This window comes from Vicia villosa, linkage group LG2 (genome assembly GCF_029867415.1).
Source record: "Vicia villosa cultivar HV-30 ecotype Madison, WI linkage group LG2, Vvil1.0, whole genome shotgun sequence".
In the NCBI taxonomy this organism is placed as follows: Eukaryota; Viridiplantae; Streptophyta; class Magnoliopsida; order Fabales; family Fabaceae; genus Vicia; species Vicia villosa.
This window is the reverse complement of record NC_081181.1, coordinates 157,801,951-157,874,039: the sequence shown is the minus strand read 5'-3', so window position 1 is coordinate 157,874,039 and position 72,089 is coordinate 157,801,951. Positions and strand designations below refer to the sequence as shown.

The following is a 72,089-nucleotide window of genomic DNA, read 5'->3' as shown; positions in this document are numbered from 1 at the left end:
CTAATAGCACCACTGTATTTCATTTTGCACCTCCATGTTTCTTTTATGTTTTATTATGATTACTTAGATTTTTTTCATATTTGCTTTAGGTGATAAATACTAATTTTTCCTTTTAACTTTAGACCTTAGTGTTAATTTTGACATATAAAAATAATCAATAAAAATATTAGTTTTAGGCTAATTGTGTTAATCCTTTTTGCTTGACTTGTAATTCAATTTTTTTCATAAAAATCAATATAAAAATAATAGTACTTTTAATTCACTTTTGTGCTATACTTTGACTTGTTCTATTTCATCTTCTTGTACTATTTTCATGTATCCTACTTGTTGACTTCTAATTGTGATCTTTATTTTCATATTCTTTTATTCCTAACCTTAGGTAGAAACCATGATAACATTAGGTAGAAATTCCCTTCATACTTAGGCTAGTTTCTTTTCCTTTTCAACATTAAAACATTTGATAAATATCAAAATAAAATCCCTTTAAAAAATACAAAGAAAACACTTAATAAAACATTAATAAAAAAGTGAAAATCATTAAAAAGGGAATGGAAGCTTGAATCTCCCTTGCTTTAGGGAATCATTCGAGTGCTTGGATCTCCCTTGCTTTAGGGAACCATTCGAGCGTAAGTTCCCAATTTCTAAAAAACACAAACCAAAGAGCAACTCGAGTCTCCCTTGCTTTAGGGTGCCACTTGAACGCTCAAACTCTTTTCTCTATCTCGCCTCCGAGGCATTCTTTAATCGGACACGTTATTTCCGCTCTATTCCCAGCTTAAGACTCCAGAGGTCGAGCAGCGGAGTGCGAATGTAACTTCGTCCACTAAAAAACACAAAAACAAACAAAAACTAAAGAGCCGAACTACGGCGCTCTGATTCCTGAAAAGGATACGTAGGCATTAGGTCGCGGGGCCTAAGCGAGCACAACTATTTATAAACCTTATTTTCCCCGTGTTTCTTCTTCTTTCATTTGCATGCATTCCCTTTGCATTAATTAGCCTTAGATTTATAACATACACCCTTTAGATAGCAACAAACATAGGTGGTTACCATCGAGTACGATGGGCGTGAGGGGTGCTAGTACCTTCCCCTCGCGTAACCGACTCCCGTACCCTATCTCTGGTCGAAAGACCTCGTTCTTATTCTTTTTTTAGGTTTTCTGATATTCCTTTCCCTCTTTGGGATAAATATATTGGTGGCGAATCTGTTCATTTTTCGCGAGCATGCGACAATACAGACTTGCAAGAAGAGAGAAAAGGAGGATTGGCAGCCATATAGAACACAAAGAAAGCGCAAAAAATCTCAAAGAAAGCTTGAATTCGGTTGGAGAGATTGAAGGCAATTCAAGACATTCTGAGGTTTCGAACGTGTTCCTTGAACAATTCTAGAGCTATACCAGTCACTTAAATCGACCAACAAGTGAAGAACAGAACCATATACCTCACGGTTTGCGTTTATGTTTTCGGTTTCGATTACATTGATTCATGCACTCTTTATGAAATTCAATTGCATATCCTTGATCTCGACAATGTTTCGATACTCTATGGACATTTAATTTCGTTTCTGTGCATATTTGTGACAATTGCCATTGTTAGGTTTTCAAACCTTGATTTGGGGTTTCAATAAATAGGTAAAATTAGTTGTAGAGACTGATGCCATTGAATTCAGAAGGAAATTTACTTTCGATTCATGTATCTATATGGGATTTATGTTGCATATTTCTCGAGTTTGATTATTACAGGTGTATAGCCACATAACAAAACCGTTGCCAAAGATGCTACTGTGCTGCCAAAACATTCGCGAGGAAGATGATCCTCTGGCTGGGCGCGCGACTGTGTTTGTTTAAATCTTTTTGTATGCTTTGTTTTTTCGTATATTATTCTTGTACATCATTGGCTTGACAGCAAACAAACCATGGCCTAGTGGTGAACGGAGCGCTTGAATCTTTGAGCATGAAGGAGCCGGTTCGATACTTGGCTTCCACAAGTATTTTTTCTTCTCCGTTTGGATTAACTTGCTGTATAATCCAGTGCTTGCGGCTGCACATACGCCCACCACACACTGTCAATCACCACCAATAGAGGAACAGGTTATCAGATCCGATGCACATCAATATGCAGGTCTACCATGGACGTCCAGAGCACGCCATATACAATCAAAAGCTAAGAATTCTTCAATTTTTTTTACATTTTATTACACAATTCCTTTTATTTAATATATACACATAAATCTTTTTTATAGAAATTTTCTTTTTAACATGAAATAAATAAACAAATAACTATTTATTTATTTTATTATTATTAAATAATTTTAATTATTTCCAATGGATTTTAATTTATATAAATTATTTGTATAAGTAAGTTGCTTTATAATTTGATTAAAATATATTAAGGTGATATATTTAATCGAAATCTTATTTTCACCGATTTAATTAATTAGGTTGAAAACCAATAATTAATTAATTCGATTTTATTTGTTCTATTAACCATGGCTAACTTGTGCCCTCATTAGGGTTTACGATGAACATTCCAATACACTGAAATCTTCTTCTTCTGTGCCTTTTCAGGGTTAGCAATATGATTAATTCCGACTACGCGCCTGATTCAAAAACCCAAAGTTAAGTATTTTGTTTAATTTAATTAAAATTCTATTTGGTTTATTTTTAGAATTAGGGTTTGTTCCGCTTTCATCTTTTTCTGCCTTGTTTCATTTCAGGCTTAATCTTAAAAGCGCCCTATCAACCATATCAGATCAAATCAGAGCTAAGTACCCTTACCTATTTAATTTTTTTTTTTATATTTATTTATTCTTTATGTTAGGGTCAATCCTGTTCGCCTTTGAATTAGCCATACACTCACTATTTATTTATTGGTTTGCATTTTCAGGGTTGTTGATCGCCAAAGCTACGAGTTTGGTAACCCTAAACCCTAACCTTATATTTTCCTGCTTTATTATTACTTGTGTCAAACCCTGTCAAACCCTGATTAAGGGATCCGCTGGTTTCATTGTCCCCTCCCCCGTATTAATATTTCTTGCCTTATATTATCTGCGTGGCTAGTAATTTAGGGAGTGATAACCTCGAATTGAACCTAGAATGACTAATTACAAGATAAATAACTGAATCGAATCACGTGATTGGTGCACACACGCACGCTTTTGGGGTAACCTCTCTGTTGCCTTGTTGCCTGTTGCCTATTGCCTTTGTGTTTTTTGCAGAATAAGCCATGTCCCTCGAATTTGAGGATACCTCAGCCATGCTGCCTCGGTAAATAAAGGTCATGCGACCCTAAATGATGCTGCCTTCGATACACAAATATGACCTCGACCCTCGGAAGTTGCCTACGGAAAAAGGCTAAGGTATCTTCTGGTTGCCTACGAAAAGGTTTATTCTGATCCTTCCCCTTAGACTACCTGCCCCTCTATGGCATGGGTCAGTCTTTGGGCGAACGATAACTCGACGACCCTTCAACCTCCAAACGAAAGGCTTCCTGCCCTCTTATGGCAAGGATTGACCCTTTCATTCTGAAAGGCTAAAAAGAGACCTATCATCTGAGTTTAAGGTAATTGCCCCTAATTGCCTTGCAATGCTCAATTTTCATATTCTTTCTCACAATTCTTCAAAAACTGGCTACGCTCATTTACGAGCTAAAGTCCACTTTTTTTCTTTCATCTACTTTTTCTAAAGACAAACGAGCAAGCAAAGCAATTAAGAGCCCATGGAAAACCATGGATGCAAAGGGTGCCTTACACCTTCCCTTTGCATAAATTACCCCCCGAACTTAGATTTTCTTTAAAAGGTTTTTTTCTGTTTTTTTTTTGCCTTTCTGAATTTGTTTGGATAAAATAAAAGTCGGTGGCGACTCTTGCTTAACCGCGACATTTCGATCGATTAAAGTCAGTTCACCGTATTACAATGGTGAAATATACTGCACCTGAAAGTTCAAAGATTGCGATTGAAGACATCCAACCAACTGGATGGGGAGATTCCTTTGAATATAATAGTCAACCAGAAGAGGCTTATCATCCCTGTCAATTTTCTCAGCAGCCTGAAATTACTGAAGATTTCAGCTTCAACGCATCTACTAAGATTTATAATCCTGAAGATGGTTATTATCACATAAATGCCATTTTTGAAGATGAAGGGGAAGATGGCCCCGCAGTTGACTCGGAAAGTGTCTCTGACAATGAGTCTCTTCATCCAGAAGACTGGGAAATACATCCTAAAAATTCTGAAGATTGTGACTCATCTTATGCTCTTCAAGAAGTAGAAGAAGACCGTTTCAACTCTACAAAGAACAAGGGTGACAAACCAGGACCTTCAAATCCTGCTCGACCAGCGGTCAATGTCAATACTGAAGATAATTCTGAGGAGAATTTTCCTGAATACATAATACACAGAGGAGTTCGTTGCTACTAGAAAGCTGTCGACGTTCCGAATGTTGTTCGCCGCTCAAAGTAATCACCCCGCTGTTATTTTGACCTCCTGCCTAGCCCAAAGCAGAGAGATGTTTTATAGGGCTTTGCTTTTAAATGTTCCGCCCAAATAACTTTGTGTATAGGGCTTTGTTTTAAAAGTTTCCCTCTTTGTCCTGCCCAAGACAAATGAGTTTGTGTTTAGGGCTTTGTTTCAAAAATGAATCATAAATAAAGTGTCATTTTGAATTCCCTACACTATGTGTTTTATATTTGCTTTTTTATGGAAATGGTAATCCTAAAAAACCAAAAAAAAAAACTTTTCAAAAAAAATCTGCATACACTCTTGCATTCATAAATTTTCTGAAATAAATATAAATCATATGTGCAAATTTACTATTGATAAACCCATTGAATGCAATAACCCTATGCCCTCTCCCAACTTTGAGTTTCCTGTGTTCGAAGCCGAAGAAGAGGAAGAAGAAGAGATCCCGGACGAGATCTCTCGATTACTTAAGCACAAGGAAAGAGCCATTCTGCCTCACAAAGAGCCTTTAGAAAGAATCAACTTGGGTTCTGAAGAAGACAAAAAAGAAGTGACCATTGGATCGCTGCTTGATGCTGATATCAAGAGTAAGTTGACAGACCTTCTCAAAGAATATGTTGACGTGTTTGCCTGGTCCTACCAAGACATGCCTGGGTTGGATACCAATATTGTTCAGCATTTCTTGCCATTGAAGCCAGAATGTCCGCCAGTTAAGCAGAAATTGCGAAGGACTCACCCTGATATGGCTAACAAGATCAAAACAGAAGTTCAAAAGCAACTCGACGCAGGTTTTCTTGTCACCTCCGAATATCCTCAATGGTTGGCCAACATAGTGCCAGTTCCGAAGAAAGATGGCAAAGTCAGAATGTGTGTTGACTACCGTGACTTGAATAAGGCCAGTCCAAAAGATGACTTTCCATTACCACATGTTGACATGCTGGTTGATAACACCGCTAAGTTCAACGTCTTTTCCTTCATGGACGGGTTCTCTGGTTATAATCAGATCAAGATGGCTCCCGAAGACATGGAGAAGACATCTTTCATCACCCCATGGGGTACCTTTTGCTACAAAGTGATGCCGTTTGGATTAAAGAATGCAGGCGCAACTTACCAAAGGGCAATGACTACTCTCTTTCATGACATGATGCATAAAGAAATTGAAGTTTATGTGGACGACATGATAGCCAAGTCCAGCACAGAAGAACATATTGAATACCTTTTGAAGTTGTTTCAACGACTAAGGAAATATCAGCTTCGCTTGAATCCTAACAAATGTACTTTTGGGGTTAGATCTGGAAAACTCTTGGGTTTCATTGTCAGCCAAAGAGGAATTGAAGTAGATCCCGACAAAGTCAGAGCTATTCAAGAGATACCTGCACCAAAAACTGAAAAGCAAGTAAGAGGATTTCTCGGACGATTGAACTATATCTCCAGATTTATCTCTCAAATGACTGCTACTTGTGAGCCAATTTTCAAGCTTCTCCGCAAAGATCAAGGGGTTTTATGGACTGAAGATTGCCAGAAAGCGTTCGACAGTATCAAGGAATACCTGTTAGAACCACCAATATTGATTCCTCCGGTTGAAGGAAGACCACTAATCATGTACCTTACCGTGTTGGAAGAATCCATGGGTTGTATGCTTGGACAGCAAGATGAAACCGGTAAGAAGGAGCATGCCATCTATTACCTGAGTAAGAAATTCACAGATTGTGAGTCTCGTTACTCCATGCTCAAAAAAACATGTTGTGCTTTGGCCTGGGCTTCAAAACGTCTTCGCCAGTACATGATCAACAATACTACTTGGTTAATCTCCAAAATGGATCCGATCAAGTACATCTTTGAAAAGCCTGCATTAACAGGAAGGATTGCCCGATGGCAAATGCTGTTATCCGAGTATGACATTGAGTACCGTGCTCAAAAAGCGGTCAAAGGAAGCATTCTCGCCGATCACTTGGCGCATCAGCCAATTAATGAATATCAATCTCTCAAGTTTGACTTTCCTGACGAAGATGTCTTGTACTTGAAGATGAAAGATTGTGACGAACTGTTACCTGAAGAAGGTCCTGATCCTAGATCAAGATGGGGCCTAATTTTTGATGGAGCAGTAAACGCTTTTGGCAATGGAATTGGGGCAATCATCATCACTCCCAAGGGTACTCATATCCCATTCTCCGCCAGACTGCTATTTGATTGCACCAACAACATCGCAGAATATGAAGCTTGTATCATGGGTCTCGAAGAAGCCATTGACTTAAGGATCAAGATCCTAGACATATATGGAGATTCAGCCCTCGTGATCAACCAAATCAAAGACAAATGGGAAACTTACCACCCTGGCTTGATTCCTTACAGAGATTATGCAAGACGTCTGTTGACTTTCTTCAACAAGGTTGAATTGCATCATATACCTCGAGATCATAATCAAATGGCAGACGCCTTGGCTACTTTATCTTCCATGTTCAAAGTCAATCATTGGAACGATATGCCTAAAGTCAGAATTATGCGCCTTGAAAGGCCCACCTATGTGTTCACAACTGAAGCAGTCATCTATGATAAACCGTGGTTCCACGACATCAAACGCTTCCTTCAAACTCAAGAGTACCCACTTGGGGCATCAAACAAAGATAAGAAAACTCTAAGGAGGCTTTCTGGCAGTTTCTTCCTGAACGGAGATGTGCTATACAAAAGAATTTTCGACATGGTTTTGCTCAGATGCGTGGACAGACACGAAGCAGACATGTTAATGCATGAAGTGCATGAAGGGTCCTTTGGAACTCATTCAAATGGGCATGCAATGTCCAAGAAAATGTTAAGAGCTGGATACTATTGGTTGACAATGGAATCTGACTGTTATAAACACGTGAAGAGATGTCACAAGTGCAAGATCTACGCAGATAAGATCCATGTGCCACCGACTCTACTCAACGTTCTCTCATCTCCATGGCCGTTTTCCATGTGGGGTATCGACATGATTGGAATGATCGAACCAAAAGCTTCAAACGGTCATCGTTTCATCTTAGTGGCTATTGATTACTTCACCAAATGGGTCGAAGCAGCATCGTACGCCAACGTTACAAGACAAGTGGTTGTAAGGTTTATCAAGAACAACATCATTTGCCGATATGGTGTTCCCAGCAAGATCATTACTGACAATGGTTCGAACTTGAATAAAAAAATGATGAAAGAACTGTGTGAGGAATTCAAGATTGAGCATCATAACTCTTCTCCTTACAGACCAAAAATGAATGGCGCTGTTGAAGCCGCCAACAAGAACATTAAGAAGATCGTCCAGAAAATGGTCGTCACTTACAAAGACAGGCATGAAATGCTGCCATTTGCTTTACATGGGTACCGTACTTCAGTGCGTACTTCAACAGGGGAAACTCCCTTTTCTCTAGTATACGGCATGGAAGCTGTGCTCCCCGTAGAAGTTGAAATCCCATCAATGAGAGTCCTCATGGAGACTAAGTTATCAGAGGCTGAATGGTGTCAAAGCAGATACGATCAGTTGAACTTAATCGAAGAAAAACGTATGACTGCTCTATGCCATGGACAGTTATACCAAGCAAGGATGAAACAAGCCTTCAACAAAAAGGTTCGACCTCGTGAATTTCGAGAAGGTGACCTCGTGCTTAAAAAGATCTTGTCTTTTCAACCAGATTCTAGGGGCAAATGGTCTCCTAATTACGAAGGCCCGTATGTTGTCAAAAGAACATTTTCTGGCGGCGCCATGACTCTTGCAACCATGGATGGTGATGAACTCCCACATCCTGTGAATGCTGATGCAGTCAAGAAATACTTTGTCTAAAAAAAAACAGCTCGGTAAGTTGAAAACCCGCAAAGGGCGACTTAGGCAAAAATGAGCGTCTCGGTGGACTGAAAACCCGAAAGGGCGGTCCAGGCAAAAATTAGAGACAATAAACAGAAAAATTCATCCTGGTAGATTGAAAACCTGAAAGGGCAATCTAGGCAAAAATTAAGGATTTATGACAAAGTAACTGCATCAGTCCATACTTCGTCACCTGAAGAGTCTTTTTCATCAAAGGATCTTCGATCAAATCATCGCCAATCTGAAGCGACAAGCGCAGTTGGAACTCAAAGTTGTTAGGGAGAATAGTGGTTATTGCTTTCAATGTAGCCTTTTCTGCATATTTACCATTTCCAACTTTTGTAAATACTCCATGGAATCACGCCTTTAGCTGGTTACCATCCTATTAAATAAATTTGAGCCTTGTGCCCATTTGTTTGCAATTCTTTATTTCTTCTAGCTTGCAAAATGACGCTTTAATTGTGTTATTCACTTTTGAAAAAAAAAAGAGAAAAAAAAGTTTTAGATGAATTTACTTTTCTTTTCCAAAATAAAAGCGAAACTTTCCTTTGAGTGGTGAACAACCGAAGGAACATCAACAACTATCTCCATAGGATGAATCAAAGATTATGATAGGAAAAGCTCTTCTATCCCCAGTGAAGAAGGTCTTTTATCCCCAGTGACGAAGATTTTCTATCTCCAGTGAAGAAGTTCTTCCATCTCAATAAGAAAAGATGCTTATCTTCCTCAGAGAAGTTTAAAGCACGCAACACAATTCATCAACTGTATTATCTGCACCGTGTTGAAGAACATTTGCCAAGCATCTGGTTGTATTGCGACGTCGGTCTGTGTCCAGTATACACTTCTTTGTCTGTCAATTTCGTCAGTATGCATGCTACATTCATGACATTCATCATTCATACATATTTGCATCATTTATGCATTCTTTCATTTTTCAATGTTTGCTTCGAAATCATTTGTTCAGGATATATCTATCCCAAAAAAGAAAAAAAAAGAGAAAAAAGAAAAAAGAAAAAAAAGAGAAACAGGTACGGGCGTGTCATCTCTCCAGTAGGTTGTCACCCATAAGCAAAAAGAACATATTCTTTCTCCAGTTCCGCACTGAGATCATTCCTCGTGGAAGAAGGTTGCTTCAGTTTCTCCTCTCGAAACAAATGAGAAAATCCCCATTCGAGTTCATTCCTCATGGGTACAAAGTCTTGTTTGACCGTTTCTTTCCAAATCATTCATGGATAGAACCCTGTCTTTACCAAATATTCAAATTCCGATTCCCCAAATAGAGTCGTGAAAAACAGATAATAAGCAATAGCCTCATCATCTGAGCAGCTTATGTCTCTTCCAAAAAAGCTTTTTCCTCTCTAGGAAATCAATCATGAAGACCATGTGACAACCAGGGCCTTATTACTGTTCACAAGGCTGAATAACCAGTAATTTCCCTAGCAAAGTCTCTAGAATCATTTTATCACTCGGCTGATAATTGATCTTGTCTTCATAAGCGCTATCACGAGGCTGGTAGTCGGTAACCTTTTGTTCTAGTTATATTATTAAACATGTTTATCACCATGCTGATAGTCGGTAATATTAATCGAACCTTTGAAACTCTTTTACCATGTCAAGTCTATCACCATGCTGATAGTCGGTAACAGAGTTTCATACCTTTCACCTTCGCATTATTAAACAAGTCTATCCCCATGCTAATAGTCGATAATGTCGATAGGTAAGCTTTTCTTACAAAGCTATCATTCCCCGGTGAAGCATACACTTGCTTTCCCGAAAAGAAAAAACGGACTCTCTTCCTAAAACGGATTGAGACATCCTTCCCGATCTCTTGTCCCCAGTGGAGTCAGTTCTTGATATCCCCTCGGTAAAGACATCCTTGCATCATTCGCGATTTTGGTATCTTAGGTCCAAAATTTGCGTCTTCTGATATTTAAGTCTCTTCCACCCTATCAAAACGAAGATTTTCAATCTTCATGTCTCATGTTGAAGAAACTTAAATAGGGGCATCTGTCATACCCCAATTTTTGACCTAAGATACCACCTCATATCATTTGCATATGCATCATTTGCATCTCTAACAAATTGCATAGCTTGTGTTTGCTACTTGTGACTCAGCAGGATTTAAACAAGAAGTCACTCATCAGTACAAGCAACAATCAATTAGGGTTTTGTTCTCCCTTCATCTTAAAAGAACCATCTTCATCAACAGTCAACATTTGGTCCTCAAAGATTCATTTCAACAAGCTCAGGGACTTTGAATCAACCAGATTAGGGTTTTGACTGAAGATAGCATACCCCTGACTTTTGCTCAGGATTTGACCTAATGACTTGGGACATGACCTCAAGACCCCAAGTACATCATTTTGACCTAATCTATTGACTCAAGACATCTCCAACACATGGACTGATCAACAGTGAAATTTCAAATCATCAGATTAGGGTTTTTGAACTATCAGGGACTGAAATCAGGGATCACATTTGGGAAACCCTAAAAAGCCCCAGGGGATCACTCAAAGGTTTCAATCATCTTCAAATAATCCTTATGACAATATCCAATGGAAATTACATCTCAATTCAAGATCCACAGTCATCAATTTCATCAGGTCGACAATTAGGGTTTTTGACCTAATTCACCTGAACCACTGACTTTTTAATTAGAACATGGTGCCAAAACTTAAACAATGGCTCAAGGTCCTCCAATAATTCAATGTGATCCATTCATACCATTCATTTGGTGAGGATAGCCTAGTTCATTTGAAATCTCCAGAAACGCGATTCGTCTGAAAAAGTCAACTGTACAAGATCACCATTGACTTTTTGGAAATTTTGGTCAACCATGACTTTTGAAGTTTTGAATCATCAATATATGATATATGAAGTCATTTGATCAAGGAAAATCAAGAAAATCAATCAAGAATCAAAAAGTCAAAAGTTTGACTTTCCATACTTAGAAAAATTCTAAGTGTTTTTCAATGGTTTTTTCCAAACTTTGGAAGGGAATAACTCAAAATTTCACCTACAAACTGAAAAAAACTTACAACATGAAAGTTGTAGATTTTGATCCAATGAACAACTTTGTCACATAAAATGATTTTCCAAAAGATCAACCATTTAAGAGATATGGAGCTTCAAAGTTGGTATCTTTTGAAAATTTCACTTAAAATCTCACTTTCTTCAAAGTTCATGGATCTTTTTCACCCATTTCCTTAAAGGTCTTGAAGAAACTTTCAACTAGGGTTTTGAAGTACATAACATGAGCTTTCCAAAATGTCCAAGAGCATGAAAAAATATGGAGCATAGCTATGGTTTTGAATTTTGACATTAGTGACCATTATGCTTGAATTTTCACCATTTTTCACTAAGTTTCAATGCTATATGGCCTCTAATGCAAGTAATGACACATCAAAGCAATAATTGAAAGATATTTTCTGATTTGAAGATCAGAATGGAAGAGGATAAGAAGCTTGGAAGAACAACCATGGTTAAGTCACTTTAACCATTTTGAATTAAATGTAAAAGATTCCATTTTATCTCTTAAGCCAAATCATCACTCCTTGATCAACTTGCAAAGGTCTGAGTTCAAAACTCTTGGCCTATAAATAGAGATCATTTCCACTCTTCAAACTCACACCAAAACCTCATAATCATAGGTTTTCTTCTTCTTTCTTGAATTGCAAGTTTCATAGTTTTCAAAGAGGTAGAAATCTCAACCTCTAAACCATTGAAGTTCTGGCCAAGATGATGGTTCCAACAACTCATAAACATCATATGGGATGTGTTTGATCCCCTCACACACCCCAAAAACACCTAAATTCCAAAATCACTACCTCACTTCCATATATGCATAAAGAGAGCCTTATCATGCCAAAATCCATACCAAGCCAATTCTGTCCAAACTAACCTTCTAAACATCATCCATATACTTCATATGAATTGTTCCAACCATCATCCATGGTCTGAAACATCAAAATCATCAAGCTTGATCCTCACTTGAGCCATACTGCAGATCGGGTACCATAGATTGATCAAGAGGTTTCCAGTTCATTCCAAGCATTCAAACATGTTCCCTAAGGTCCATTGAAGCTATCCAGATCATCAAACAACATCTGGAACCTCTCTTTTGCAGAATTCGATTTCCAGTTTTGCATGTTTCTAAGGTAAGTGCTATGAACATCAAACTCTATCATACATGCATCATAAATGAAATATTGCTTTGCCATCATGTTTCTGCATGTGTATGGATCATTAACCCTCAATCAATTGCTATTTATCTTGCACATACACGATTTCATGATCAATCTCAGAATTAGGGTTCTTCATGATTTCCAGAAAATTGATGGTCTTAGAATGAAAATAAATGAAATTAAAGATCACCATCATGTTCCTTATGAAAAACCGAGTGAGATAGACCATCTACTTGATCAATTTGGTTCAGTTTCAAAGATTTTCAAAAATCAAATTATGGTGTGTTCTTGGCGCCATTTTTCTTCAGAAAATTCAAACATTCGTTTTTAAATATAATTAAATGGAAGCAAGCATATTACAAGCTGCGCGCGCAGCTTAGTTGGTCATTGTTTTGGTTGGCAAGCGTGGGTGCGTGGGTTCAAACCCTTGTGAAGACAAAACCATTTTTTTAACACTTATTTTTCTTCATTTTTTACACAATTTCACTTAATTAATTAACCAATCAAAATTAATCATTTTTACTTCATTTTTTTTACACTCTTTATTTAATGTATATATTTTATGAATATCCAAAAAAATCACAAAAAAAATATTTATTTAATGTGTTTTTATTAAGTTTAAAGTGACTTGTTTTTAAATGTTTTAATACTTTAAAAATAGTTTTTTTCACTTAATTTTCAAAACTTAATCACTTGTAAATATTTTGTGATCAAACCCTAATCACTTAGGTCTTAATTAAGCATAAAATTTGTTTTATCTTAATTAAGTTGACTTTTGTCAAAATTCAAATCGTTTTAAAACAAGCGATCACGGTTTTTCAAAACAAATAAACCTTTTCTTTTTGGTTTTCTTTTCAAAGACTATTGATTAAACCTTTTTGGATTGATCAATTGATTTTTCAAAACAATGGGCCTCTCGAATATTAGAGAGTATAAGTCTCTTTCCTTTTCTTTGTACAGTTTTTCTTTAAACAGAAAACTTCTTTCAAACTGTTTTCAAAACGACGAAACCTCGCGTTTTTTTTTGACAAAACAATCAACCATGTTTTATAAAATAAAACATGGGCCTCCATATAGGTATAAGTCCCATTCCCTTACATGAAATTAGGTATTTCATTGTACATACACCTTTTTGTACATACCTCGATCAATTTGATTTTTAACCTTGAATAACAAATCAAAAATGAAGGTTTTCTTTAAATCTTCCCAAAAATACCATGGGCCTCCATGTAGGTATAAGTCCCAAGCCCTTTTGTAAATACTTGTTTACATAGCTTTTGAATAAACTCAAGTGGGCCTCTCCCCAAGTATAAGTCCCGAGCCCCGTGTATACAAATGGATCATGCTTACAGGTATATTTCCTTCATAAACTCCATTATATACACACACCTTGTCATATATATATAACTGTTCATACTTGTTCATATTTGTTCATGTACTTGTTCATATTTGTTCGTACTTGTTCATATTTGTGATCGTGTTATATATACTTGTTCAACTTAGTACAACACTAGGTTCCCCATAGCCTCCTATTGGGCTTCGTGCAAAGAATCTCCCTAGTTTAGGTTAGGACATAGAGTATGGTTTCCCGGTGAAATCGCTCTAAGAGCTCAAACCAACTATACCACGCCTCCTCTTGGGCTTCGTACAAACGACTTGTCCCTCCCGTAGCCTCCTCTTGGGCTTACAATGCAAGGACCCTCGATTGTCCCTCCCATAGCCTCCTCTTGGGCTTACAATGCAAGGACCCTCGGATAGCCTCCTCTTGGGCTTCGTACAAGGACCCACGGGCTTCTTATAAGCATCCCCAATATCCAAATCAAATACCCTAGGAGATTAGACATTTATCATCTCTATGATAGGAGTATCTCTTCTATATCATCACAAACAATCAATCAATCAATCAATCAACTTAACTTTTTTGCCACAAGGCTGGCTAATCAATCAAACCTTTTTGCCACCATACTGGCTGATTAATCAAAGTTTTTGTCACAAGGCTGACTTCATTGAAACTTTTGCCACAAGGCTGGCTGATTAATCAAAACTTTTTGTCACAAGGCTGACTTCATTGAAAGTTTTTGCCACAAGGCTGGCTAAAAAACATCTTTATCATTCTAAGCACCATAAGTGGCATGGCCCAGGGCTTATAATGAAAAGATTTTCAAACAAAATCAAATAGATGTATGTGATGATATAGATTAGATACATCGAACATTTAGATGACATTTGTCTCTTTTCCTTTGCTTCCACTAGCATAAGTGGGAACTACGATTGCTCTGACTTTCTCAACATCCCTTTGAGAATACGTAGGCACAAGGTCGTATCCTTGGCGAGAAAAACTTCTCCCTCAAACCATTCAAACCTTAGCACCCGTAGACCCGAGCTACAGATGCTCTGATTCCCTCTAAGGGATATGTATGCAGAGGATCGCGATGATCTTTGCGAGCATAATCAAACAAACACCCTAGGTCCCACCTACCTCTCAATAACATAGAATGAAAAAAACATAGCAAAGAAACCTATAGAGTACTATAGATACGTTGGGTGCTAATACCTTCCCTTCGTATAACCAACCCTCTTACCCGGAATCTCTCCCCCACTTTTAAGGTTATTGCAGCTTTTTTCCTTTTCCTACTTTGGAAACAATAAAAAGTTTGGTCGAAACAAAAGAAAAATCATTTTTTGAGCACTCGAGCCCAAAGAAGGCATCAGGTGTCTCATCCCGAAAAAGATACGATTTTTCCCCGCGACAATTACTTTATCAAGTGTAATGTGTTGGTATATTTTTTTTAGGGTTAAAAGTCATTTTGCCCTATGTCATTTTGGGCGAATCCTAAAAACAACCCTCTAAAAAAATACAGATTCCATCTTTGCCATTTCAAGATTTCCTCATTTTAAACCGTAGTCACCCACCTATAAGCCTAATAATAAACCTAACAAAAAAAGAACATGGTGGTATTGTGATGATTTATCTACAATCTCTTCACAAATAATTTTAAATCAACTGTCGTAAAATAGGAGTCCAGTCAGGGTTTAAAAATAGGAAAAAATCGTTTGAAAAAAATATTAAAAGAGAGACTAACATGACTTAGTTAAATTTTATAAGGAATTAAATAGGTACTTTTTTTCTCAAGAACTAATTTGGACTCTCCCTTTTTGTTGAGGGACTAAAATGGGTCTTCACTGGCAGTCCAGTCACGGTTCAAAAGTAAGAAAAAAACCGGTTTGAAAAAAAATACAAATAGAGGGACTAGTATGACTCGGTTAAATTTTGTAAGAGATTTAATATGAAATTTTTTTCTTAGGACTAATCTTACCTCTGTAATTTTTGTGAGGGACTAAAATGGACCTTCACTCATTTTAAAAAAAAAAACACCTCTTTGAATAGGTGCAAAAGTATTCAAAATTTTACACACATATTTAATTTGTATTCATGGTAATAAGAGCCTAGCATTAAATATATACCAATCAAATGAAAATTTTTGTTATAAAATTATTTTTATTTAAAACTAGTAAGAAACCCGTGCTATCGCACGGGTCCCGTTTGAATTCACATCACATGTCTATCAAAATATCATTTGTAAAGTTTAAATTTATTCTTCAATTGGTTAACATTGACATAGTTACAAATATATGCTAATAATATGCACTAACTTTTATGTATTGATTCGTAGTTACAATAAATCGTATAGCCGATTCTCTAACTTCAATTATACATCCAACGTTTAAGCATTGATTCGTACTTACAATAAATGGTATAGACTTATAGCCGATTTTGTAAATTGAATTATATAACCAACTTTTAAGCATTAATTTATAGTTACAGTAAATCGTACAGTCGATTATCTAACTTCAATCATATAAAACAAAAGCAAGAGAAATATTTAAAAGATGGACATTAAAATGAACAGTATACAACTGGTATCTCATAGATACATTTATATTTATTCGTGAGTCCAGATGAGTTAACAAAACTCAATTGAATTCAAATGACTTAATTTTAAAACTATAGATTTGAATAAAATCATTTTTCAATTCAAATAAAATTATTTTTTTAGATATTAGTCAATTTTTTCAAACATAAATTTATAACAGCTTCCCGTCAAATATCAGTTTTAAATCCTGATTATATTTACAATTTTTATAAACCAACAATATATGACAGCTCCCGTCAAATTTCAGTTCTAAATGAATATCTACACACCATGATATCTTGAAATTTCAGTTCAAAAAGAATATTTTCTGTATCTTTTTTGTCTATGAGAATTTCATAATAGACGTTTAACTCTTTAAAATTTTATAAATTTTAAATTATTTGATATTTCATTGAATAATTTTAAATAAAATATAATAAATGTTTTTAAAAAATACAACTAATAATTATAATTTTAAATTTATAAAAAATTTAGTATGTTTGATAATAATATATAATGATACTAATTACAAATTAAATTAATTGCTAATAAAACTCCAATTTAAATATTTTTTTTGATATTGTAGTAAAAAAACAAATGATAATTATGATTAATAATAAAAGACAACAATGATTATTATGAATAATAAAAGAATAAAACTATTAAGTGTTGCACAATGCAAATTTCTTTAGTAAATTGGTATTGACCCAAAAATCAAATTAAATTTTGTTGCAAATAAAACTCCAATTTTAAAAATAAAAAAAAAACCTCCAATGTTGATGCTAATATTGGGTATAATCCTAGTTTTGTATGGAGAAGTATGTGGAAAGCACGAGATGTCTTAACTTTAGGATACAGGTGGAGCATAGGAGATGGAAGTCGAATTATGGTGATGAACGAACCTTGGCTTAGGGGTAAAAAAGAAGGTTGTCTCATGGGGCCCCAAAAGCAAGGTATTTATGATATTACCATTAAACAACTTATGTTGCCAAGTGAGAAACAATGGAACGAGTGGTTGATTCGGGATTTATTTGACCTTGCAGCTATTGAAGACATTTTACAGGTTCCTCTATTGAAAGATGTGGTAGTAGATAGATTGGTTTGGAAAGAAGAGCAGAATGGGGTGTATAGTGTGCGATCTGGTTATAAGCTGTGGAGGAATTTGTTGATGCGGAAAAATGATGATAATATGCAGGAGGATTGGAGTAGCCTTTGGAACATTAAAGCCCCAGCTAGAACCAAACACCTGTTGTGGAGAATTTGTAAGGGTTGTTTACCAACTCGTATTAAACTTCGTCAACATTTTATACCTTGCCCATCAGTTTGTCAATTCTGTGAGTATCATGATGAAGATGATTGGCATGTGTTCTTTGGTTGTGCTGCATCTATTCAGTGTTGGAGGACAGCAGGTTTATCAAATATCCTTGAACCCCGTTTACAATCTTTTAGCGATGTCAAATCTCTTACTCTTGATATTTGTAGTTCGGAGGATAGGAAAGATGCTGGTAGATTTGCAGTTATGATGGATGTGATTTGGAAGAAATCGAAATGATTATATTTGGCATAACGAGAAAGAGGAAGCAAATAAACTGGGTATGATTGCATTTCATAATTGGCAGGATTGGTTTACGGCGCAAAGGAAACCAGGAAGTGAGGATAGTCATCCTAATGTCACAAATTGGAATCCACCAACAGAAGGGTGGTTAAAATGCAACGTAGATGCGGGGTTTAATAATCATTTGGGGACTACTAATAGAGGTTGGTGTGTGCGGGATAAAAACGGAAATTTCATTGTTGCAGGTGTTGCTTGGGATATTGGTACCCTCTCCATCCTTGAAGCAGAAGCTTCGGCTTTAAAAGAAGCTATCGAAGGAGTTATAACTATGCACTTGGATAACGTTATTTTCAAAAGCGACGCTCAACAGGTGGTTCAAGCCATCCACTCTAACCATAAGGGTGACTCTGAATTTAGTTTAATTGTTATGTCTATTAGAAGCTTATTACATTTGTTTCCCAACTTCGAGGTGAAGTTCATAAAGCGTCAAGCGAATTCGGTTGCCCACTCCCTTGCGAAGGCGGCCAATTCATGGGCTAGACGTAGTGTTATAAATTTAATTCCTCCTTGTATTGAACATCAGGTGTTGAATGAAATGAGTTGATTTTGTTTTGATCAAAAAAAAATTAAAAAATGATAATTATGATCAATAATAAAAGACAACATTGGTTATTATGAATAATAGAAGAATAAAGTGATCGTTTTATGCACAATGAAAATGTATAACGTGTGAAATTTATTTTGCATTATAATCAAAAGACATAAAGTGGTTTAATTTTCAATTGAATAATACTAATTAAATGTCATAAAGTATGATTTGTCTCATAATAATGATTGAACATTTTAATTTTCAAAATTAAAACAGTTAATATTCTTGGAATTATAATTTTTTGGATAATTATTATTTATTTAAATTTGAAAATTAGAGTTGGTTTTCAATTATTTTATTATAATAATGCTAATATTGTCGTGAACGTTTCAATTTTCAAAGTTTTTATCTATTTATTAAATAATTATTGTCTATTATTAAATTTTATAGGTAATGTAATTTTTTTTAATATGATACATACTTTACCATCATTCATAAAATATGATTTTTAGAAATATTTTCTTAAGTTTTTTTTTTTAAATTGAGTGAGGTATATTTTTTTCTATTAATATTAGGGTTTACGTTTGTATATATTGCTTAACATTATAATCACACTCTTTTATATTTGTACAATACACCACGTGTGTATGTCTACTCAGAAATTCACTATCTTTTGATAATATTTTAAATTTTAAAAATATGACAAATTAATGTATTTCGTATTTCATAAGAAAGTCGTGTATTCATCCATCATAATTGTCTCATATTTTATTAGTAAGGAAATATTTATAACAATTTATAATATAAATATTAACTTTTATCATTAAAAAAATACAATTTGCATAAATATATAATTATGTGTAATTTTGATTTACATATTCTAAATATTAATTAAAATACATCATAAATATTAATTTGTCTTTTATTATAGACTAAATCCGGTTATAAACGAAAACCCGTTTTAATATGGATCTATTCAAGAAAATTAACTGGAGTATAAAACTAAATGAAATTGTTTTTTAATAAAAAAATTGTTTATAAATAACAAAAATTTCTAATAACACGTAGTAAGTAGTATGTATAATTATTTTTAATGATTCTAAAGTCAATAATAATGATTTCTTATAATTTCTATAAATATAATGTTAAATATGACTTCATTTATATACATAACAAAAATAATGATACAAAAATAAGAATGATTCATATTTTGTATTAAAACAAATATTTATACCAACATTTATCATAATTGTATCATATTTTTTATTAAAACAAATATTTATAGTAATTTATATTTTTTAAATTATATTTTTTTTAAATGGTTATCTACTTAATATAAATGTAAAGAAATCATGATGACAACCCTAGCCACATGCCATCTTGAAAACAATCATAGCCACATGTCATATTGATAAAAATTCTAATTACAAACTCTAATTACACAAATTCTATATTAAAATAAATAATAATAATATAATAATATTAAACCACCACTATTATTAATAATAACATAATATTTAGTTAATAATAATAATAATAATAATAATAATAATAATAATAATAATCTACTTCTACTTAATATAAATTCAAGATTGTCATGATGACAACCCTATACACAAGTCATCTTGGTAGCAACTCTAAGCACAAATCCTAATTGCATTTTTACTAATTTTCTAATAAAATATATTCTATAAATATTCACTATTTGTAACATTAAAAATTATTATAGTTAAAAAAATCATTTTTTAAATTTAATCACTTAAGACAAATATCAATTTTATATGAATAATAATTTTTTATTCTTTATTGCACCAACTTTTAAATATTTTTTTCATATTCTATAGCTACTTTATCACTCACTTACAATAATATTAATTAATGATAAATTATATTAGTTAAAGTGTAAGTTACAGTTTTTAATCTCAATTAAAATAATATTAATGAATAATAAATTTTAATTAGTAAAATTTGGAGTTACAGTTTTTAATAAGATTTATTTTGTTTTTAGTAATCATTATTGTATATGGTATATATGAATGCGTATTTGGTGAATGAATTTGACATATTTATACTATATATTTTGACTAAGTCTTCATCATTCTCTTCAAACAATTGATATTTTCGATTATTTTTTCTTATTCTCACCTAAGTTTTAATTATGATTTGTTTTATATCGTAGATGATTCAACATATTTTATTCTAACAATTAACTATATTTTACTTCTACTTTATTTTGTATTTTTTATTGTAGATATTTATCCTTCTATTCAAACAAAGTTTACAAGGTACCTACTTTTTTATTTTGTATCTATATTTTTATTTTTATTTTGTTATTTTTGAACATATATATGCTAATTGTTCTTTGATTTATGTGACAGGTTTAAGACTCAACTTTACTATGTTATATTACTTATGTAAATACTTTAGTTATATTATTTTGTAATAACTTTCTTGTGAATAAATATATTATTGTGTTATCTACTTCTGCATTTTTCTCTTCTTTACATTGATTAATTTGAATGTAACAATTTTTTAGTGAATGAAAAGAAGAAAGAAATTTTATATTGTTGCTACATTTGTATTTTTACTATTTGAAAATGATGTGAAAAATGAAAACTCATGTAAATATATGTCTTTAACCAAAATATTTTAGAAAAAAATATGTTTGATTTAATTTATTTACTTAATTTTTTAAGATCTTCAAAGGACTTCAAAAATAATATATCCATAAAAGATGTGTCATTTGTCAATATATTTTATTGTGTAATAAAATCATTAATTCCTATAAAATCAAATATTTAATTTAATTGCGGTAAATAAATGAATTGCAGTGAACAAATGAAATTGCAAATAAAATAAATAAATAAATAAAATTAAAAATTTAAATAAACCATAAACCCTGGAAATTGCAGATAAATATAAAAATAAATATTTAAATATTTAAATATAAAAGAAAAAAATCCTAGATCCTAGAAATTGAAAATAAATATATAAATAAAAATTTAGATATTTAAAAAAAGAAAAGAAATAAAACCTAAATCCTTATCCCAAAACCCTAATCCTGGCAAATTAGCCAAACCCTAAAAATTCGCCAAAACCTAAATGTTTCGCCAAAAACCCTAAACCCTGCCAAACCTATAGGAGCATAATAATTTACAATTTTGTTATCACTAATCCCCAGCAGAGTCGCCAACTGTAGCAACCTGCCCTAAAAATAAAGATTTAGAGTCGCCACCTATTCTGAAGGGCGAATAGGAAACCCTACGCAGTTTAAGAGATTCGGGTAAGTTATTATAACCAGGTCGAGGGAAGGTGTTAGGCACCCTCAACCCTTTCCTAAGGTTTGTACCTAAGGTTAAGGCTTATGGCTAAAATATTTAGGATAATAGCTAAAGAAGTGAAAAGGGCAAAATTGAGATTTTAAGTGAATTGAGATTTTAGGGAGGGGGACTCGCCTTGGTTATCCAAGTGCCTACGTACCTCCTTAGGGAGGATCAGAGTCTACGTAGTTCGGGCACAGGGTTGTACGCCTTTGAATTTGATATGATATGGTTTGAGGCTTTTTGAATGGCCTTATCGTAGTTTTTGAAATGCGAAGTTCGCAAGGTATTTTGAATTACCTTATCGTAGATTTGAAAATCGCAGTATTGAAGAGATGAAAATCCGTAGTGTCGTGGTTTAGTGTTTTGAATGTTTGGGCGTACAACCCTGATTTAATATGTACCGTTAGTTGCGATGATCAATAGGTTTGATCATTATAGTTAACGGATTAAATAATGTATTGCTGGTTGCTCTGATCGATAGATTCGATCGTCACGGGCAGCAAATGAAGTGTATTTTAATCTTGTAATTTTTTATCTCTTGTCTAATGCGACTAATAGATTTAGTCGGGTCGAAAAGAGAATTAAACAAAGGATCAAAAATTATTTCTCGTCAATGCGACTAATAGGTTTAGTCGGATCGAGGAGAAAATTATATTAATCCCGAATCAATTGAATAAGAATTAAGGTTTTTGCCAAATGGCAGTGGGATTGGGCAAACCCTAATATCTATAACCTTTATAGGTTTTTTTTGTGATTTTTTACTAATTTAAATTAATTAAATCAATTAAGTCGAGTAATCGAAATAATCGAATAATTGGGAGAGATAGTTCTACCTAATTATAGCCTAATCCTATTTTAATTATCCTAACCCTATTTCAATAATTAAATTAAACCTAAATTAACCATATAATTAATCTAATTATCTTAATTCAAAAAACCAAACAAAATAATAATATAAGAAACCTGGACCGGATTGCCTATGACGGATTGAGTGCCCATGGTATACACCTTCATCTCCCTGGGCATTAGATCTGAATTGATGTGATCCTACAGTCCTCGCGTGAGAGTGCACGATGAGGTCCTCCAGATGAGCAACACCAGATCTGAAAATTTGTTTACGCAGGAAATTAAGTAAAAACAAAGAGAGACGTTGGGTCTCGAACCCGCGTCTGGAGAGCTACGAATCCTTGCGCTTTGCCAACTAAGCCAATCGCTGGTCGCTGTAAATAAACAGACACGTGATAATTATATATGAATCAAAACGTCAAGAAGTTTTAAAAGTGATTCGCGCGTCCCCCAGCCCCTTCGTCTTCGTGAGTTTTTTGTTTTCTGGAAAAACGTTGCAGACATTAGGCAACGGTTTCTACATGTTGCCATAGACCTGCCATGATCAATCTCAACACACAAGCTAAATAAATTCCAGAAAAAAACACCGTTCAACTAGAAATCATCCACCGAACCTAATGGAGCTATTAATTTGGGCCAATTTTGCCTCTAATTAGATTTCCCCATTTGAAGAACAAGAAAACCTAGCAATGGCATATCTCTGCATCTGTGTTTAAAACAAAATTAAATTATCCAGAATATTTCTAAACTTCAACACGAACACAGATATGTAATCGAAATCTATTGAAAGAACATGAATCACCGTAAACCGCGAAAATTATGATGGTGCAAATCGGGGCCTCTATGAGAGTATTCTTGAAGTCTCAAGGGCTGGGAACGAATGGAGGAGATTCGGGGGAGTTCCAGGATTGCGCTTGAATCGTCAAAAACTTCTGAATTCGTCCTCAGCCATAAGAACGAAATTGACCTTTTCTCCCAAAAAATTGTGTTCGATTAGGGGTTTCTCTGCAGCTTTTTCTCCCCCCCCCCCCCAAAACCCCTTGCTTCTGCTCATGCTTAGGTATATATGGTGTCATTACGCTCATTCGAAATTGAATGACATTTTGGAAAGGTATGAGGGGTGGGAAAATTTTAGGGTATGACAAAGAGAAAGCTAACTTTGTAGAAGAAAAAAGTGGAGAAGAAGAAACTTTGCTACTCGCGTGTCAAAACCAAGTTGAAGAGAAAAGAAACAAGTGGTACCTCGACACTGGTGCAATCAATCACATGTGCGGCGATCGAAGCATGTTTGTAGAGATCAATGAAGCGGCAATTGGCGATGTCTCATTTGGAGATAACTCGAAGATACCGGTCAAAGGCAAAGGTAAAATTCTCATACGCTTGAAGAATGGTAGTCATAAATTCATATCCAATGTCTACTATGTGCCTAACATGAAGAATAATATTTTGAGCTTGGGACAATTATTATAGAAAGGATATGACATCCACTTGAAAGAACATAGTCTTTTCTTAAGAGATTCTAGACATAACTTGATTGCTAAGGTGCCTATGTCAAAGAATAGAATGTTCCTCTTGAATATTCAAAATGATGTGGCAAAGTGTCTCAAGGCTTACTATACCGATTATTCATGGCTATGGCATCTAAGATTCGGGCATCTCAACTTCGATGGTCTAGAACATTTGGCAAAGAAGAAGATGGTAAGAGGCTTGCCTAACATCAACAACCCAGACTAACTCTGCGAAGGATGTCTAATTGGGAAACAATTCCGAAAAAACTTTCCAAAGGAATCAACATCAAGAGCCACAAAGCTACTAGAGCTCATACACACGGATGTTTGTGGACCAATCAAACCCAACTCTTTTGGCAAGAGTAAGTACTTTCTCCTATTTATTGATGATTATTCAAGAAAAACATGGGTTTATTTCTTGAAGGAGAAGTCAGAAGTGTTTGAAAACTTTAAGAAGTTCAAAGCCCTTGTGGAGAAAGAAAGTGGTCTTTCCATTAAGGCCATGAGATCTAATTGAGGAGGAGAGTTCACTTCAAATGAGTTTAACAAATATTGTGAAGACCATGGAATTCTTCGTCCACTGACTGTGCCAAGATTTCCACAACAAAATGGAGTACCAGAGAGAAAGAACCAAACCATACTTAACATGGTGCGAAGCATGCTTACGAGCAAGAAGATGCCGAAGGAGTTTTGGGCCGAAGTAGTGGCATGTGCGGTTTACTTGAGAAATCGCTCCCCAACAAGAAGTGTGCACGAGAAGACACCACAAGAAGCATGGAGTGGAAGGAAGCCCGGGATCTCTCACATCAAAGTGTTTGGAAGTATTTCCTATACCCATGTTCCAGATCAAAGAAAAACAAAGCTCGATGATAAAAGTGAGAAATATGTGTTTGTAGGTTACGACTCAAGCTCCAAAGGATACAAGCTTTATAATCCAAACAGTGGAAAGGTCGTCATAAGCTGTAACGTGGAGTTCTATGAAGAATATTGTTGGGATTGGAGTGTTCAAGAAGAAAGGTATGATTTTCTTCCTTACTTTGAAGAAGAAGAAGAAGAAATTGAACAACCAATGATAGATAAACATCTTACACCAGCGACCTCACCGACACCAAGGTTGGAAGAAACAAGATCAAGTGAGAGGACACCGTGACTAAGGAGCATTGAAGAGCTTTATGAGGTAACCGAGAACCTAAATGACATTAACCTCTTTTGTCTTTTTGGTGATTGTGAGCCTCTAAGCTACCAAGAAGCGGTGGAAAACATAAAGTGGAGAGACGCCATGGACGAAGAAATCAAGTCAATCACGAAAAATGATACGTGGGAACTTACTACACTTCCACGAGGAGACAAAGCAATCAGAGTAAGATGGGTGTACAAGGCGAAGAAGAATGCAAAAGGAGACGTGGAGAGATATAAAGCAAGATTGGTGGTGAAAGGATATAGTCAAAGACAAGGAACTGACTATGATGAGGTATTTGCTCCCGTTGCCCGTCTTGAAACTATTAGATTGATCATTTCTTTGGCAGCCCAAAATAAATGGAAGATCTATCAAATGGATGTGAAGTCAGCCTTCTTGAATGGTTTCCTAGAAGAAGAAGTTTATATCGAGCAACCATTGGGTTATGAAGTAAAAGGGAAAGAAGAAAAAGTCTTGAAGTTGAAGAAGGCGTTGTACGGTCTTAAGCAAGCACCAAGAGCTTTGAATGTTCGAATAGACAAGTACTTTCAAGACAAGAACTTCATCAAGTGTCCATATGAGCATGCACTTTATATCAAAGCGCAAAGTGAAGATATTTTGATTTTATGCTTGTATGTAGATGACTTGATTTTCACAGGGAACAATCCAAGCATGTTCGAAGAGTTCAAGAAAGACATGGCAAATGAATTTGAGATGACATATTTGGGTCTCATGGCATATTATCTCAGCATCAAAGTAAAGCAAGGAGACAAAGGAATTTTCATCACCCAAGAAGGCTATGCCAAAGAAGTACTTAAGAAATTGAAGATGGATGACGCCAATCCAGTTAGCACCCCGATGGAATGTGGAAGCAAGTTAAGCAAGCATGAAAATGGAGAGATTGTGGATCCAACTCTTTACAAAAGTTTGGTTGGAAGTTTACGTTACTTGACATGCACAAGGCTGGATATTCTCTATGCCGTAGGAGTCGTAAGTCGCTACATGGAAGTTCCGACAACAACTCACTTCAAGGAGGCAAAGAGAATTATTCGATACATCAAATGTACAACAACTTTGGCTTGCACTATTACTCTTCTAACAATTATGACATTGTTGGCTATAGTGATAGCGATTGGGGTGGAGACTTAGATGATAGAAAGAGCACTATTGGTTTTGTGTTCTTTATGGGAGATACTGCTTTCACTTGGATGTCAAATAAGAAACCTATAGTCACACTATCAACTTGTGAAGCCGAGTATGTCGTTGCCACATCATGTGTTTGTCATGCAGTTTGGCTAAGGAACTTGTTGAAAGAGTTAAAGATGCCACAAAAAGATCCTATGGAAATATGTGTTGACAATAAATAAGCACTTGCTTTAGAAAAGAATCTCGTCTTTCATGAAAGATGTAAGCACATCGACATACGTTACCACTTCATAAGAGAATGCATTGAGAGAAAGGAGGTGAAGTTGAAGTATGTGATGTCTCAAGATCAAGTTGCCGACATTTTCACCAAGGCACTCAAGTTGGAAACTTTCGTGAAGCTAAGGAGTATGATTGGAGTCACAAATCAAGTTTAAGGGGGATGTTGAAATATAAACTTAAATTGGGCCTAAATTAATTATTTGGTTCCTTGGGCTTAGTTATTTTGGGCTTAAGTAATTATGGGTCATGTTTCTAGAGAATTCTTGTAGCGTTCGGAGTGTCTAGATATTTCGTATGGTTGTAATATTCTCTAGAATATTCTTTGGATCTCTAGAGTTGAGAACTCTCTAGAATTAGTGTGTCTAGAGTTCTCCTTAGAGTAGTATAAATAGAGATGTAATCCTACACATTTGTATCAAGAAAAATACAAAGTTCTCTCTTCCATAAAGAATTCTCCTCCCTATCAAGTTTCTTTTCAAGCCTCCAATATTTCTAAACACTTGCCCTACACACAAAAACAATCATAATTCCAACAATTTGATCAAACGTTCCACCCGACTTCCATCAATAATCTTAGCCGATATTGTTGAAGCAACCGTGTATTCCCGAACTCTATCCTCGATAATATCCTTCATATTGATCGATCTGGTATAGTTATCCTCATGCTTAAATTTGTTTCTCCAATGCCATATCATGTGGCAAGCTGTAGCCCAAAAGGCACACCAATCACTCTCTAACTGCTGCACATGAAACAAATTCAAGTTGATCCAATCATGTAAATTCACATTAAAAAACTCAGAAGTCAAAGTAGTTGGAATCACATTTTACCATAAGGCCCTCACTGAGTTGCAGTCTCGGATGGCATGAAGAGTTGTTTCGCAAGCGTTTCCACACAAATGACAACTAGCGCTACCAAGCCCAAAAATATTCATTCTTTGAATTGTAGAATTCTATCATGAGTCATAAGCCACACAAAACATCTCACCCTCTCAGTCACCTTTAGCTTCCACAGGCTGCTCCAAACTTTCCTCATGTCAGTATTATCATTACTCCTAAGCCGCTTGTACATACTACCAAAGGAAAAAGTTCCATCCTTTTCAGTGGCCACAACTAAACTGTCATGCAAACTACTATCACCTGGAGAATGAATAGCTTCAATTTCCATCTTGATGTCATTCGAGATCTTGTCCAGCATATCCCAGTTCCACTCGCCGTTCTCATCAACCAAATCTCGAAGCCTAGCCTCTGCCACCTCAAAAGGGATAGTCACGTTGCTGCCAATAATATTTTTACCCTTAGCTATCCAATTATCCTTCCAAGCATGAATGCCCCTACCATCACTAATACTCCAAATGCCAGTTTCCAGCAGATCAACATGCGTTTTCACGATAGATTTCCAGAGATTAGAGTCCTCAACCATTGCTCTGAGATTACCCCTGATGTCCTCCATCTTACACTTACTTGACAAAATTTTACACCATAAATCATCATCCCCATTAATAATTTACTACCCAACTTCATAATGCACACATGATTCATTAGGTTCAAGTCCCTGAGCCCTAAACCACCTTCACTCTTGGGCATTGTAACCTTCTCCCAACTCACTGCATGGTGTCTCTGCTTCTCTTCAGTATCACCCCATATGAAATCACGCCGCCGTTTCTGAATATCTCTAATACACGTTTTAGGGATCAAATTTGTCATCTTAACTATATATAAAGGGAATACATCTTTTTGGGATGACCTATTTTTTTTCTTTCAAATTTACCTTTTTAATTTTGCCAAATATTTTTAAAAATTCAATTTTTTTATCTATAACTATATATATAAAGGGAATACATCTTTTTGGGCTGACCTATTTTTTTTCTTCCAAATTTACCCTTTTAATTTTGCCAAATATATTTTAAAAATTCAATTTTTTTATTATTTAAAAATGGTAAAAAAAAAACTTAACTGTAAAAGAGGAAGTTAAGTAAGTGGATTATGCTCACGCCTCATATTCTTTCGTAACTACCCTCAATTTTTCAAGTACAAGTAACTCTCTCTTTCATTTTATACAGTCAGATGCCTTACTTCACAAAAAAAGTAAAACATTCTCTCATATATATCATTCAATTTGTTCATAACATTCACTCATAAAACAATAATTGAAAACTTTACGCACTTTTTTGTGTGTTTTTTTTAATGTTTTTCCTATACAAATCATGAGAAAATAGGTTACCGTATGAATTAAGAATTACTATACATTGAGATCAAAGGAAAAATCAAGAATATCATTTGTTTATAAGTTTGGATTTATCTCCAATTTTTTTCAATTTAAATGTTTTTAATACTCAATGGTTGGATAATCTTGACTACATGAATGTTTTTGTTTATTGTTTTGCGGCAATAGGGATTTGGCCAATGTTTACAATTACATATCATTATTAATAATTATTTTATGGAAAATTTACTTCTCTAACTTTTTTTCTCATTGGTTTTAGATTTATTTTATGGTTGTTTCTCATGCTTCAATTGATCAGATATGATATGCAAAGTGATTGCAATGGTTGAAGAGGGTGAAAAGACTAAAATTTGTTCAATTCATAATTGACGTCTATTTAAAGATTAGTTACTAACATCATAAGACTGCACAAATGAATGCTTACTTTCAGACTATGATAAATTGTTGAGATTTTTTTGTTCTGTTATTGGCACTCTAGAGAGAGATAGAGAGAGTCTCATTAAAAGATATGCACGCGTTTATATTTCTCTACTGTACGCATTAAAAAAGCAGACAAATGGAGGTGCCCGTTTGGACGCCAATCATTGGATATATGGGAATAACATCCATAACACTTTTTGTGAGAGTAACTCTCCCAGCAAAAGACAAATGTCTCCCCTTCCAGCTAGTCAACTTTTATGAAATCTGCTTGATAACATAATTGAAATCATTTATTCTTAATGCTTTCCCCATCAGAGGAACACCCAAGTACTTGCCAAAGCTTTTAGTCTCCCTAAAGCCCGATATTTGTTGCAGCTTTGTTTTCAGACTTCTATTAACATTATCAGAAAATAGAATGCTCGACTTCTCCTTAATAATATCCTGCCCCGACATTTGACAAAAGTGGTCTAAGGTTTGCATGACACAAAGCATCCGCTTCTCTGTGGCTTCCCCAAAAATAAGTAAATCGTCTGCAAACATAAGGTGCGATATGTGAATTCCATTCCTCCCAACTTGAAAAGCTTTCCACTTCTTCATGTTAATTGCATGCTCAATCATGTGAGATAGCTTATCCATACATAAGACAAAGACTTAAGGAGATATAGGATCACCTTGACAGATTCCATGTTGCTGGCGAAAAAAGTCCTTCCTATTTCCATTCCAATTAATGTTTGTCTCCATACTCGTGACACCATGGAGAATGAGATTAATCATTTTCTCAGGAAGATCAATTTCCAATAAAATTCTCCATATAAATTCCCAATTAAGCTTATCATAGGCCTTGGACAAGTCAATCTTCACTACAAAACAACCTTTCTTCCCTTTCTTATTGCTCATGCTATGAATTACTTCATTGGCTATGATAATGTTCTCATGGATGGATCTGCCTGGGACAAATTCGGTCTGGTAAATTTTAATAACATTTAATTTAATTACTTCACATTATCCTAAGAAGCAGTGTCTTTTTCCATTCCTCTCAAATTTTAAATCTACTGGCTGTCTTTTTCCATTCCTCTCAAATTTTAAATCTACTGGCTATCTTTTTCCATTCCTCTCAAATTTTAAATCTACTTAAAATCCATAATATTTTTCACTAATATGAATTGCTCCAACAATCATTTTGATCTTTCCAATGGACTATAATGATTAATTAACCTAATAATTAGGTGAATTCATTGTATAAATAATAAAAATTAAGGTAAATTGAGAAATAAATTAAATAATAAAAATTAAGATAATTTGAGAAATAAATTGTAACACCCCATACATAAACGACTAGTATATTATGCATGAAACGTTAAAATTGATATTGAGTGCATACATAAGCCAAAAGAATACAAGAAGATCCATATCAAAACATAACATGAAATCCTACTAAGAACTATAAAACATGTGTCTTCAATGGATCTGCACAGCAGAACATAAAATCTGACGAGGTCTTCGAGCCATCACCACTCCTAAGTCTTCAATCCAAATTTGCTACTAATCAAACACTTCTAAACTGCACCTGAAAAAGATAAGATGATTGGGGTGAGATTACTAAATCTCAGTGAGTCCTCCTATCCTACAGGTTCACTCGGTTCTACAGGGAACATGCAATCAAATGGATTCATCGAGAATCCAGGTTTACCTCACGGCCAGGTACAAGTACAAACAAGGTAAACCGCCATTAGAAGTCCCATAACTATCCAATGTGGCAACAACAACAAGTATAAGCCAATAAATCCAATATACAACTTGCACCCGTGTACGGGGAATCCAAGAGTAAGTTTACTTGCTACATAGATTACGCATCCACATCCTCGGTGAGTTACGCCCATGTCTAATTGTCAAGAGACTTGTACACGCACATCGCAAGTGAATCGGATAAGTCCTACGTGGTTTATCCGTGAGAGTTACAGTGGTGACTTGACTACGTGGCATCTAAACCCATCAATCACTAAACGCCAATGTGATCGCCTCAATGTACAAAGACGCCATTAAGACTACATGAGCCCACCGGGCGAAAGCCTAGTGATTATCTACGTGACATCACTAGAGGTGAGTTAACCGAGAAATGCATCCTATATGGTACCACTACCTCACCATACCAAGCATACCGATGAGACCCAAGTGGGAAACGCCATATAGACCCGCACTTGCACACCACCTTTGGTAGCTCAGGTGCGTAAGACAATACCCGAATCACACAGTAAGGTATCCAAGATTACACAACATGGCACACACTAAAGATCACACAGCATTAGTCGTGGTCTTAAGTGATTTATCATCTATTAGCCAGACCTACTCTGATTTTAGTATATATCACACATCACCGAGATCACACAGCACAGTACATATACATGTCATTACACAGGCAATCACGTCTGAATGTTCAACCGGAACAGACGGGAAATAACACAATCATACATCACATATATAATATCTTACATTTATGGCACATACTCATAATGTTCTCGGGCAGTTAAACATCACATAAAACATGTAGCATACACTGCAAAACATACAATCATGGATTACCAACAGTATCTCTATTTGCACACAGTCTCAAGGTACATCGAAATAGTCGGGGAGGAGTCTGGTTACCCTCACGAAACCAAATTGCACTCAGGGGTGCCAAAAATAAAATTCTATAACACATGGCTCACTTAGCGAGCTCCCAGTGTGTTGCCACGTGTAACACCCCAAATCTACCCTACAATTATAAGCGAAAATCAGAGTGCATTTAAATTTTCAATCAAGCAGTGGGATGTCATAATTTGACTTAACCAAACAAACATACTTATATTGCATTTAATAATGATACATAGCATTCAGAAACATAACTTCATTCACAACTTCCAACTTATGAACATCTTTCAACTCAACTTAAAATACAATCATCAAACAATAACGACTAATCCCCCCCGAGTGCTACGTATCAGAGCAATAGACACAAACTCGACTTGCCATAAAGCAGCACAAAGACTTCACATCAATAACCTCGAACATCCACGACTAATCTTGAGTACCTAGTGGAAAAAAACACTTTTTAAGTCGGTTAAGAATGACTTTTTAAGACGGTTCCGAACCTGACCTAAGAATTGCCGACATAAGAAGTTTTGACTTCTTAAGTCAGATTTGGACCTGACTTAAGAAAATGTTGTTAGATCGGTTAAATAGCATCCGACTTAATACGTTTAGACTTTCAGAACCCCATATGCCATTTGTACCCGACTTAAAAAGTTTATATCTTAAATCGGATATATTTAACCGACCTAACAAGTTGGATTTTTATGCAATTTTTTTCACAAAAACCTAGAAATACAAATATTGTCTTATCAATTTTATTTTTTATAAAGACCTGGAAATACAAATATTGTCTTATCAAATATTATGCAAAATGTCTATCCATATTTAACAAGTAAAAAAAGGGTACTGCAAATAATTGTCTAAAGATCATAGATAGAAACAAATCATAAAGTAAGACCGAAATTAATGCCACAAGGTTGAAATTAACTATGCCTAACCCAACAGCTAACTATTTGTCACTATAGAAAACTAATTAGTACAAATCCGACAGCAAAAATAAAAGAATATATCAGCAAAAATATACCATTATATTATAATAAATTAAAACTCATGAAGAGTAAAGACTGCATCAGGAAAAAGATGAGAGCTAAGTTAAAAATATTTTATTACATGATAAAAATCATGTGAATACAAAAGCTTCAGTACAAGACATTCTAACCCAATCGGCATGGAAATGGATTGCAGGAAGTTAGAAGTGGGGAGAACATGACTTAATTCCACAGTTACTAGGAATAATACACTTCCTAACTTGTATATACCTACAACAAAGAGAAATCATTGGTTATAAACAAACTTTCAGGATATATGCCACTTGAGTTCTATTATTTCCTTTTATTACCTTAAGTGAGGCAAGTGTACAGGCTATAATTGACAATTATTGACAATTATCAAATGGACCAGCTTGTTTGTACGATACTCCCTTGGCTCCAATGTATTGACTGCATTCGTTTTTTAGAGAAGCTTCATAGAAAGGGAGAAAATTGTTATGTTGCAACCAGATCGCAGTCATACCTTTGTTTAAAACTGTGACAACAAGGTTTGAAAATTCTTTTATCTATTGTGACAAGGGAAGATTTAATTGCGGCGGGGCTCTAAGTTGGGCGGATAGTCTTTGCAGCAAATGCGACGATATCAGATATGTGGGGGCATGACGTTGAAGTTACTGATTCAATTTTCAAGTTAATAGCATATACACATCTTAACTTGTATCAGATTCTAGGCTAGAATAAGCAGGTGACAAGGCAGCCAGAATATTAACCCCAGGAGCAACAATATGATGAATCAATATGATGAATCATAAAAAGTTATATTTTTGTCAGAAGAAAATAATTCTATGTTGGAGGAATGTGCCTAGAACCTTTAAAACTGAAGGAGAAAGAGAACTCGGTCCACGTGACGAAGAAGAATGTGACATCAGGAGACATTTGTTGCCCCACAATAGTTCTGATTAAACTTGATTACAAGATTCCTACAACAAGCAAGATTATATTATTAAAATAAAACTGCATTATTAATATTATATAGACTAAGCACAAAAAAATAGATGTTGGTTTTCAAAAGTATTTACCTAGTAGCTTCCAGGCATGATACAATTTTTGTTCCTGCTATGAAATCAACTTTGACAGAGGCTATATATCCCAACACATACAACATCTTTAGTATAGAAAAAAATGAAAAAGGGTATTATGTAGCTTAGCAAGAGCAACTAATAACAGGGGAATTTCAACATAAAGAAGGGTAGTTCATACATTTCAAAGATATGAGTATTTGTCGGGAAATTATGGTTAAAGATGGTTATAAAATTCAAACATTGAGAGTATATTTATTTCAATGTAACACATTGGTTTATTTGTTTATATATATTGATATAACTGGTGAAAAGTAGCATTAGAAAAAGACACTAACCATAAACTTCAACGACATGAGTGTGACACTAAAAGTTTTGGAAGGAAAATGACACTTCAGTTGATTAAAGTAAAGATTTTTGTTCAAACACGGTAGTTTTATGGTACAGATATTTTGTGATGGCCAATTTGACATTCTTCTTCTCTTCAAAAAATTTACCGTATACTTTATATTTACTTTCACCCTACTAATTGTATAAAAGTATTTCAATTGTACTCTTTTTTCTCGTTTGATTTTACCTCAGTAAATATATTTTTATAAACAAAAGTTTTTTAATAAAGTGGAATTAAGACTTCATAATTCACAGCATCTGAGTATAGAAAACACTGAGTGAGAACTTTCACAACTATGGTTCTTAATGAAAAAATACGGCAACATGAACCGACACATTTTACCTGGCAATTTCTTCACTTGCATCTGAAGTTGATATATCCTCTTCATACAGTATAGGATACAATTGGTTTAATTTTTTCCCTGTGTATATAGTGACTCTATATGAGGAAATAAAATATATTTCTGTTTCTGCATTGAAAACGGCCAATCTTTAGCAACGATATAAACTACTAATTGTTGCTTTTGATCCAAAAAACACGGAGATGAAGTACCTGTATAGATTGATTATTTCCCAAGACAATTGTAAATGGAAATTCCCTATCGATGGTACTGGCAGCAAGCTATGTAAGAATAGAATCTATAAAAAAGGAACAAATCAAATATAAAGTAACGGTTAAATTGAAGAGTTGAAGCAAGCTATGTAAGAATAGACTTGATTACAACAATCACATATATTTGCCCAGATGGAACCATTGTGAGAGAATACTTATGCAATATGACACAAATACTATCAACATCAAGTTTTATGAACAAGCATTTTGAATCAAACTCTTTAATATTTGTTCAGGTTCGAAAATAACAATTTAATTGCCTCTACTGTTATACAAGTTTTGTAATAGTGGGATTATTTGTTTTTAACTCTAACTCTACATCCATATTAGAGTTTATATTTTCTCTAACTCTACACCTATACCAAAAGATAGCAGAAGTCCAATTTTAAAGTAACAATAAACCCAATTCCCTTAAAGAAATATAATGGGATTCAAAGTTCGGCAGAGACAGACAAGCTAAGATTTCAACAAAATTGGTCCTTCTACTTTTCAAAGTTTAAACTAAGGAATTTATGAAAGGAAGACACTCACCTGTTCAAAGAGATATGAGAAACTCCGACACGGTGGCTTTACTCCATCAGTTTCGCAACAGAGATGATGAAAGGGTGTCGACGGTAGTCCCAAACCGATGATTTCAATCCAGATGAAGGCTTAGGCGATGAAGATTATGCATTTCATCTTCATCTATGTTGGAGGATTAAATGGCGGCTAGGATTCAATAAAATAAATATTTATACACATAATTGTTGAATCCTAACCTAAATTCTTAAATCAAACCCTCTTACTATTCTGTAATGCTTCAATTAAGAGAGAAAGTGGGATTTGTATGAAGGTTTGAGAAGAAGGAGTTTTAGGATTGAGTGAAACCCTAAATATTTATTAGAGAAGAGATAAAGAAGAATAAGCTAACCTTAACGAGAAAGACAATGTAACTACAAAACAGTCGAGCAATCGGTGGTGGAAGCCCAACGACGGTGAATAACGAGCAGCAAGCGCACAGTGGTTTGTGAGTAGCGAGCAACGAGAGGCGAGAAGCAGGAATATGTTTGCTTGGAGATTTCACGTGAAGATAGAAAATAGAAAAATTTTGTTTCTTTAATTCTTTATACAAATAATAAATATAAGGGTTAATACCTATTTTCACCTATGGGGTTGGTTTGAAAAACCCTGGAAAAAAAATGCAATAATTCCCCTAACATTTGAGGATTTTCTCGTTTTAAACCTTGTAAAATTTTGTTTTTAAAACCAACATTGCCATTTGAAGATTCGTGCATTTTAAACCCTATAATCTTGTAGATTTTGTCATTTAAAACCCTATGGAATATGATGGACAAGGTTGATTTTACTAAAAAAACATAATTTACAGGGTTCAAAATGATAGAGTCCTTCAAGTGGCAAGGTTGGTTTTAAAAGTAAAAATTTTACAAGGTTTAAAATGAGAGAATATTCAATTGTTAGGGGAATTCTTGCAACTGTTTTTTTGGCAGGGGATTTTTCAAACCAACCCCATATGGCAGGGGTGAAAATATATATTAACCCTAAATATAATGATATAATTATATGTTTATAATTATAATATTATATATAAAACTTTTGTTATGTGAAGGTTGGGAGTTCGATTCCCTCATAATATATGTTACAATTTAATTTATTAGAAGTAAACTAAACTTCTTAAGTCAGGTGGGAAATACCTTACTTAAAAAATCGACTTCTTAAGTCAGTTAATGAATAAAGACGACTTAAAAAATTTAATGTGAATTATATTATTTTTATTTAATGTTTGTTAAGTCGGTTTTAAATGCAACCGACCTAACTAAGTTACAAATATTTACGAAATTGTCACTGCGTCACTTCTTAAGTCAGGTGGCAGGTGAACTGACTTAACAACCTCTGCTAAAAAGGTATTTTTGTACTAGTCCATTTCCCATGGTAGGGGAAATATCAGCAAAGGGGTGAGATATCTTACAATATAAAGGAATGCATGATAAATAATATAGGAGATAAAGATCATATATAATTTCACCACTTCGCATCACATAACATCATACAACGACTTTCATCACGAAACAACTCATCAATGTAATACGACTTTCAAAACGGCAACAATATCATTAATCAATTAGGACAATGTATTCAAATGCACAATTACACTATCATCACGTCACAACAACCATATCATCATCTCAACAATCCAAATCACATAATCAACTTATGAAACGACAACAATGTCACCAATCAACCATGACAGTATATGCAATTCACAAGTGAGATTCCAACACATCACGACAAACATCTCGTCATCAAGTCATCACATCACAACAAACATATCTTCATCAAGTAACAACAACATGATCAAATAAGACTCAAATGCAATTCATATGTGACTCGACTTATGCAAATGCATGTGGTACCAATCGGAGCAAAACTCCCACCGTCTCAATTTTGCCATTGGGCACACCGTCGCTATTTTCTATTAAGGCCACCGTCGCTTTTGCCATTAAGGCCACCGTCGCTTTATGCAAATGGATATGACTCAATGAATGCAACATCCACACAAACACAACATATACGACACATCGTCTAAATCACCATCAAACATTATTAATATAATGTCGAACTTCAACAACAACAAAATCATCATTCATAAGAATGCACCACTTCAAAATCACGTCGCTATGTTGCATCATCATACATCAATACTTCACTTCACAAATACATCACAATACATTCATCAATATTTGACCACAGGGTCTACAACAACAACAAATTCCACATACTAGCAACAACGACAACAAATTCATCATGTTACAACAAACATCAATGATTCATCTTCTTAACAACAACATCAACACATTCATCATGAATATCATATCACATATCATGCCAACAACATTATTATCAATCAACATCAATTCACATATTACATAAATACGATTTCAAGTAACATGTTATCACTCACATATCAACCATACTCATAGTATTCACCGATTCAACATCTCATTATACACGTAGTAAATAATTACCAATATATTTGTGCACATCCTCATCAATTCATTATGGTATACAATATGAATATATTACAACGTATCATATCAACACATGTTATTCACATTTCATCAAGTCATAACACATATTCACATAAATACAACCACATCATAATTAAGTCATCAAGTAATCGTTATCCACAAGAACATTCAAATAACACATACTCATTCACACACATCATGAATATTACACCACATAACATGCCATCACAATGTTATTCACAAATTATCAAGTTACAACGCACATATACATAATGACATGTTAACAACATCATAATTTATTCATCATGTGCTAACCATTCTACTTCTATCATATAGATATTTTCATTAGCTTCCCAATGCTTCGAACCGCGCAAAAAACGGAGTTACGGATCAAATGTTACATCATTTTAAAGTTTCAAAAATATTTTTGACAACATGGTCCGCTCAGCGACCGTCAAGCGGGACTATGCAGTAACTTTCAATTTTCGCAGCTCCGCTTAGCGGGCCATGCGATTTCCAGAAAAAAACAGAAAAACGCAGAACTGCGAAAATGCTATATCTCCATCCAAAATCACTTCCAATCAACAATTCAAAGCATATGTGATCAGTATACATCATTTATCATCATCAAATCATACCAAAACATGTTTAGACCACCAATTTCATGAAATCTAACATAAACCCTAACAATACAAAACTATGAAATTGAAAGGTTAAAGGTTGAACATAATTCACAACATCATCCACTCATCTAAACCTCTAATAATACATCAAATTCTCAGCAAACCATTTACCAATTTTGAACATTCATCAACATTGCAATTCTTCACACATTCATGGATTCCAATTATGAGACCTAACTTCTACCATACTCATCATCATGCCAACCCTTAGAGAGTAAGAACCCCACCCTTACCTTAGCAAAAGCCTCATCTTCAATGGAGTCATTCCTCTCTTCATGCCATAGCTTTCTTCTTTCCTCCCTTCTTTCTCTTCTTTCTCTTCTTTCTCCAAATGAGAGTTATGTCTCTAAAACCCTAACTCTCTTACTATCCTTCTTTTCTTAATTGGGGTTAACCCACCAATCTCATTGTGTTATATTCCTTCCACTTAGGCCCAATTCATAACATCTCTCTAATTACTCAATTAAGCCAAATAACACACATAAATAAATAACCACACAACATAACTGAGTATTATTCCAATAATATTCCACATCTACCATTGATCTATAACTTAAATATACCGACTCGCAAATTCATAATCCTCCGACTAATCCGACCACAACTTAACTGCTCCAATCAACACATTAATCCAATTACGCCTTTAGAATAATACCGATAAATCCCGAATTCAACTAATTCCAACAAATAAATCCTTGATCAATTTAATTAAATAATTAATTAAATTCGGGGCGTTACACCACGGGCATAAAACAGAAAGCTCCACATTCGCAATCTCGCTTAGCGAGCTCATGATTTCTAAAATTCATAAACAATACTCGCTTAGCGAACTGAGTTCGCTTAACGAGATAGCATTTTTCAGAAAAATGCAGCAGACATCAGACCTGCACTTGTGGTTCTTTCACCCCTCTAATTCACCTGCATGCAACCATTATCAACATACATTGGAAGTAGGCAACACAACCAGCAATCTAACACATACATGTTTATCAACATGAATTCATGGATATTTCTCACAATCCCTAACCCCAATTATAACCCTTGCATGCAGTTCCCCAAAGTCTCTAACTAAGGACTCATCTTGCTTAAATGGAGGTTAAGGTGATGCTCTTGTTGCCATTGAACCCCTTTCCCTGTATCAATATAGAACCTATGAACGTGAACCTTATATGTAAATCTTAGATAATTTCGTGAGATTTCCAAAAAGTCCTAAATCGTCTCAATCAGAGTTACGAGCAGAGAGATATTATCTTTTTAGTGGGAGCTGCACCATTGTTGCGAAAATGCTAGTGTTAGACTTGAGTTCTTCTTTCTTTCTCTTGTTCTTAAGCTCTTCCTCTCTCTTTGCTTCATAAATTCTGATTTTGAAATACCAACCCTCCAAACATGCCCTTATTCACATGCACTCTAGTTAAATGCCCAAAATGTCCTTCAACTAAGTGACATTTACACTTTTGCCATTTAGTTTGTTTTCAACTAATCTCCTTCCATTCCAACTAACCCTTTCTCAAATTAGAGATTAATTCATAATTCCTTCTTAGAACTTTATATATATCTATAATCATGCTTAAAGTAATATGGGATATTACATAAATTCTAAAAGGGGTAAATAAAAAATGAAATTTAATAATTGATTTACAAAATTTTCTCTTAGAACCCCTTAACTCTATTTCAAAAGACATTTCAGTCCTTTATTTTTTTTCTATACTAATAATATGTTTTTACATAGTAACACTATTATCATTCTTTACAGAATATTTCAAGAAATCTAAATTTCATATCAATTTATACACCATTCAAGAAAAGACTCTTAAACCACCAAATAAAATCCCTTTCTTTTGTTTCCATGAAATGAAATCTTCAACCAATTCCAAAAATATAGCCCTTTATTGGTAATCATATGTGCAAATCATAGGCAGGAAATGGCATTGCTGGGTTACTCAGTTTCAATTAGTTGGAAACAGTAAAAATATTTAAGCATATAATAGTTTAGAAGCAGTGCATCCAATCCTTAATATATTAAGACAAAATACAAGATTTCCCTCCTAACTTTTCATCAAATCCATCAATATCCCGCTTAAGTGCATTTAATTATTCACATCTTTCATTTTTTTAATACTAAAAACTCTTTATATTCTTAATTAATTGTTAATTTCAAGAACTCCACTCCACTCTACTGATTAATTATTATTTATTTTTATATTCATAACATATAAAATATAAATATTTTTATTTTATATTTTTTGTTATAAAAATATAATATTTATTCTTAATTTTTTCTGTGCATCGCACAGGTAAAAGTACTAGTATATTTATATGATCAAATTATAATACCCTTGAAATGGATCTCAATTTCTTCGTAAAGTTAGTTTCGACATATGCAAAAATACTATAATTTGTCATGAAAACCAAAATTACATTACTCTATGTGCTCTTAACCTTAAACTGCTGCATGGAAAAATCAATTTTGAATTCTAAAATCATTGTTTGGATGGATCCTTCACTGCTTTCATCGTTTGCCTAGTTCCAGCACCAAAGTCATTGTCTTCTCATACTCCTCTTTTTTAATTTTTACAATAGCAACATAATGAGTCTTTTCATGAAATAAACGCAAAATGCAAAACAACATTTAAACCAAAAATTGAATTATCATACTCACCGATTAAATTCAATTAACAACGCAAATTACTCACATCATTAGACAGTGATTTCCATTCTTCATCCAGCCTTACCAAGCTCTTCGAAATTTAAAGTAAATCACATTAGATAACTCAAATTCAGAGTAAAGACACAAAATCAAAAACAACAAAACAAAAATAAAAAGTAAGTTCCATAATCTATAAACCTAAAACCTTCACTGAATCTAACAAAAAAACAACATCAACACAACACATACATCATTTGAGAGTAACCCAGACAAAACCCTTTTCAGTGTGCGCTCGAGCATGTTGGTGAGTTAGTTGATAAACAGATCTAATTGTAGCAAAACCTAGTACATAATAGTAATTAGGATTAGAATGATTCAAAACATTAATGAATACATGAACCATTGAAATAACACAATGATTTGTCCAATTGAATCAACATCCAAAATCAGAAAAGTTATAAACAAAGAAAGAACAAGATGGGATCGTCGATGGCGGTTCTGAAAGCGGTGGAGTGATGGAGGTGAACGTCTTGTGATGGTTAAAGAGAAAGAGGAAATTTGAAGTGGAGATGTTCTGATGGTTGATAAAATCTGCATATGTGTGTTTAAATATTCAATGTGGAGATTTGAACTTATAGAAATTGCAACTCTTGAGTTTTCAAGGAATGCATTGAGGATGGTGAAAATAAATATTGAATTGAAAAACGGAACTGGTAATTTGATTGTGTCATTCCAAATTCTGAAGTGTATATGTGAACGTGAAATGCACTCTCAATTGATGGAATAATAACCATTTAATAATAATCAGATTAAATTAAAATAAAATAAAAAGGTTTGGAATAAGTTTGGTGTTGACACATCATCAATATTTCTGCTTCCAAAATTGTCTTATCACTTTCAATGTTGATAAACTATTCTTGTTTCAGTTCAAATTACAGATGGTCTGAAGACTCTAAGGGCTCCTTGGACTCCAAATAGAGTATGCATTTCCATTACCAGCAACATAACTGATCTTTAGCTTGGTGTTCATTGTAAAGATAAAAAGCATGATATTGGGTTTCGATCATTGAAATTTGAAGAAAATTACGCATTTGATTTGTAGCCTAAGGCTTTTCTAAGAGCATCTTTATACTTTTGTCGATTTACATGGGCTAATGAATTTCATTATTTTGACATTTATAAGGAAACAAGAGATCGTGATATATGCAGCAAATGTAATTGGAAGATAAATAAATCGGGACCATGTAGAAAAATTAGGACATCTGAAACATGTTATACTTGGAACCCTAATCATGTTATAGAAGGGAAACTACTAGTTGAAGAGAATAGTACTCTTATTGTGTAACTTGATAAATGTATTATGCATTGAAGTTTGTGTAGAAGGAAGAATAAAAATTATGAATTCTAAGTTTTTTTTTGTTTTGTTTATATTTCTTGACCATTACAAAGTTGATTTCATGCACTATGTGTTTTACATGTCAAAACTCAGCGATGGATATTTGTAATTATCTTTTTGGTATTATTTTAATGTATCAATTGTTTCTATGAATTTGTTTGGATAACTTATTTTATTTTCCAAAACTTTTCTTCTTTTCTTTAAATAAAAACATTATTAATTTAAATTTGTAAACAGTTGTTTTGAAAAGGTAAAAACTATTCTTTCGATAGATGTTTTAAGATTATATTTATTTATATAATCTTTTTTATTTAAATTATGAATTCAAAAAGTTATGAATTTGTAAATTATTTTTCTGACTCATTTTGAATTTTTTTAAATAATTTTTTTTATTTGAACTTATCTTTTGTGGAAAATAGTCTTTTTAAATGTTGGCAGAATTTTTAAAGGTAGTACGAGTAAGAAATATGTGTTATCGGATCCCGTTTGGATTCACATAACATGTTTACCAAATCATTATTTATAAAGTTTGAATTCAATTCAATTGATTAACATTGACATAGTTACAAATATATGCTAATAATATACACCAACTTTTAAGTATTGATTTGTATTTACAATAATATTTAAAACAACAGCGAGAAAAATATTTAAAAGATTGACATTAAAATGAATAGTCTACAGCTAGTATCTCATATATACGTTTACATCGACACGTGAATCTAGATGAGTTAACAAAACTCAGTTGAATCCAGATGAGTTAATGGTAAAACTACGTATTTGAATAAAATCATTTTTTCAATTCATATAACATTTACTTTTGAGATATTAGTCAATTTTTCCAAACCTAAAATTTATAACATCTTCTCTTCAAATATCAATTTTAAATCTTTCTTACTATATCATATTCACAATTTTTAGAAACCTACCATATATGACGGTCTTCGTCAAATTTTAGTTCTAAATGAATATCTACACTCTATGGTATCTAAAATATTTAGTTCAAATGCATATTTTTTCTATTTTTTTGTCTAGAGGAATTTCATAATAGACGTTTAACTCTACAAAATTTATAAAATTTTAAATTATTTAATATTTCATTGAATAACTTTAAATAGAAATATAATAATTTTTTTAAAAATATATAACTAATAATAATAATTTTAAATTTATATAAAATTTAGTATGTTTGATAATAATACAATGATTATAATTAAAAATTAAATTAATTGTTTATAAAACTTCAATTTAAAAAAATCAATTTAGATAGTGTATTAAAAAATATATTAAAATAATTGTTTTATTAACCTAATTTAGATATTAAAAAAATGTTTAGGACTTTGTATTGAAGATTTAAATAATTATTATTGTTCATTATTATCCACCTACCTCATAAATAAAATCTAATAATTACTCATTATTAGAGTTAAAAAAACAAAAATTATAATAATTATAATAATTATAAAAAAAATAAAAATCGTAATAATTATCTAAAAAAAATTATAATAATATTACACACATTATTTAGTGTACTTAGTATATATTTTTAATGTGCATTAATTACAAATGATAACCATAATATTAAGAAGTTGAATAAATAATTTTAAATAAATAGTTTTCAAAACAAATATTAAGAAATTGACCATAATTAATGAATTTAATTATTTTAAAAAGTATATATCGATAATAAAAATTGACCAATAACCAAATCAGAAGTATTAATTGACAATAAATAGTTTTTTAATTTTTTGTTTTTATGTTAAAATCATTTAGAAAATTTTCTTTTTAAATTTTGAGTTATGTTATGCATGTACCATAAGTTTTTTCTTTATATTGAAATTTTTAAAAATAACTGTAACTTAAAGGTGAAAGGTTGTGTTTGGTTAAAGAGAGATAGAAAATTTGAAGCGGTGGATCAAAGAAAGAGGAGATCTGGTTGTGGAATAGGTTCAGGTAGAGTCTATAGCTAACTCTCTATGGGACTTTTTGTTGCTCTATGCATTGAACAGAATGTTAATTTAAATCTATCATATAAGAAAACTAAAGAATTTTCCTCCTCATGCTGCCACATCAGCATGTCTCACCATAATTTTCAACATAAGCTTCTTCAAAATTAAGTTCTTCCTCCATTATAATGAGGTAGTTACTAACGATCTTCTTCCTCTTCCAAAAATGTTCCTCTTCTTCTTCCAAAACGAAATTGTTTTCTCTTTATCTTTCACATCCTCTTCCTCTTCAAAAACCTTCCTCTTCTTCAATATTACCATTTCACACAATTGAGATTCTTCACTGGTTTAAAGACAAAGACACAACCTTTCTGGTATTGTTTTTGCACAATTCACTTTCTTTTTGGAGATGACTTTCTGTTTTTACGGTTAGCAAAGATTGCAAAAATTTTCATTTGGCGGGTCGCGGTGATTTATGTGAAAGGGGAAAAAGTGAATAAAAACCCTTGAACTTGAGAGTATTGGATTGTGTATGAGTTAGTGTATCTGTCAATGTCTGTGTCGTATTTCCGCTATATGTGTTTCATAGGTTACAACAAATGTCAAAACTTCTCCCGATTCTTCGTTCTTTCTCTTTTACTAATGTTTGTTCATTTTCGTTATTGAGTTTTGAACTGCTTTGATTTTGTTTTTGATTTAAAATTTTTTGTTTCAGGTGTGGTGATGTTGGCTCACGCGGAAGGGGGAAGATTCGTCGGCGGTGGTGAGATTTATGTGTTTGGTTGACATCAATGTTTATCTTCTTCGTTATTATTAAACATACTTTGCGGTCTTTTTCCTTCTCGCAAAATTAATGTAGCATTATGTTGAATTGTCTGTTACGTTGAAATTTGGATTGAATTGTCTACTACCTGGCTCATGAAATGATGCAAGCTTGGCTTAGACTGCATCTCTGCTGTTTTGATGCTGCATGTTTTGATGCTGCAGGTTTTGATGCAAGCTTGGAAAAGGTTGTTGATTTCGGTTTTTCGAGGTCAGGGCCATGTTTCTTGGAAATCAATCAACAATGCCTGCACAAATCAGTACCTCTCAGGTAGCGAATTTACGTTAACGTTACAAATTAAAATTAGTTTTAATTTTTGAGTTAGGATTCTCTATCGTCGCAGTTTTGCATCTATAAATATTTAGTTTTGCAGTATGACTATCAATTAGGGGTGTTCGCGGTGCGGTTTGGTTCGGTTTTGAGCATAAAAGTCATCCTAACCGCGAGATAAAAATGCATGCGGTTCGGTTTGGTTCGGTTGATTTTTAAAAAGTCATCCAAACCAAACCAAACCAAACCAATGCGGTTAGGATCGGTTCGGTTGACTGCGGTTTACACTATAAAATAAAAATGTACTGAAATAAAAAGAAAAAGGAAAGTAATTCAATGTCAATATAATATATGATATTATACCATACAAAAGAAATTATATTACAAGAACAGTAGAGAACTAAAAATACATTATAAATGAAATACATATATTAGACAGTAGAGAATTATATATATATATATATATATATATATATATATATATATATATATATATATATATATATATATATAATACAAAAACTAAGTGGATTATGCCAAAACTTAAATTAATAAATTAATTATTAAAATTCAAAACGTTAGATGTGGCTGTGTGCAATTGAATTTGGAAAGATAATAAATTAATTATAAAAATTTAAAACTTAAGTTAAATATGCGGTTTGGTTCGGTTCCGTTCGGTTTCGTGAAATAAAAACCGCAAACCAAACCAAACCGTGCGGTTCAGTCCAAAAACCATCCAAAATCATCCAAACCAAACGCGGTTTTTTGCGGTTTCGGTTTGGATTGGTTCGATTTGCGGTTTTGCTTTTGGATTGGTTCGGATACGATCACCCCTACTATCAATGGATGGAAAATGATGATTCCTCTTGCCTTCTTTGTCGGTACCGGGTATGCTAATACAGAGCTATGTATTGTTTACTAACTTTTATTGTGTGATGTTTATGCATAGATAAATGTTAATTTGAATATGAGTCCAAATCAGAAACAAATGGAGGATAGCAAAAGGGTTTTCGAACCGGCTAAATCGGCACCGCTGATAAAAGATAAGTGTATTCCCTTACAATATGTACTTTCAATACAACAAGTTATACTTAAAAATTTATAGCATTTCGATATGATTTTACGGTTATGCTCATACCATCACTGTCAGATTATCGATTTATACTATTTTGCATTTAAAAAGGGAGTAGTCTGAAAGCACGGTTAGGCTCAGCAGACCGAACCCTTTTTAATTCCATTTTCTACTATTTTTATGGTTCATGCACTTATCATTTCCAAATGTTGAAACTATTTTCATGTTTTTGCTTATGTCAATATAATAGAACTAAATGAGTCTATGCATGAACAGTGCTCAGCTATACCAAAATTGGTTAAGTTGTGTGAGAATGAGAATACAAACCTAAGAGCAAATGTGTAACACTCTGATTCCTTGACACCGGTAATTATCAATTTAGACGGATTAAATGGTAATTAGAGAGCACATTGGTCTTGTGCCAATTTATGGTGACATGTCCATATACTTATAGCAAGAATTTTATAAAGAGATAGTGGAGTAGTTAGAAATAAAATGGATTTAGTTTGATTAGGACTACATGGCATACTTGTAATTTTTGCATGGTTAAAGGGCAAGTTGGACATTAAACAAGATTGCATGTACTCATAAGGTATTGTTTGGTGAAATGGTAATACAAAATCAGTTTTGGTACTTGAAGTAGAGAGAGAAGGAATAAAAACTTATGTTCTCCATCACCATTTCCATTTTTGTATTCCATGGTACAACCCCGCTAAAAAGGTAATAACTCTCTCCTCGTAACTCTGATTGAAGCGATTCTGGATTTTTCAAAAACCTCACAAAATTCTCTTTGATTTGCATATAAATTCCGTGTCCATAGGTTCTGTATTGAAGGAGAAAATTGCATTTGAAGTTTGTATATTGTTGCTGAAAGTGAGTTAAAAAGGAGTTACGGGATTGCTGGACTTGGAGGTGGAATTTTGGTTAAGATAGAAGCTCAATGGCATCATGTTCATCATCTTTATCTCCATTGACACCAGGTGGGTTCCATTAGTTAGTTCTTGGTTAGATTGTTGGAGTTTTATGATAATGGAATTTGAGGATTTGAGAGTTAATTAGTTGCATGTCCTCATGAGAACTTATCGATTATGTTGATCAATTGCATGATGATAGGAATAACATGTATGAATTATTAATTTTTTATGACTTGATCTATGATATAATTTTGCATGTTGTTTGTGAATCATGGAAACAATTGCTCTTAGACTATATGATTATGTGTTTGGGTTGCTCATGTCGTGGCTATGTGTTGCATGTTAGGGTGAATCATGAATATGTTTGATCCTTGATTACCTGAGTTTGCATGTTGAACCCCTGTGTTATTTACCTATAAAATCATGCTAAGAATTATCTTTTATTCTTGGAATAGTTTTAGGATGGAAATGGAATGAATTGGAACTGATAAAATGCAGATTTTTGGGGTCTGTCAGTCATGTAACCGGTTACATGGTTGATGTAACCGGTGACATGTGTGAAAAAGGGTGAAAAACGCATTTTTAGGGCCATGTAACCCGTTACATGATTCATGTAACCGGTTACATCACTGTTTGGGCAGATTTTCAAAACTTCGGAAATTCGCAACTTGAGTTCCTTATATCCGATTGACGCAAAATTTTTATCGTTGGAAAGCTAACGAAAGGGGCTATGAGATGCCTAAGCTTCCATAACTTTAACACACTCTTAAGTATTACTAAAATCCAATTTTATGTCTTGTATCTGTTAGAACAAGAATTGTTCTGATCAATATTCTTAGTTTTGATGATAACAATGTATATGAATTTTGCTTAAGACAATGTGGTACTCTAATCCTGTGCAATTTCCATTTCAGGAAATATATGAAGAGTATGCACAAAATCAGCGCAAGAAGCACTGACTCAGAAGGTTCAGCATGCAATATCAGAACATGCTCTCGCAAGACATCAGAAGACGGTCAAGCAGAATCAGAACATGGTCTATTGAAGCATCAGAAGAACTTGAGATCAGAAGCAGAAGCACTGAAGTTCTCATGGTATCACGCTAGAAGCACTTCAAGGTCAGAAGACAAGAAGATGCTCTGCACCAAGCTGTTTGACTTTGATTATTTCAAACGTTGTATCTACAAACATCAGATCAGAAGCAAGTACAAGATGGCAGGCTACGCTGACTGACAAAAGGAACGTTAGAAGCTATTAACGGCAAAGTCAGTAAAAGCAGGAAAAGCAAGGCTCGAGGTAGTTGACAAAAGAGTGAAACATTAAATGCAATTTTGTACGGATCACGCAACGCATTAAATGCTCCCAACGGTCATCTTCTCAAAACGCCTATAAATAGAAGTTTTGATGAGAAGCTGAACACAACACACTATGCAAACATACAGAAATGCTGTCAAAGTGAAAAGCTCTCTAAACTTCATCATCAACCTCACTTCATTACTGTTGTAATATCTTAGTGAGATTAAGCTTAAACTTAAGAGAAATATCACAGTTGTGATTATAGCTTATTAAGAAGCATTGTAATACTCTTGTAAGAATTTATTTACATTAATTTGTAAAAGGTTCCTATAGTGATCAAGGTGTGATCAGGATACTCTAGAAGACTTAGAAGGTATCTAAGTGGAAAACCATTGTAATCAAGGTTGATTAGTGGATTAAATCCTCAGGTGAGGTAAATCACTCTAAGGGGGTGGACTGGAGTAGTTTCGTTAACAACGAACCAGGATAAAAAACATTGTGCAATAGTTTTTATCTTAAGAGTTTTTAAAGTCACACTTATTCAAACCCCCCCTTTCTAAGTGTTTTTCTATCCTTCAGTATCTTGATTAATAAACATAATGGTGAGGTAAAACTTAGAGTGCATATTGTGAAGGATTAACGGAGGCAACTAACAAGGTTGTGCCATGGACAAGGGTTACATAATGGGCATGAGGGTAGTAATCGGTGTGATGCTTGTTACTTATATGTGGTTGTCCTTGTGATGCGATGTCCAAGGATGCTCTCAGGCCATATATGAAGGTCCTTCTCGGGTGTGACGCTCGGGATTGATTGGTGCTCTGTAGTTCAGGAGTATTCTTCGGGGATGAACTCCCGGGGATGCGAACCAATACCTTCCCCTTATCTTTCTCATTATTGAGGATTCGAATCGTGTGATGCGATTCGAAGTTGATTCCATGGGTTTGATAAGTTGAATTGTGCGATGCAATTCGATGAGAATTCATGTTTCACTACGGTCCATATTATTGAGGACTCGAATCGTGTGATGCGATTCAGAGTTTATTCCATGGTTTCGATGAGTTAAACTGTGCGATGCAATTTGATGAGAATCCATGTTTCCCTATGGTCCATATTGTTGATGAGCCAAATCGTGTGATGTGATTCAGAGTTGGAATTCCATGTTTTGAGGAGTTGAATCGTGCGATGTGATTCAATGTCAATTCAAGGATTATCTATAGTCCATGCTAATTGGAAATTTGTTGATTGAGATAAGAATTCCTCGCTGGTTTAGGTGAGATGCTTCGGAACCGGAAAGAATTAGGATTCTTATTACCAGTGTTAGCACAAGACCTTGTAGAGCCGAGTGGACCCATAGGATAGGGGAACTCACTGAGATTTAGTAATCTCATCCCATTCATCTTATCATTTTTTCAGGTGCTATGCAAGTTTGAGGTTTTGCTAGGTGCTTGGTTCGAGAACATCATGCTCGGATGACGTGAAGACCGTACCTGATCTTTTCTTTCGCTGTGTAGTTTTATTTGTTAGACATACATATTGTATCCATCTTTGAGATGATTTTGAAATATATACAATTTATGTCATTATTCTTGTCTTTTGTATGTACTCAATACCAAATTTTAGTATTTTACTGATATGATTCTAGACGCATATTGATAGGGTATTACAAAGTGTTGTAAAATTGTTTTCATGCTTGGCAGAGAGTTGTGACTGTTTGACCTTTTTGAGGCTGAGTGTTTCTTTTATTCTGCCATTCTGCATCTCTCCCTAACAATAAAATGCACCACGTTTCATGTGTATTTTGGAGTTTATGTTATGTTCTGCTTGCATTTTGAAAATGATTATTTCGTACCGTTATTTTGGCATTCATTTTGAAGTATTATTATTATTTCCAGGTTTCTTCTCCTACAATAATTGTTGAAAGAGTAGGATCCTCAGCTTGGGCGTACAAAAGCTGGAGAGTCTGAGAGGAACTTACTCGAACTATAACATCTGCAATTAATCTATTTTCATCTACCGAGCTTCCACTTCAACGGGTTATCCTACCTCCTGTATTAACTTTTACAAATAACCAGTGTCTTTCTTCGTACAATTAAATAGTTGTAGGATCTGATACTAATTACTTCCAATACATGATCAATTGTCAGGTTTTGCAGTTGCTGAGTGATCCAAATTTTGCTGTTAGGGAAGCTGTTATTTTGTGCATTGAGGTAAGTATGGGTTTTTTTTGTATTGTATATTTTAACCAAAGGATTAGGTGACAATGACATTATTGAGTTTATGTTAATTACTAAAAAAGGGTATGCCATATCAAATCAATAGTTAATTTTAAATTTTCAGAATCTTAATCTTAGCTAAAAGTAAAAAAAAATTGCTAATATTGCTTTTTGCTTTTAGATGAAAAAATTAAACCAATGACATAGATATTGAAGAATAAAAATGTGGAAGTGGGTATAATGTAGGACGCGGTTGGATCTTTGAACTATGCTAAGTTGTGGTTTTTGGTTATTCTATAATCTCAAAGCATATTTTGTTTACTAAAATTTATGTTATTTTCCAAGGCCTGTTGCATGTGAATTTCATTGCTTTAATATTGAGAATTGATCTGGTGCTGATTTGTTCTTTTGAAAGTTTGAACTTATCCATTAATGAAAATTTGCTTCTTCTGCATATCATAAACTACTTGATTACATTTATCTTATTTTATTTGACACTTCGCTAATTTATATCATGATGCAATACACCCAACTCCTGAGGCTAGCAATTGTGGTTATTTAAACACAATGAATGTTATTGCTAGTGAATTTCTTTAACATTGGTTAAAGATATTAATGCCATGTTCGAGGGGATTCAACCAAATGTTCACTCTTTAAATGGTATTCATAGTGGTTATGTTACTGGAGAAATTAAGTCGTTGAATCCCAAAAAAAGTAGTCCAAAGGCCAAAAGTTCTTCAATGGAAGCTTCTCTTTTTGGAGGTTAGAATATCTGCAATTCTTGGATCACAGACATTTGTATATTAGTTTAGTATCAATACAATTTTATACACGCATCGCGGATTTATCTTATGCATGATTTCCCTCTTTTACAGGTTAAATAATTGTATATTTTTCTTAGCTATATGAAAAATTGTTCATTTGAGATAGTTGCATGATAGTGACATTACCGGGGTATACTTTCAAAAATTTATTAATGGATTATGGATGCTGGTATACTTCCAATCATTTCTAAATATGTCCAAGTCGGTAGAGACAAAGATCTTCAAAGGAGTAACTTAGTAGAGGAAGCTATTGGTGCCTTACATCGCTTTACAGTTCCAACTAACTTGGAGTGGCAAAAGATTGCAGTTGAAACTGGTAGTATAACTGTTTTAGTGCAGTTTCTTGAAAGTGGAACAACCTTGACAAAACAACGTGCGGCGCTGTGTCTCACTGAATTTTCTAAAAGCACGGTTAGGCTCAGCTGCACCAAATGAAGTATTCTACTCCTTTCACAAGGATGAGATATATGCTGTATCATTTTCAGGATTGTGGGTGGGTAATTATCATCTTAAGATATATATCTTTTCTTGAATGTTATCATGCATCTGTCATGCTCACTAATTCTAGCTTCTACAATTTGCCCGACTTCCTTAATTTTTCGGTTATTCACATTTATATTTCCACATCATAGCTGCACTGTTTGCTCCAAAATGACTCGCTTCCCTCGGTATAATGATCCAAAAAAAGGTATTCATCTTGTGTTAAACTGCTAGCTAATGGTGTATTTAATACACTTGGCAAACTTTCAAATTGACTACAATGCCTATCACATTTATTTTGGACACTCCCTTTATTCTCTTTCAATTTGCAGCTTGTGAAAACAAGAGAAATCTGGTGAATTAGGTAGAGGAGTTTCAACTGCAATTGCATCAATACTGATCAACTGTTAGAAGCTGATAGTGTTTAATATTCGGTTTCATTTTTTGATTGTATCGTTTCGGCATATGACATCGTGAAGCTGTTTCTGAACTTGTTCGGGAAACCCTCGGCGATACTGGTGCCGAGTGGTTCTCAACTCTCGATCGGCTCTCTCAATCTCACACTCAAATCATCACTTTCAACATCAAGGTACTCATGTTCGGTTTCTACACGCTGAAGCAACACAAACATTGCTCATCAGTTTCACGAGACAGAAGAACGACAACGTTAATTTTTCGGTCACAAACCTCTCAATCTCTCAGTCCGAACTGCAACAACAATAACTTTGTTTCCTCCCTTGGTTCTGTTCCAGAATGACAACAACATCCATGTTTTCACTTATCTTATGGTGAATCTCATTCACAGTAATTGTGTGAATTTTATAATAATAAATACTTTATAAATTAAATCAATTACATGAACTTAAACACAAACAATAATAGAATGAACACACCAGTACCCGTATAAACACACGGATATTCAAATCAAAATTCGTGCGAATTGACGGGTTATTATGTTTTTTCTTTACAATTTAGAAACATATGAGTGTAATGGATCAGTATTCATACGAACGCACGAGTGTCCAGATCATAATATTTGCAAATCAACGAGTTATTACACGGGAATATTAAATTTGTGATCAAAATATTGAATATTAACAGGAACATGAAGTTAGTGATCAAAATATTGAATATTAACGAGAATATTAAATTACTGATCAAAATATTGAATATTAACGGGAACATGAAGTTATTGATCAAAATATTGAATAATAAAGAAAACATGAATTTACTAATAACGGGAACATGAAATTACAGATAAAAATATTGAATATGAACATGAACATGAAGTTACTGATCAAAAAATTAATATTAGAGAAAACATGAAGTTACTAATCAAAATATTGAATAGGGTTAAATAAGTTTTTGATCCCTATAAATATTGCAGTTTTATTTTTAGTCCCTCCCTGCCTTTAGGCAACGGTTTTAGCTGGTTTTGACAACGTTTTTTTTTGTAAAAACCGTTGCCTAAAAGCGGAGAGGGACTAAAAATGAAAACTGCAATATTTATAGGGACTAAAAACTTATTTAATCCTATTGAATATTAAGGGGAACATGAATTTAGTGATCAAAATAATTAATACTAACAGAAATATTAAATTACTTATCAAAATATTGAATATTAACGGGAACATGGAGTTAGTGATCAAAATATTCAATAATAACGAAAACATGAATTTACTAATAACAGGAACATGAAGTTAGTGATAAAAATATTGAATATTAACGGGAACATGAAGTTACTGATCAAAATATTAATATTAGCAAAAACATGTTACTAATCAAAATATTAATATTAACGGAAACATGAATTTACTGATAAAAATATTGAAAATTGACAGGAACATGAATTTACTGATCAAAATATTAATATTAACGTGAACATGAAATTACTGATCAAAATATTGAATAATAACGGGAACATGAAGTTACCGATCAAAATATTGAATATTAATGAAAACATGAAGTTAATGATCAAAATATTGTATATTAACGGGAACATGAAGTTATTGATCAAACTATTGAATATTAACGGGAACTTGACGTTCGGAAAATTCACCATGACACTGTTGAACACCTCCCTCCATTATCGTACTCACCAATAAACAGAAAATTCGTAACAAAACAAAATGAACTCATGTTTGGTCCTGTTCTTATTGGGACTTCGTTTAAATGGGCCTTTCAATAAATAGCACATTCATTTTATGGGTTATAATTCATACATTTTCTTTAAACATATTATTTCTCAATGGAACCTCTACATTTCTTAAATGCATCCTTAGTTGTATTATTCAATCTAAAACAATATAAACTTTATTTTCTTAATTACTTTTTATTTTCAATATTCAATTCTTTTAATATTAGTATTTTTTATAACTTTTCTCATTTTAACCCAAATTTAATCTTTTACTAATACCTTTTATTTTCCTCAATCCAATTACGCGAAACGACGAGTACCCGTGCGAACGCACGAGTATCACACTAGTTTTTATTGAAAGTTGTAAAGTGACTATTTAATTTTGCATGGAGAACGTGAATCAGATTTAATGTATAAAGTAAAGAGAAATGATAAATAATAGGTAAAAGATAAAAACATTCATTTAATTAAGTACGTTTATAAGGATCTGTTCTTGTAATTCAGAAAAAGTAAGAATAGATTAATAAGAGTTTAGTGGGGATTTCAAGAGGTATACCATTTAAGAGATAGATAGATATTAGATATCAATTAAAGGATTAAACATATTTAGAAAAAAGAATAATGGATTTAATAGAAATACACTAATTGTGTAAAGTAGTTTTACACTATCAGTAAAATCATAACCGTTAATTTTGTAGAAGTTTGTTTTTTCTTTAAATCACATATAAAATATTTCTTTTTAAGGGTTGTGATGCACTGACCATATAAATTATTTTGCACTGACAGTGCACTACCTTTAAGCCCATAGAAATATTATTTAAACAAATCATAAGTTATCTTATTAAAAATATATTTAATTTTATAATTAAAAATTATCAAAAAATTAATCAAAATTAAATATAAATATTAAATATAATTAATTGTAAGTTGATATTTATAGTTATTGTTGACTAGCATAAATATTATAATACCTTCAAAATTGAGAAGAATTAATTCAAAAAAGGTTATAAACATCTCATAGACTTCATATTGGAAGATAATCCATCAATTCTTTATTGAACAAATAGACTATATATATTCTCATTAAATAGTATTAGTAAACATATTATACATACGAATAAAACATTTGCCAATAAAAAAAAAATATTTGTAATTTATTTCAAATGATTGTATAAATTTTTATCATTTATTATTATTTTTTCATGATTATTATTTATCATTATTTTTTCATGACTACCATTTATCATTTCTTATAAAAAAAATTTGTTTTGTTTTAGTAATTTATAAGTCTAAATAATTATAAATTTTATTTTATTTCAAGTAAGAATTTTGAATTTTAATTAAAAAAATTAAATAATAAAAAACCAAATTAGTAGTATTAGACACCTAAAAATCAAAACAGGGTATAAGCAGGGACAGAGTCAGAATGTAACACCCCATACATATATGTCTAGAATAATATGTAGTGATGCTATAAATGGTATAAGAAACACACATAAGCAGTAAAGACAAGAAATTAAAATCATATACAATTCAAGTTTCCAACTAAGATATATACGATCGGCTTGTCTTCAACAATACACGGCGGAAAGATAACGTCTGACGAGGTCTTCCTGCCATTTACTTATCCATAGTCTTCAAAGAAACCCTTCTAGCAATCCATTTGCTTCTAACCTGTTCCTGAAAATATTAAGATGATTGGGGTGAGATTACTAAATCTCAGTGAGTTCCCCTATCTTATGGGCTCGCTCGGTTCTACAAGGTTCATGCAATCAAACAGATTCACCGAGAATCCGGGTTTTCCTCACGGCCGGGTACAAGTACAAACAAGGTAACACCACCATTGGAAGTCCCATAACTATCCAATGAGGCAACAACAACAAGCACAAGCAAAGTACAAAAAGATATGCAGACCCGTACCCATGTACGAGGAATCCAGGAGTAAGTTTACCTGCCTGCTACATAGACTACGCATCCACACCCTCGGTGAGCTACCTCTCATGCCTAATTGTCGAGAGACTTGTACATGCACATCGCAAGTGAATCGGATAAGTCCTACGTGGTTTACCCGTGACGAGTTACAGCGGTGACTTGCCTACATGGCTTCACGGCCCCGTCAATCACCATACGCCAATGTGATCGCTACAATGTACAAAACGCCATCACGACTACATGAGCTCACCGGGAGAAAGCCTAGTAATATTGTCTACGTGACATCACTAGAGGTGAGTTTACTGAGAAGTGCATCCTATATGGTACCACTATCTCACCATACCAAGCACGCAGATGTTTACCTGCTAGAGGAACGCCATAGAAGACCCTCTCAACGCATCGCAATGGTAGCTCAGGTGCGTAAGACATACCAAGGTCACACAGCAAGGTATCCCAGACCACACAGCAAGGCACGAACTAAAGATCACACAATAATAGTCGTGGTCTTAAGCGATTTACCATCTATTAGCCAGGCCTACTCCGATTCAAGCATATATCAATCACATCATCCAGACACACAGGCAAACAACTTCCAAATGTTCAACCGGAACAATGGAAAGCACAATATGATCATCACATAATACAGTGTAAGCCATCACACAGGCAATCATATTCGAATGTTCAACCGGAACAAAACGAAATCAATAATAATAATGCCACAATATAACCCACACAATTTGTATTTCACAACATACAAGCATATCCAAGGGATTTCAGTCATATCATGGTCTTATACACTCAAAACACATATTAGAATGCCATACAAGTCATAAGAGGCCTTCGCTCCCGATACGAAGCGAAACTGCACTCATAGGGGAGATTTATCAATTCTGCATCAGACTAGTTCGCTACAGCAAACTTCTGTTCGCTACAGCGAACTCAAACAGAAACAAACTTTCTCAAATCCAGATTAGTTCGCTACAGCGAACTCCCAACGAAGCCCCGATTCGCTACAGCGAATGAAAGTTCGCTACAGCGAATAAATCAATTCAACCCCCAGGTTTATTCGCTACAGCGAATCATTCGCTACAGCTAAAAAAAGTTCGCTGCAGCGAACTCTACAAAAATCAGCAAAATGCAGAAACGCGTTTGGGGTCCCCAAGCCCCAAATTCTATATGTAGCCACTAATAACCGAATAACAAGCTATAGTAAACATACATACACTCATTTAGGATAACATTATACAACCTAATAGTTAGGGTAACATCCTAGTCTAAGTTCAACCCAAGGATAACATCTCATTGACATAAACTCAAGGCTAAATTGTGCTTATTCTAAAACCAAGCAACACCTAATCATGTGCCATAATTTATATCTGCATCAAAATCATGTCATCTAAGAAATATCACATAAAGAACTGAAAGACCTTTCCGACGCTTCTGACGACGCTCCGTTTCGAGTTGTAGAACTCAAGTTATGGTCGTTTTAGTGAAACACAAAAGTGCAGTCTGCAGACATTCGCTGCAGCGAACACAGAGTTCGCTGTTGCGAACCTGACAGTGCAGAACACGAATTTTAGGGTTCTAACCTCTATTTTTGCATCTCAATCAATCCTAATTCAAACTCAAACATGTAATAACGATCCAATACATTTATTATCATAATGAGAACACATTTTCATCAATTGATCAAGCATGCAAAGCATCAAACTCAACCCAAAACCCAACATGCATACATTCCCAAACTACCTACCCAAGTTCTATCTAATGGAACTCACCTCATGCCATGGAGATTCTGGTTTGCATGGTAGAATAATGGAGATGATGATGATACTGATTTTGAGTTTGGAAGGATGAAGAAGATGATTCTACCACTTGATCATGTTTCTTCCCCCATAGTTGTTAAAGCTTCCCACACATGCAAGAGCTTGATGAAGATGATGAACTTCTCTCCTCTTCTCCAAGTTTCACGTTTCCTCTTCCTTTCTCTCTTCTAAATTCTGATTTTGCATCACATAAGAATGAGGTTTGTATCCAAACAAGCCCTTAAGTGGTTCATGCCATGATCAATGACCATATTGCCCCTCAACTATGTGAAAATTACCGGTTTGCCATGTAGTTCCAATCTAACTATTTCCCTTTAATTCTACAAACTTCTCTTAGTCCTTCATAGTGTATAAATATACATTCTTAGACGATATGGGATATTACACAGAAAATTTGAATAGTGGGGGCAATATTACATATAAATTTATGTTTATTTAATTTATATCAATTTTTAAATAAAAAATAAAATAAGTATTTCAATTAGTTTTTTAAATTAAAATACTATACTTTATATTTCAAAATAAAAAATATGCAAAATTTAGGTGCATAAAATTGTACGTGTATGTTTTAAAAAATAAACTAAAAAAATAAAATAAAAAAATATATATGTTATTAAGAGCATATTTTTTCTAAAAATTAAATGAATTAAAATAAAGAAAGGGGTTGGAGATATACATGAGACTTTAATGGTTGCATTTAGGTGTGTTGTATATAGTTTTGCATTATTATACTCATGTATGATATTTGAAACACATAGTAATACTGCATCGAAAATCAAAATTAAGTGGGGGCACATGCCTACATTGTAGGCAATGTAGCTCCATCCCTGATCCTGATTATTAATTCTTTTCAATCTAATTAATAAGTAATAGTTTTTTCTCTGCACATTTAATTACTTATTATTTTTAACTACTGGATTGAAAAGAATTAATGGTGAGGATGTGAAGTAAGTTGTAATAATTTACTCTTGGAGTAAGAATATCTGTCAAAATGAAGTTTATGTTTGGTTTCACGTTTGAGACATCCAGAATTGACTCTAGACTCCTAGAATTAATTTTGACGTGTTAAGTTGATTTCGAGCAGAATTGATTATGTTTTCGAGAATTGATTTTACTTGAAGTTATGATTTATAGCTTTTGATCAAACATGACTTTTACACGACAATTTATTGTCCAACTCACTTTTGTAAGAATTTCTTCAAACATAAATCACTTTATCTTTAACTCACTTTTATCCAAAATCAACTTAACATAATCAGTCACCCAAAATTAATTTTTTTCACTGCAGAACCAAACATACACTAAATATTGATATTTATAGAATGAACTTTAGATTTTAAAATAGAATATATTGGATCCTTTGAGTTGTGTTGGACATGATTTCTAGATCAATGTTTGATTATCATTAGCAAGATCCCTGGATTCGCTAAATTGTATGCCTTTAAAGTCATCTCCGCATGTTCTACGATGATCCAATTCCTTAACAGATTAATATTGTTAGAGTTTAACCTAACTCATCCTTACAGAACCAGTTAAACTCTAATATGGTATTAGGGTCTATCGATCGGATCATGGGCCGTCCACCATTAATATTCGCGCACCAAGCCAAAAAAAAAGAATGTTGGACGTGAGGGGATATATGTACTAGAAAGATCCTAAAATCTCACATTGATTGGAGATAGAGCATTAAAAGAGTTTATATAGAATGCCACTCCTTACCTTACCGACCGTTTTGTAATGATGAATTATGTTACTCTATATAAACTTGTGCTTGTGCGTAGGGGTGGAAATAGACTGGGCCGAGCTAGGCTTTGTCAAGCCTAAGCCTGACTTGTCAAAAATAGTGAAGCCTAAGCCTGGCCTGTAGCCTGTCATAAGCTTAGTTTTTAGGCTTGAGTCTGGCCTTTTCGAAGGTCTGGTTAGCTTGTTAGCCAACATAAAAGCCTATTTGTTTTAGACATGTAAATAAGCAATTAAAATAATGTTTAGATAGACTAACTAACTAAAAAAACTTATGAGAACAATTTTTATCAGGTGTTTTCATCTTATTTTCACAAGTTCTTCAAGATAACCAAGTTTCATTAATGTATTTTAATTCAAAGTACAAAACATAACAGAATGATAATAAAAAAGTATTCATATTTATTTAAATAGGCCGACCTGATAGACTTAAAAGACTTTTTTAGGGCCTAAGGCCTAACCTTTTTAACTAAATAGGCTTATCAAAAAGCCTAAGCCTTTTCGATTTAAAAATAATGTGTGGCCAGACCTGAGCCTATATAGACTAGCCTGTAGACTCTTGTTATCGGCCTGACCTATTTTCACCCCTATTTATGCGCGCAGAGACGGATCTAGAAATTTTAATAAGTGGGGTCAAGGTCAATTTTTTTATACAAAAATTAGAATAAAATAATATAATTATTTTAAAAACATATAAATACTTATGTGTAAAATAATGATAATGTATATCTAAAAAGTTAAATATTACAAAACAAAATACTAATGTATATAAAAATATTGAGAACAATTTAATATTCAAGAATTATAATTTCTCTCTACGTGTCTTCATATTTTGAAAGTGTTGTAAAAAAATTTCATGTTCAACACCATCAAATATATCACTTTCTATGCATTATGCTGATTTAGTTAAAAAAAAAAAAACTATACAACTTCCTCATGCCTTTTTAATTTGCATTTTCTTTTGAAAATAAAAATAATAAAGTAAAATTAAGTGTCACATTTATTTTTCCTAGAGGATAAAATTTAAAGTAAATGAGTGGTGTGGGGACATTAAGATATTTTATGTGGGGTCAATATATCAATAATTATTATTTTTAGCTTTAAAGAAAAAAAATCAAGTGGGGTCACTTGACCCCAGTTTACTCTCTTTAGATCCGTCCCTGGGTATAAGCATATCATATTAAGTTAAAAAGAATGACCGCTTATTATATTAACATTATAATGAATACTTTTGTGTCAAATTCAATACTTATTTGGAATATTTCTCATTGTAATAGATGTTGTTTAGATCGATGAAATAGAGAAATCATTACTTTATCAAGTGTAATGTGTTGGTATTTTTTTTTAGGGTTAAATGTCATTTTGGCCCTTGTCATTTGGGGAGAATCCAAAAAACAACCCTGTAAAAAAACACATATTTCATCCTTGCCATTTCAAGATTCCCTCATTTTAAACCAATAGTGGATTTGGTCACTTAATTTGTTGAGGTGAAAATGACACGTTGGAAATTCTTTTTTAAACTGAGTCACACGTGTCATTTATTCCAATTATTTAATTCATTAAAATCAAATAATTTATAACTTTTATTAATTGATACAATTAAAATTGAATGGCAACTAATCCCCTTCATTCACCCCTGAAACCCTAATTTAGAATCCTACTCAGCTTCAGCTTCTCCATCGCCTCTCTTCATCGCTTCTCCATTGGCAAGTTCCTGAAGGTTTGTAATGAACGATTTTCACTTATCCTAATTGTGTATTGATTATGTTTCTTAATGCATGTTTTCCATTTGTAGGAATGACACTGTTCAACTTAAGCTTTCACCATGGTGGTGATCATAGTTCGTGTGTGATAGCTTCATTTTTTTATAGAGGAGGAACTGAAACGATTGTTACTGGACGAGATTCAAACACTTGGTCATACTACAAAGCTATGAGTTTAGTTCTCGAGTGTGGCTTCGACGGTAGTGGAATCCGAATGTGGAGGAAAATAGAAGGTATTGATGAAAACTTCTTTCACTTGACTAGTGATGTTCATGTTACAGAAATTGCAAATCATTCTATTTTGCACAATGTTGAGGGACATATATGGCTTGAACATTTTGTTGGAGACAACATAAAGAGAGATGAGAATCCGAATATAGTTGAACTTGATGTTGGTGAAGTGAGTGAAGATGAAGACTCTGTAGGGATAAGGTTTGGGAACAACGAGGAAGAAAGAGTGAATGATGACAACAAAGGCTTCGTGGTTGTGGAGGTTGATAGACCGGATGAAGGTAATAGGGTTGAAATTTAGGTAAGAAGCTTAGGTACAAGTTAAGAGCTAACAAGGATGCAACAACTTTAAGGTCACCCAAAAAACTGAAGTTGCGTGTTCCTTCAATGGTGATTGGTGGCAAACCTAGTTCATTAAAGGTTATATAAGAAAGATGGAGATTATGAAAGTGAAGAGCTTGGTAGTTATGATCTAGATGTTAGTGACAATGAGAAGATGCCCAAGTATGAGAAGTTTAGAGGAGACTTACTCAACAAAGACTATGAGTTCAAACTAGGTATGGAGTTTAACCCTGTTGTTGAATTTAAAGATGCCGTAAGAGAATGGTCTGTTTTAATTGGAAGAGATATTAGGTTTGTAAAAATTGAAAGTAATAGGGTTAAGGTAGAATGTAGGGGTAAATGAGGTTTTTTAGCCCTTTGCGGACTACTTTGAGGGAGAAATTGATGCAATAGTTGAAGCAATGGTGGCCTCAGTAGAAGTTACTATCAAGCAACTCAATCATCTCAGATACTGTATCTAACCCCTACAAACAAGTCTCCAGTCAAGAAAAAGAAAAAGCAAGTGGGCTCTAAGAATAAATGAATTCTAAAATTAGACAGTTTAGGAATTATCCCATGTTATGTTTTGTACTTGTTTTAACTTTGTAATTCTGAATTTGACAGTTTACTATGGCATACTTTTAGAATGCTTGACAGTTTGTACTTGTTTTATATTTTGGAATTACTGTGGCTGTACTTTTATTACTATGGAATATGGTTAGAATGCTTGGTATTTTTTGGATGTAATTGAAATGGTATGAACAAAACAGTTACATCAGTTGTATTTTGGATGTACTTGAAATGGTATGACAGTTACATGGTTTGCCCATTATTATGTCTTATAATGCTTACAATGGTTGCCAATTGTTACCAGTTGTATCAGTTACATGTCCTATTATATGTCTTAGAATGCTTCCAATAGTTAACAATTGTTACCAGTTGTATCAGTTACATGTCCTATTATATGCCTTAGAATGCTTCAATTGTTACCAAATTTTTACCAACTATTTCCAATTATCACCAATTATTACCAATTGTACCAGTTACATTTCCTATTATATGTCTTAGAATGCTTCCAATTGTTACCAATGATATGTCAGACCTATTATTACCAAATGTTATCTATTCTTACCAATCAGTTACATGGAACACATTCTACCATTTTATTCACATTAGATTGGAACCAACTATGTCTATAATATATGCATAATGAACAACAAAATAGATTGAACAAAAAATATGGAACATTTTTTATTCATATTTGCATAATACAGATAGTACAACACATATTGGAACACATTCTACCTAGTACTAAACATCACAGCAGTGGCGGAGCCAGGAATTTTATATAGCCTGGGCAAAAAATTTAACTGAAAGTTACATTTGACAATATAAAAATAGTCATAAAGTGTGCTACATAAGAGAGATGAAACCTCACCTGCGAATAGTGTGCTAAATAAAATTAACAGGTAAATGCCCTCTCCGAGACTTCTTTGCGGTGAATGTTCGAATAATATCAACATCTTTAAGTGACTTGAATATCTCCCGCTCGGTGTAACATATCATCAAGTCATTGAACCACACATCGTTGATCTTGTTGCGCAAATTAGACTTGATAATCTTCATTGCTGAAAAAGCTCTTTCAACAGATGTTGTCGACACCAGCAATATCAAAGCCAACTAAATGAGCTTGTAAACCAAAGGAAATACTAAATGTTTCTCAGTTTGAACCATCTTCATAGCCAAACTTTGAACATCTTCACAAGAAGTAAAAGAAGCATGCCTTTTCACTTGATGTACATAAGTCTCAAGTTGCTCCCTTATTGTTCCACGGTCATCATCAGAAAAGTCTGTATGATAAATATTAGCAAGACGAGCAAGCTTATCAACATCAAACTTGGAAAAAGAGTTATTGGGGTCAAGACATGAGAAGTAATCCAGCACAACGTTACTTCCTTCACAAAACCAGTGATCCATCTCCACACATATTTTGTCAATAGCAACATAAAAAATCTCTACATGATAATGGTGAAGATTAGTGACAGTCCTCCCTTCTCTTCTTGAACATCCCCGAACCGGTATTTCTTCATCCATATTTGGCACCAGAATACTTTGAGCAAAACAAAATTCTTGGACATCACTAAATAAATCATTCCAACCAGTCTCTCTCAATATAGCCAATCGAGCTTTAACATCATCAACTAATTCCATAGCAAGCACAATATTAAGATATTTTGTTTGCAAGATTTTTGAAAGTTCATTAGTGATACCAAACAACTTTAACATAAGCTTCAAAATGAAAGCAAATTTAAAGCTCTCCATTTTTTCTATCAAACCCGCCGCTTGAGATGGTCCACGTCCATCTTCATCAACAATACTAAGCACCTCTAACACGGAGGACCATATCTGATCCAAACGAATCAAGGTAGTATAATGTGAACCCCATCTTGTATCTCCGGGTCTAGCGAGACTAGATGATTGGTGCAAGCCCTTTCCTTGAGATATCTCACCACTCTCAAGTTTATTCAAAATATCTTGGTGTTGTGCCTCCTTCAAATCATCCTTTCTCTTGCAAGATGCACTTGTTGTGGTTACAATCAAGGAGATGTACTCAAAGAAATCATGAATAGATGATCAACTACTAGCAACAGACACAATCACCAATTGCAAACGGTGAGCATAACAATGGACATAGAAAGCATAAGGGTTTTCATCTAGAATCTTTCTTTGTAAACCATTAAACTCACCTCTCATATTTGAAGCCCCATCTTATCCTTGCCCTCGTATCCTTGAAATAGATAACGTATGACGATCGAGAATACCATAAAGAGCATCCTTTAGTGCCTCAGATGTAGTATATTTGACATGATGTAGAGCAATAAATCGTTCCACAACTTTCCCTTTGTCGTTTAAGAACCTAGAAAAATAAGTAAAAATGCAAATGTATTCGTCTATATTTGAATGAAATTTACAAGTTTAAGTTAATAATTGTAGTATTTTCAATAACAAACTCATTGTACTAACCTCAACATCACCGCCATTTGTTCTTTGACAGATATATCACGTGACTCATCAATAAGCACAGAGAATTGTCTATCACCAAGCTCTTCCATAATCACCTTTGTAACTTCATGTGCACAACACATTGCAAGCTCCTTTTGAATGTCACCGGAAGTCATAGTGCAATTTTTTGGACCATGATCAAAAGCATCTCTTACTTTTTCATCATTAGATTTTACCCAATCCAACATCTCTCTAAAATTTCCCTTGTTTAGAGAAGTAGAGCTTTCATCATGGCCACGAAAAGCAATGCCTTGTGCTAAGAGATATCTAGTACAATCTAAAGAACAAGTTAAACAGATCTTATACAATTCTTCTGATTCCCTAGTTGCTCTAGCAAAGATACTTGTCACACTTTGTCTTTGATTATCATAATCATCATAGTGCTTCACACATGAGTTGTGCTTACTATCATGACTACCAATATGATCTTTAAAGAGAAAGCAATAGAAACAATAAGTTGCATCCTTCGACTCACTGTATTCAATCCATGTATAATTCTTATACCATGCTTTACAAAATGCTCTTGAATACTTCCCAAATTGAGTACGAGGAAATCTTGCTAAATCTGGTTGCGTTGGACCCTTCAATATATATGCCCTCCTCACTTGGTCTTGAATATCCGGAGCATACTCATGAATTTGTTTCCTACATCCTGGATCACGCACAATCTCATTTGGATTAAACTCATTGGCCACATTAGGTGGTGTTTCTTCTACTTCGACTTCTGGTTGCTTAACATTCACTTTCTCAATACTTGTTCTAGGAACCAAAAACCTCCTCATCTCTGAAATTTAATGATTCAGTGAAACGGATTTTTAAGTAAACAATTTATAACACACAAATTGACGAGACCGAATAATTAAATAAAATAAATAATTCATAACAACAAAATTAAAAGAGAATTTTATTATTATGAATGACCTATTAAATTAACCAAAATCTTTGATACTATATTAGAACCCCAAAAAAAAAGAGTAGAATTTCTGTTAAAATAAAAACTACAATATAAATATTAGAAGAAAAATTGAACTATCATTCATTCTAAATTAAATTATGTAAAATTGACCTATATTGAACTATGTAAAATTGACCTATATTAAACTAGAAAAACATGGTAAAACAAGAAAGGTTGGGTTTACAAAAGGATAAAACAAGAAACTGAACTATTAGAAAAACTGCAGGATAAAACAAGAAACTGAACTATTAGAAAAAAATTTGGTTTCAAATTTCTATTGAACAAGGTTGGGTTTACACAAACTATAAGGGTAGATTTTTACAAAATCTATAACTATATAATATTATATTACTATAAAACTGATAAGAAGACAATTAGACAAATTAAGAAGCATGTTACCCTCTGCTAGTGTGCTGGAAAGTGACGTATTGGAGAGAGAGGAATAGGAACAGGGCAGCAGCAGGGGCGGTTCAGAATTTGTTTTCGGTACTGTTTAGTTTTGATCTTTTTTAATTTGTTTTAAGTAATAAATAATTAATTGGATTGGGCCTGTCTGGACCATTGGGTATTCATCTGTTTTAATTTTTACACCCTTATTTTTACTAATTTTGCCCCTAGTTTCCTTTAAAAATCGGCTATTAAATTTGGGGGAATACAAAAAAATAGGGGTTGAGCCCGGGCGCGTGCCCGGGCTTGCTGGGCTATAGAACCGCCCCTGCATCACAACAAACAAATAATCCAAGATGCAATAAAAAGGTATGTGAGGGCATTTATGGTATGCTGATCTTTTGAGGACTTTATTTTTAGTTTCTCAATCTTATTATTGTTTGTTTTTTCCCTAAACTCATGAAAAAGATTCTTCCCAAATTCAACTCCATAATTCCTCATAACCTCCATCATATCTTCACATTCAGTGCAACCTCCATCATGCCTTGTTAAATCACGTTTTCCACTCGGAAGTTCATCATCCCAATGAAATAGATGACAATCATCATCACGCTGGGAAATAGATGAAAAATACAAAATAAGTAAACATACTAAGATGAAAGGATTAAAGAATATATGAACAAGGATTAAAGAGTATATTAGAAACCCCCCCCCCCCCCCCCGTTTTTACACTTCCAATATCTTCTTCCTGGGTTTGAGTTTGATTTCGATACAAATATTCTCATGGGAACATCGTGCCCACAAAGAGGAGCTTTTCTTCCACTACTTTTTACCCCTGAACTTGCGCTTCCTACCATTGCTGGAAAAAAATTGAGAACAGATGAAGGAGAATGAGATGGTAATTGTAAATGATGAAGATGAGGAAGAAGATAAAAGATTTAGGGTAAACTTTAATGTTATTTCATTTTAGGTATTTAATAATGGAGGTTCAATAAATAATTACAAAAAATAAATCGGAAAATATTCTTTTATGACACCTATGACTCAGTTTAAAAAGAATTGCCAACGTGTCATTTCCACCTAAGCATATTAAGTGACCAAATCCACTACGGTATAGATAACAGTAACAATTATAGCATAACAAATGCTTTGTTTTTTGCATTAAAAAAGAAGAAGAAAACTCATTTGCTTCAAATACCTAGATTTGATTATTTCCAGTAAAGGTGTTTTCTTTATAACAAACATAAAATTGCTCCAACACTCCAAAGATCTGTCTGCGCATTTAATTAATTAACAAATGAAAATCAATTTATCCTAATTTCAATTCAATGCTGGAAAACAAAATGAAAAACAAAATCGAAATTACAATATGAAGATTGCAACAACGAATGGAGAAAAGGAAATATTTAATCGTAAACTATGACTCAGATCAAAGAAATTGGAATGAAGCGTACCAGTTACAACCGAGAACTTCTTCAGTGCGATAATCGGGGACAACAAACCTACATGGCTTTAAGTTGGTTGATAATCTTCAATCTAAGGCAATTAATTGTGTCGTCATTCACGAGTGATTCCAAAATATCTTCAGGAGTGATTACTAAAGAAGAAGCCATGAATAATCGCAGTCACTATCGAAGTCTATTTGATTTCATGCGGAACCGATGAGAAAAAAATATTGAAGAGTTTTGATATTGGTTTGTATAGTTGAATAGAGAGAAATGTGGGAATTGAAAACGCAGTAACTGGTGGTCGTTTTAATGAGGATCAATGTTGGTTTGAGGAAATTGGGATTCAAAAAACCCTAATATGGTAAAGGAGGGACGAAGACGTTAGCGGAAGCAAATAAATATAACCATGAACAATTTTGACGACACTACCTTTAATTAGGAAAGTTATTATGGTTTCTAAGCGTAGAAGAAAAGGAAGGAGGAAGAATCAAAATATTCAGAGAGAAAGGGGGAGGATAAAAAAGAGAGACAATATGAGGAAAATTGAAAATTAATGCATTCATTGTTTTTTAATCTTCTTCATGTGACTTTTCGGTTCAAAAGGTGCATTGAAAAGGTTAAATGTAATTTAAACTAGATGTTAACCCGCACGATGTGCGGGAAGACTTAAAAAAAAGCTAGTGAAAATTATTATCATATTTTAAAATATTTTTTATTGTAAATGTTTTTAAATTATAATTTATTAAGATTATAATTTTATAAATTTAAAAATCTCAAAGCAATCTCTTCTATATTTTTTTCTTTTGTCTTTAAACTAAAATAAAGATGTTGTATATTTTTTATTGTCGATGAAAAAAAGTTGGATACAATACTTATTAATTGATAACACGTAAATGTATCACATATTTGGCTTGATTTACATAGATTATTTCCCTATTTTATTTTAATTAAGTTTCTTTATGTTGGTATTATGCTGGTATTTTAATGTGTTTCAGGAATTTAATGTTTACAAGGTTCGCTTGAGAAAAGGAGTAAAAATGAGAAGAAATGAAGTAAAAAAGATAGGAAGTATAGAAGAAAATAAGGGGGTGAAGAAAGAAACATATGTACAAAGCCCAAAGGCCCAATTGGCCTGCGAAGAGGACACTCTCCAGCCCCTGCTGGTCGGCACACTCCTCCCCCTGCCGGTCGGCACACTCCCCCTCCTGCCGGTCGGCACCCTTTGCTGTTTGACGCGCTCGTCACGTCCTTACTTCCTCCTATTTTCCAGCCTTCCTCATTTCTCTCCAGAACCAAGTCTGAGACGGATCCACCTAAATTTCCTCCATTATTTTCTCAACCTAGAAAGCCAAGCAGCAATATAAATACTCAGCATTAATCAGAAAAGAAAACTCCTCTTCTTCTCTTTTTCGGCAGAGCTTCTCCTTCTTTAGTTTTTAGGCAGTTTTTCTACCATGTAAAGGTGGTAGTTTCTCACATTGAGGAACTACCACACTGTTAGATTTAGTTTATGTTTTCTTTCTTTTCAATTCCGTTACCTAATTATCAAGTGCCGGTATAATCCAATTTCAATTCCAGCTAATGCACGCGAAGTTTATTTCAGAAATTAATTCCAGCTTTCCTTTTTACATTATTTACACGTTTCATTTTATCGTTTTATTATTATTATTATTAGTATTTATCATTTTGTTTAATTTAATTACCATGTTATTCTTAATTTCAATCGTTATGTTTTATTCATGTTCAATTAGTAGTATGTCTGGCTAAATTATTTTGAGTCCAGTATGTGAGGACCGTCGTCTCCGACGGGACTCAGTAATTGTTTTGTTGGCTTAAATTATTATTATTAAATTCTATTTTGGCTTTAGTTTTTATTCTTAATTTAGGTAGCCTTATCACGAGAGTGAGAGGTTACTTACCATGATTTCGTCACGAGAGTGAGAAATCTATTAAGGTTCGAACCGGCACTGCGAGAGCGTGGGGATCGAACCAGATAGTAAAAACTAGGCATTAATCCTAAACACATCGAGAGCGCTTTAGGATTAATTAGGACTTGTGTAGTTTTCAAACTGCGTTCTTTGATTTAAGTGGGCGAGCGAGAGCAATATCCTACGGTTGAAGAGCGTGACTTTATTCAAAACCACGAGAGTTTGAGGTTTAGTCTTTAAGCTAATATTTTCTACTAAATATGTTTTTAACATTTTTTATAAGCCAACGCATTACAGAGTTCCCGAAGTACGCAGAATCACATTCCGGTCTCTCTTCTCCTATATTTATCTTAATCTTAGTTTTATTTCAGTTTTAGTTCTTAGGTTCCCCTTAATCAAACATTCATTAGCCTTAGCTTTACAAAGTAACAATAGATCACAGTAGGTTGATATTGGTCTTTGTGGTTCAACAATCTTTTATATTACTTCGATATATCCGTGCACTTGCGGACGCATCATTAATCAAAATTTTTATTGATGTAATTTTACATATAATATATTGAATAAGATATTGAGAAAACAAATTAGAGTTTAAAGTGAGAGGGAATATTTTTGTAGGTCTAACTCTTTCAGTTTTTTATAGCAACATTGTAATATATTATTAAGCTTGTTAATATGATATAATTCATTAGACAAAAGAATTTAGGTCATATTTAATATATTATAGTTTAAACTTGAAGAAATTGTAGCGCTGCATTTTCTTCTTTTTTGTTAGAAAATAGTGACATATATAATTGCAATAAAATTATTACTACAACTAAAATAAAAAAAATGGAATTTATAAGAACTAATTAAGAAGTCAAATAAAATAAATAGAAGAAATATGAAGAGAGAAAATTTAATAAGGTTTATGTCACAAATAAATATGAAAGGTCGTGAAGCTTCGTAAGTAGGATCTCTTGTACATTAATTTAGGCCATTTACAACACAAATAAATATTGTATATCGATTACATTTTCATGTGTTCATTTTTTTTAAGATTGGGGAGGGGAGAACATCAACTCCTTTGATTCTCCTATACAATGATTTCAATAGAGACAAATATTGAGTATGTTTACTATTGAAACAGCTAATGTTGAGGAGCAAATCCTTATATGATGTGAAGTTAAAATTATACAATAAAAAATATTAGCAAATACAATAATCATATAAAACTACTAATCTAATAATAATAATGATAATAATAATAATAATAATAATAATAATAATAAATAAATGCTTAATTGATGAAAATGGAGAAATAGACACCTTATATCTAAAGCTTCATGGTTGAACAAAGTTCTTACAAAAAATAATAATTAACTACGAAAAATTGATGAGAAAGTTTGGACATACTCTACTTCCTCACACGTGGGAAATAAATCGAGTGTAAGAAATGAAAGGAATTTGGAGATGAATATTGTTGTTTTTAGTTTTTTATTTATTGAAAAGTTATTTAAGAGATTTGAGAAATTGAGATGGACAACTCATATCTCACTATATTAACAAATAAAAATAAAATAAAAGACAAAAATAAAAGAAAACAAATAAAAGTTGAAAAGAGAATTTATAAA

The 72,089-nt window shown here is 33.5% G+C and overlaps 1 protein-coding gene and 1 long non-coding RNA gene across 6 annotated transcripts; both read right to left on the bottom strand.

Moving 5' to 3' along the window:
- Positions 1 to 30,959: 30,959 nt before the first annotated feature.
- On the bottom strand, positions 30,960 to 36,218 carry LOC131652688 (uncharacterized). 5 transcript variants are annotated; one of them, XR_009298759.1, is made up of 8 exons: positions 36,066 to 36,218; positions 35,687 to 35,863; positions 35,096 to 35,181; positions 34,886 to 35,012; positions 34,153 to 34,213; positions 33,424 to 34,053; positions 33,244 to 33,343; positions 30,960 to 32,524 (listed from the first exon to the last, which is right to left on the bottom strand). It is a non-coding gene; the product is annotated as an uncharacterized LOC131652688 (long non-coding RNA). The 5 variants fall into 5 exon arrangements; XR_009298762.1 differs by lacking the exon at positions 30,960 to 32,524 and having other exon boundaries at positions 33,094 to 33,343; positions 33,424 to 33,545; positions 33,943 to 34,053; XR_009298758.1 differs by lacking the exon at positions 30,960 to 32,524 and having other exon boundaries at positions 33,094 to 33,343.
- Positions 36,219 to 63,996: 27,778 nt separating this feature from the next.
- Positions 63,997 to 66,540, bottom strand: LOC131650431 (uncharacterized). The gene is made up of 4 exons (XM_058920141.1): positions 65,720 to 66,540; positions 65,518 to 65,612; positions 64,496 to 64,896; positions 63,997 to 64,065 (listed from the first exon to the last, which is right to left on the bottom strand). The coding sequence occupies exons 1-4, from the start codon at positions 66,538 to 66,540 to the stop codon at positions 63,997 to 63,999; spliced, it is 1,386 nt and encodes a 461-aa protein (XP_058776124.1).
- Positions 66,541 to 72,089: the final 5,549 nt, after the last annotated feature.

Bases quoted from the DNA above. Each gene is read 5' to 3' on its own strand.
- LOC131650431 (XM_058920141.1), bottom strand. From the start codon at position 66,540: ATGAGGAGGTTTTTGGTTCCTAGAACAAGTATTGAGAAAGTGAATGTT. The intron at 64,897-65,517 runs GTATTCTCGATC...CTATGGAATTAG, and splicing joins ACTAAAGGATGCTCTTTATG to TTGATGATGTTAAAGCTCGA. The intron at 64,066-64,495 runs GTACATCAAGTG...TGTAACTTTCAG, and splicing joins GGGAGCAACTTGAGACTTAT to TTAAATTTTTTGCCCAGGCT.